We start from the raw sequence: 67660 nt of genomic DNA, 5'->3' as shown, positions 1-67660 counted from the left end.
CTTCAGGTACGGGGAGCGAGGGCCGGCTCCGTGCGGAGCGAGGCATAGGCCGGGACCGGCTCGGTGGGCTCTGGGGACCGGGCCGCGCTCGGGAAGCGGGAGCAAAGCTGCGCGGGCGAGCGGAGCCTGTTGGGCCTCTGAGGCTGAGCCGGTCGCTGTGGCTTGGAGACTATACCTTGGCGACGTCCGGCGAGCGAAGAGGCTGGGTATGCGAAGGCGCAGCCCCTCACAGCCTGAGCTGGGCTTCTTTCCCTGGGGCAGCCATTTTGGTTTTTAGCATGGCGCTCGCCTGGGCTCCTGGCTCCGGAGGCAGCCCCTGCTCCGCGCGTTGCAGGGCCCGAAGGACGGCCGCGGAAGGACGGGCGGGCGCTGCAGCGGCGTGGGACTGCTGGCCCTCTTCCTCGCCCGCCCGCGGCACGGCGGGCTGTGCCGTGACAGCTGCGGTCGTCTGTCTCGGCACAATGACTCCGGGGCTCTCCGGGCCGGCGGCCTCCGCAGCCCTGGGAGCGGGTTATCGGGAGCAGGAGCCTCCGGGTCTGGGAGAACTAGCGCCTCCCCGAAGCTCAGCGAGTAGGTGCTTTGGGGGAGAAGAGAGGGCTGCCAAGAGGCAGGACTGCCTGCCTCCCGAGCAGGGAGAGGACGAGGAAAGGGTGTTCAGGTAAATGGCAAGGAAGGGACTTGGCCAGTCACTCCGGTTTGAGACAGGTGGTGCGTGTGCTCGTTTTCTGCCTCGTTTCTTTGGAGATTTCAAAGAATGGGAGGAGCACCCGCTGAAGAATTGCGCGGAGTTGATGGGTCTTCAGCATATTCACTTTAATATACATAAAAATATAAATTTCATCTTAGAAACAAAAATTGAATAATTTTTCAGGGTAGAGGGTAAGTGTTGGAGTTCCAGTATAGCTCTCTTGCCATTAACGTTCACTTTCAGTAATAGGAAGGATGTCTCTACTAATTACATTTGTACATAAAAATAAAGCAATATATAGACTATTACAAGTTTATGTATACATTGCAAAACCCACTGAGTGTGAGGTATCCGTATAGGAGTCGTTACTGTTTTGTAGGACAGAAATGTAACAGTGACAGTTAAGAAACATAAGTGCTTCCAAAGAATTTTTGGCCATTTTTGTACTGAGTGAATGTTTACTGTCTTGGAGTGACATTCCATCAAATTGCACTGTAATTAGAGTTTTTAGTAGCATGCTGCAGTAGCAGCCAGCGTTTGTGAGGTATTTACTGTCAGATTTCAGAATCAAAAACTATACCTGAGCCTGGGCAATTAATTCAGAACTTCTCAGCTCTATAATAAGCATGTAATCTGCACTATTTTTGTTACAGCTATAATTAAGAGAGAATTGAAAAAAACCAACAAGGGAAATATGATGATGTTTCACTTACAGGCTGTCTTATTTTAAGTCTTGTTGAATGGCTGTTTTTGAAATCAGTTTGGTGGACATTTTTAGCAGAGAATAATTGACTTTTTCTTATGTGTTCTAGCATTATGTTTATATGTTAGTTGTTTAGTGTCATTCATTAGCAAAAAAAAAAAACATCTTGAAAGATTTGTTTTATATATAGGCTTGTTGCTTTAATATGAAGCTGCATTCTGTATTCTAATGTAAAGCTCATTTGGGAGACTTGGAAAGCTCTAGCTGACTGAAAAAAGTGCTGCTGTGAACTCAAGTGGCCTCTAGACACCATGTGATGTGTTCTTGCCAAGTCTGCTGCTTTTGTTTGTAACTGCTGTTATTCATGGCCATGCTGTTTCAGTTGATTATTTCTGAAGGTGCTGCAGTCATTCTGACCCTGGGTATGTATGTGTTGATTAACTCTGCCTCATGGGTGCTTCAGGTCATGACAACATAATCACTGCACAGTACGTATGCATGAGGTTGGTGGGTTTTATAAGTTTGGAAGCCCAGGGTAAGAAAGGGGCAGAGCATTACATTTGGATTTTAAATGTCAGCCTGTGCAGTGGTGAAGACTGATACAGGAATGTGTTAAGAGTATTTTTGGAAGAGATACTTACCAGGCCTGTGGTCGGGTTTGATTGGCTGTTTGGTTTGTTTTTTTTTTTTTTTTTTTTCATTCTACAACTTGAGTTTAAAAGTCCCAGTATATTTTTTGACTTATAAAGCATTAATAGTTTGGACCACGAGCAATGGTTTTGTCTGTTGAAACTGCTGACAGTGTTACTATGTACAAGTGTAAGTTTTGTCGTGATATGAGGCCTCCTCGGTTAAAGGGGAAAAAAATGCAAATTGTGTAGCATGACAGCTAATTAATATGGAAGTGTAGGAGTTGGTTTCTTTTAGACACAGCTCTCCTCATGCAGGTAATTTCTTCCTTCTTTTAACATGACAGCAAACTCTAAATGTTTCTCAGTGCTGGCAGTTACAGGTTTTTTCTAGGTTGACTTGATAACTTTGCAAACAGTGTTTTATAGAAAGTATGTGGAACCCCAAATGACTTAACAATATATGTGATTCTATTTACCTGTCCTGAAAATGAAATTAGTGATGAAATTAATGGGAATCCCGATTCCCTTCATGCCTCCCCTCTCCCCCCCCTTTTTTTTCCCCAGTCTAGTTCAAGTGACTGAAAGAGTTGCTCAACCCTAGTAAGAGTGCTCTTTGTGTATGGGGTGATGGTGCAAGGGGAGGTGATCTCCAGTAGCGGTTCATTCTTTCTTGGAGCTTGTGATGAACTTCTTGTTCTGTCATTCTCCCGGTCTATGGGACACATTTTTATAAATAATTTAAAGTGCATGTTACTGAATTATCTTGGGGTTTATACTACAGCCAAATTGACAAAGGGTCTCAAAGCTTTAAATCTGAAGAAGTACTAGTAGACTTAAGTCTGTCATATCAGACTTTGAATCTTAACTGTTAATCATTTTACACTGTCTTTTCCAACGGTTGAGGTGTATGGCTGTTCTTCCTGTGTGCTCAAGTGGTGCAACATAACTATTTGACAAATCTGTCTGCAAATCTATATGAAGTATAGAATTGTCAAATATTAGAAGAGTAATACTTGAACTGTAGTACACTTTTTATCTTTCACTTGTAATACTGGCTGCCACGGTAACTTTTTTCAGCATTTACTCACTGCTGTGTTGAAAGGAAGTAGTCTGGCCTTGCATGGTGTGTTGATCGCTTTAACTTCTGGGTCTGGGTCTGTTCTCTATTCTGTGAGCTAAAAGAAAGATTCTCACTGTAACAGTATTGTGTAACTTTAACTGTAACTTTGATCTGCCTTGGTGTTGGTAGCTGTTATACTGAGATAAATTCAGTTAGGTTTCTAAGACTCTTACACATTTTAGAGGAGTTACAGCAAGCCCATATTGCTGGATGGTATGTATTTGTTAGAATTGTTTCCTTTAGCAGGTAAGTCACTCTGTAGTCTACTAAAAGAAAAAGAAACGTGGGTGGGAGAACACTGGAGGTGCACTATAGAAACTCAGAGAAGGAAGATAAAGTTGTGTCAAAAAGGAATTCTCATCAGACAACTTGTTTTTTGAGGCGGAAATGAATAGAATTCCACTTACTTATGGGGCTTGCAGGCTAATGATGCTAGGCTAGGCTAAAGTTGCAGTTGTGCAGTTTACTCACATTTTCTGAACCAGATTAAGATGTGATTGAGTACTCTTAAGATACTTCAAAATCACACAGGAATGTGCTGAGAGAGAATTAACAGTAGATGCTACTTCCAAATGTTTTCATGAATAGGAGGAATAATTAAGAAACATACTCAAAAGAAAATACATTAAATTTCAGCATAAACAGCATTAACAGGTGGTAAATACATGATCATAAGGTCCTTTCCAACCCTACCTATTCTGTGATTCAATGGTAATATAAAATAATGGCTTTAGTGACATGCAACTGATGTTCCTTATTTCTCTAATTTTACAAATGCTCTTTATTCCAACTATTCAGTGACATTATGGGAGCATTTTGTTACTTTAACATTTTGTGTTCTTTATATAAGTGTTAAACTAAACTACTTACATGCCTTTTTTTCTTATTATTATTCTTTTTGGGGTGGAGAGCATCTCATTAAAGTATGAACTTTGGGAACCCTTAAGTATTGCAGAATTACATCCCAATGGGATATTCTTAAATAGAAAAGTGTATCTTCCTGGAAATCTTACAGATTTGAGGTGATTATCTAAATTAGGTACTTTACATGTAACTGTAAGTATGTAGACATATGTAATATGTTAATAACATGAGCTAGATGAGACCATGTTCCGTGCAGACACACTCATGCAGTATTCCAGCATTTTTCAAAGCTTCATCATTTACAAAGTGTAGCAAGAATCATTTGTAGATGTATCTGGCTATATGTAGCTTGGTGTACTTCACAAGTTTGACAGGAGGGATAATGCTGGGTATGTTTCTTAAAAGTTGGAGGAACAGTTGATTCTTCTGGTAGCACAGACTTCACCTTGCTTTTGGCAAACAAATGATTTGTTTTGATGCTAGACTGGAAGTGAAATTGGTTATGAGGGTTATAGAATGGTCACTAGTTTAAGGAAAGAACTGGTGTGTCTCAGCAGCTGAAGTGAAATTAAGTATTTAAAAAAAAAAACAGTGGCTTTTTTGGAATTAGTGGAATTTTGTGGAGGGGGCTATTATAGATGCTAAAATGTCCCTGAGTCAGAAAGTGTTTGGATGAGTTCAGTGAAGAAAAATGCCTGGGGGTGTCTAAAGTCAGAGATACTGTGGCTTAGGACACTTGATTTACAAGGGTTTTTTAAAAAATTTGGAATGTTTTCTGAGGTTTATTCTTCTGGGTTTGTGCTATTCCCATGGAGCTGCCTCTTTGACTGTGGTACAGAAGTGACATACTGAGGTTGGTGGTTTGTTGGTCTGGCAGACAAAGCCATTCCTACGTTGTAATGACCAGTGAGGTAGCTTTGAAATGCTTTGGTTTGATCGTTTGAAAATACACTTAGTGCTGTTTTGATACTGTTTTGCCTAAATAACAAACCCTGATTGGTGTCAGGGGCATTAATTGTGATAGAACATGCAAAGGTTACAAGCAGGAAATGCAAATGCTGCAGATGTGAAATACACAGTGTATCTTAACCACATGCATTGTTCATTGATTGCATTCTAGATGGTTGAAGTTGGAAAATATGCATAATTGATAAACTGCTGTTTTATTGGGTCTTCCAGGTGTATGACAGTATTTATTAACTAACTGCTAAAGCAGCCTTTACAAAAACCAAAACAAAACAGGATACTTAAAGTAAAATGAAGTAGGTTGTAAAAAGTTAATCGTTGTTCTTATTTGTGATACTTCAGGAGTGTGGATAGTATATATGTCTGAAATGGCTTAACTTCTGTTCGTGCAAGTTGTTAGGGTGCTTACTGTAGCAGGGGTGCAGAAGTACCTCTTCATACAGATAAATAATGTTTGTTCAAATAATAAAGTATATGAGTGCTTAATACTTTTTTTTCTATAACAAAACTTTTCTCAGTATAAAGTAGCATAGGTATAGAAATTAAAAAAACAGAAGCTTTTCTGTTCATTAATTTTTCTAAGCTAATGATGAAAACAGCTACATACTTCTGTAGTTTTGCAATTTAAAGCACTGAATTGAGTTCTGTGTATTTTGGATAGAGGGCAATTAGTAGGGAAACCCTTGCTTATGTCTGTGGCTTACTATGAGCTGTTTAGTCAACTGTGTTAGAGGCAGATAACCTCTGATGGAACTTTAGGTGCCTGGTAATTGAAGATTAAAAGTCTGTTCTTCTGTGTGTGTATGGGTAAATCCTGCCTTCCTCATCAGCTTCCAAACTGAAAATGTAGAGTTGTTGGGTGAATAATCTATGCAGAGAAGACCTGAATGTAAATTAAAAGGCGGCTGCTATATAGCAGAGCTTACCCTGAAAGATATGCACACGAATTTGAAGTAAGTAGATTTCTTGACATAATTCAAGATAAATAGAAATAAGGAGATTTTTTTTCCTGCAAAAAGTGGGTAGGTACATTATTAATACTTTCTTTCACTGTAAAATTGAGATACTGTTTGTGGCTCTGAAGGGCTAGAGTGTTAATTATTAAAAAAAACCCCAGTGTTTTCACTTTCCTGTTTATACCCCAATCTTCAAATTTTATTTTTTGAACAGTTGATATAGATCTTTAATATTTTGCAATAATTTTATTGCAATATTTACCTCAGAGAATAAAAGAATGCAGGGCATTGCATTACGTAAAGATCCATGTAGAAACTGAACAGGAAGTACTTGGATAGTGATGAGGTTTATCTGTGGGAAGATACTGATCAGTATAGTAATTGAGTAATTTTCTAGAATATTGTTCCTAAAGTAGCTTTTGAGATAGCGGTGGGTGTTATTCATTCTTTCTTCATTTGGGAGAAGGTGATGATCTCTGTTTCCTGGTGAGGAAAATTGCTGGGGAAGTTGGATCCTCCACTGATTTCAGGAATCTCCAGGACAAATGTATGACCCGCAAGAGCTCTGTTTGCATATCTGACTGTTCTTTTGTATCTCAGACTGTTCTTGAATTATCTTAAGCACTGGCTCAGCAGGATGTTGAGTTTAGTGATCTCTTTGCCTTCATGTGTGGAACTCCAACAGGTACTATTCTTCAGGACCAGTCCTGAATGTATGGCCTGAATTCCAGCAGTCTGTAGTTTCTTCAACCACTACAGGACCTTTATAAAAATGGCTGACTTGAGGTAATATGCTATTAGTAGTTAAGGGTAAAAATACATTTTTCTGGGTTCAGGGTAAATTCCACTTCATGTTACTGGATGATGGAGTGCATTCCTAGCCTTTTTGAAAGTGTTGTGCAAGTATAGATAGATGTATTTGTGCTGAAAAATCCTGTGTATGTTGGCAGTAACATTCTGAAAAACTGCTTCTCTGCTGATTGAAATGATCCTGAAATAGGGAACAAACTTCAGAAATTCCAGATTCCTGAAGTTCTCTGATTTTTAGAAAAAAAAACAACCAAAAAACCAAAATGGGCCACTTGCTGTAACGGTTCTTCCATTTGCTCACATTGGTTTCTCTTCACTCAAACATGGCTACCAGATTCGAAGTTGATGATCCTATAATAGTCCTTCTAGAAGGGGGGGTGGGGGGGGTGGTGTTGGATAATATCGCCTAAAACAAACAAACAGAAAACACAAACAACAGCAAAACCACAAGAAAAAGAAACCAAAACACCCTTGGCTTTATACCAGTGACCACTAGAAGCAGCTGAGAAATGCTTGATTCCAGTCTTTAAACTGTGTAATAATATTTATCTGAAAATGTTCCAGGTGAATGCTATAATCTTTTGCTTGATGCTAGGTTGACCAGCAAACGGCTTAAGTAGATTTGCTTGTATTTCAGATATCACAATATTATCAAAGTAGACAGTGAGAAGTGGTAACAAATCAGATTAGTTTAACTCACTAACACTCTTGGACATTCAAGGGTTACCAAACTGAAGTTGTTTGTTTTTTCTGAGGGCAAGTTGTTCTAACTCCCAGTCCCTGTGTTACAGTGACAGAATTGTGGGATACACTTTGAGAACCTCAGAAAAGAGAAGATCCTGAGTGGACAAACAGAACTCTCTCAAATGTTCAAGAAGAACATGTAAACATGTTCTGAAGTTTTACAAGACCTATTCAGTTTCATAGCTTTAGCAAGATTAATGCAGTTAATGCAGTTGAGCTGGTAGAAGGCAGGACTGCTGTGTTAACTCTTGATAATCCAAAGTGGTGTAAATTAGAGAGTGCTGGCACTACTCTGTGTCAGGAGGCTAGGTTAACATTTAGGAACTGCAAAATACCTCTTCAACATCAACTTTCTATGATGCCTCCATTAAAAACACTTTGATATACACTTGTATTTTAACTGTCTTACTCTTTTTTTTTCATAATATTTATTTCCATGAACTTGATTGTATTCACTTTTGTTTTTGTCAGGATTGCCTTAATGATACAAAGCTCCTTCAGCTCTGTAATACTGTATTCTTTAATATATACATGTGTAGATGTCTTCTTATATTCTAGTTCTAATACTTAAGTAGTTATTGCTTTTTTTTTTTTGTCTGTTCTTGAGAATGGGTGTTACTGACCTGCAGTTGATGAACATTGACATGAGTGTTTGTCACTACAAAAGTCTAGGTCATTTCAGGCCACTTGTTTGGTCTGCTGCAGTTTATACTTTCCCTTTCTGTATTTCTAAATAATAAATAGATGTTCCTGGTTTTGGAAAGGAAATGTACATTCTTGAGGATGTTTGCCGCACTGCTATTTTTCCTTCTCTTTCCACTCTATAGTGATTGTAAGGACCTGCCATGCTACAAAGCACAACTGCGCTCTGATTTCTGTTCTTTTGTACTACAGCTACTAGAAATAATAAAGACAATGAGCCCCATGTTCTTATTTCTATTTTGTATTAAGTGTCTCATGAAGCTTTCATGGTAGCATTTAATTATTAGTTGCATAACTTCATCTTAATGGAATAAGGTGCTATATAGTAATGCTGATAGTAAAGACATTTTTAATCTTTTCAAATACCGTGGTTTTGGTGTTGCTGTCAGTTTATAATTAGTCTACTGGTTCTAGTGGTGACCTTACTAGAAAGAAAACTTTTTTTAATGAGCTTAGATGTGCTACAAAAGATGCCCACCAGTTTAAAAGGCTGTGTGTGAATCTTTTAAGATGGCAATGGGCCGAGGTGTGCAACTGTTTTTTTAGTTTTTTTAAAAGATATTACTTGCAAGGTTCATGCATTTAGGAGAAATGTAGAAAATATACATGATAGTGGAAGGATGAGGAACTGCATTCAAAGATGGGTGATGAAATAAAACATGCTGAGTTACTTTCCTCCAGGACTGCTGCAAGTTTCTTGCTAAAAGAAATTCAGAAAACCCCTGAATGATCTGTGAGAGTTCTAAATACAGAAATTGGGAAGTGATTTCTGTCTTGTGATCTGTGTAGAACTGGCAGGGTCAACATTGCAATGTAATGTCCTGTTCTTAGTAATAATTTTGAAAATTTGGCATAAAAACAATTGGAGGGCTGGAAATAACATTTTGAAGAGTGATGCATTTAGACTTCAGTCTTGTTGGCTAATCAAAAATAAAGTCTGAGAGGTATCTTTATTAGGTGTATTATGGCACATTCAGATGATTTTTAAGTAGCAAATCATTTAGTTTGAGGGATATGACTCGGCAAATGGGTACTTCACCTTAAAAAAAAAAAAGAAGACAGTTACCCCAATGAGGGAGTGCAGATAGTGACAGATACATGGGTAACTGTGTGGTGGTTTTTGGGGTTTGTTTTTTTTTTTTGTAATATATTTTAGAACAGCCAAAATATACTGAAATAATTTTTGTACAGTGAAAATTTGAGACCTTTCTATGTGAAGACAGAAGAAACATAAATAGATTACAAATAAGCCATGTAGTCTCATCTGCTGCTATTAAGTTTGTATATTCTTTCCATACTTTTACTTTGGGCATCATACTTAAAGAACTGGACTCTTGGAAAAAGCTACTGAGAGAACTGGGGAATTTCTCTGTTTCTTGGGGGCATGGTGGAAATTGGGATTTTTTTGTGGTTGTTTTGGGGTTTTGTTTGTTTTAAATCTTGAGTCAAACATTCATTACAAAGGTAAGAATGAAATATGGTCTGTCTTAATGTTAGACTGCTTTAATGGATGTTCTTATAGAATCATAAAATATTTAGGGTTGGAAAGGACCTTAAGATCATTTAGTTCCAAAGCCCCTGCCATGTCTTTAAATCAGTTTTATTTGCATCATTGTTAGTTTGAAAACATGCTTTTGTAGGTTCCTCTGCTCCAGTTGCCCCGTTGGAGAAGCTAGAAGACTAGCTAGTCTAGGGGATGGAGAAATTTATAGATGTTTAGGTGTATAGATTTTTAGTTGACTGCACTGCTTTTCTGTAAAACTAAGTTTCCAGCACCTTGATTTTGTGTCATACATGAATCTTTTAATGATATGATTGAAACTAAAAAGTGCTATATATTGACTACTTTGGATAGCAAAAGCGTCTTCTCCAAATTAAATTCTGGAAAAATGTCTGTGTGTGTGTATATATATGTACATAGAGCCACACAAATGCAGTTTGCTTATTTTTGGTATTGCTCCTTTGGTTTTGTGTTTTCTAATCCAGTTATGGAGAAAACTGCACTAGTATCCAGGAATTTGATCATGAGAGTTCTGTAGATGAATCTTGCATATTCACATTACTGAATGGTTGTCCTAAGTGAAAAGGAAGCCAGTGCTATCTGTATTGTAATAGTTGAAATGTACTAAACATAGCTAGTTTTTGCTAAGAAAGGCAATGACCTTTTTGTTTATTCACTAAAATAGACAACTAATAGGTTACTAATAACCAGTATCAAAGTACATTAGTAGCTTGGTGGGTTGTTGAATATGCATGTTCAGGGCTGGAAGCTGTTGTTGAAAGGTAGAAGAAAAGGTACAAGAACACTTGCAGTGTGATTTCTAAGACTCCCAATTACAAAATTATCCTGACCTTTCTTTAAGAAGTTCTCTTGCCATTGCTCTGGTTGCACTGCACATTAGTTTGAGTTTTGCAATTGGTTTGTGCTGTTAGTTAGAGCCATTAATTTCAGTAATATATAGAGAAGGTAAAAGTAAGCTCAACAGTTTTGAATCTCTGATTATTGTGGTATGCGTAAATACATGTTTGGATCTTGTTAGGAAAGTACTTCAGAGATTTCAAAGTTGAGTGATTTCTTTAGGGGTTATTTAAGCATTACTTTATTTGCATGGAACACTTTGTGAATAAACTGACATTTATGATGATGCTAAATGTCTTCAAAATACTTGTTGTACTGTGGTGTCATAGCTGTGATGGTCAAGAGTATTTTTCGAGTGGTTAAAGCACAATCTAATCTGTGGTTACCGTGTATTTTGCTATTGCTTATTGAACTCAATGGTTGGACTCTGGCTTGTCCACAAGCTTGTTTGTGGCTGTTTTCATTAGTTAGTCCAAAGAGAAGATACTGCTCACAAACTTAGCTTCCCGTATTTCATACTGGAATAACATACAAAATGTTCCAAAATGGAAAGCTTACATAGGAAATATCATAAATGGTCTTGTTAATTGAGGAGAGGGAGCACTTACAGTTGAGAGCTGATATTCTTGGCAAGAGTTCAGCTTTTGACATTGGTGTTGCAATTGTGTTGTGGGTTTTTCCAGCGCAAACATCTGGAAAATACTGTGACTTAATTGATTAAAAAAATGCAAACCCTCAATATTTTCTTACAAATGCTAGTCTAATAGCAATTTATTTTCCTGTGGGGGAAAAAAAAATAATAAATTTGGCTGCTGTATGTGGCAAAGAGAATGTAGCATTGACTTTGAAAAAACACAGGATGTTTATTATGTCCTCTATTCCCAGTATTTTGTGAAAGATTGTGTGACTTCATAAAAACAGTTGAAACAGTAAAAATACTATGCCTGCAAAAGACATATTAAGGAAACTGGTTTGTTTGGATAGATACTCTTTAAGCTCTGCTGTGTTAAATTATAAATAAATTTGGGAAGTTTTGTTTTGGTTTGGGTATTGGTGTTGGTTGGGTTTTTTTGTATGTTTTAGGGTTGGTTTTGGTTGGGGTTTGGTGTTGGTTTTGCTGTTGGATTTTGGTTTGGTTTGGTTTTTTTTAGGGGGTCGAGTTTATTTGTATGCTTGTTTCATTTAGTAATCTGTTTGAGAAGCTTTCAGCAGCAATACATTTTGGACAATAACAAAAGCTAACTTTGATGTTTGTGCTGTTGTGAATATTGTGGAAGAGATCTGCTGGGTGGTTTGATTAATGAAACAGTAACTGGAGATGGATGTAGGATATGTTTTGTACTAAATAGTTTGGTCAATGTCAAAATGTAATGGCAGGTGAAACTGCATAACTCAGGTTCTTGCAGTTTTCTGTAGTCCCATTGAAAGTGCCCATTTATTGATAAGCAGAACTGTTTAACATGTAGTAATGCCTATGTGAAAGACATGTGAATATTAATAGTCTTATTTATTGGAAAAACAAATGTAAAATGTATTAAAGTCCCATATCAGGTCAGTTAAGAGAACAGATGTAGGATTCTTAGTTTCAGTTCATGTGACTTGATCTTCAGGAAGTACATAACTTCTTGAGGAAGGATTTCTGACTGTAAAGAAAACTTAGTTTAATTTACATTTGTTTTCAGAGCTTTCTTTAATTATTATTAGAAACATGCCTGCCTCAGAGTCTTGGGAGCTTGTGTTCAAACATGTTTCAGAGGAGATCATTCAACCTGCTAAAAAAACGTGGTTGGAGTATGTTATCCAAACTCTTCATAGAATAATGTTTATAAGTAGTAAGAAATACTTTTGCTGCTGATGTTTTACTTGGCTATTGTTTTGAGTGATGGCATTCTATTTCATATTTGAATGGAAAGATTGTAGAATTATTGATGTTGGTGAAGGTAGACTAACTTTGAAGTCAGAATGAGCGTTTGTGTCTGGTTAGGTGATCTAGTACCTCCAAGCATTCCTGTTAGCTGTCAGTTGATTGAAGAAATAATTACCATTGTTCAATGGCTTTCAGCTAAAGTTTGCTGTATCTTGATCTGATTGCTGATGTTCTTGATGATTTGCATGGGATGTGCAAATGAAAATGCAAGTTTGCCAGTGGATTATCATTTAGTAACGATAAAATGCCTGCAGGGATTGTCAGGTGTGTGGGGCGGCAGAGAGCTGGCCTACAGGGACAGTGGCTAATACCCTGACACTGTGGCGTGGAGCATTTTAGTAGTGCTCTTGCAGTATGTTGCTGATAATGACCAGAGTAACTTCACTTTTCCTGAAGTTAATGTAATCATCCATTGTTACAGAACATAATTTTCTTTCAGAAAGATGACAGTTCTTTTAAGAAATTCCTAGGCAGGAACTTATTTTTTGAAGGCTTCCCTTGGGGACTGAAACAGAAAAGAAAAAGTTACTTATAAACTGTGCTCGATATTTTGTAAGTTTTTCACTGAAACAAAATTCTAGAAGCCTGCTGTTGCGTAACGAACACTCAGGTACAAAAACTGTCAGTGAATTTTGAACTTTCAAGGCGCTTACACTTGTTACTCAAAAAAAATAGTTTTACTTAGCTTCCAATTCTTAGACTGTGTATGTTTTAGTCTTTGAGAAGAAGCAGCAATTAAAGGTTGGACTTTCTGTAACTTGTTTGAACAAGTTGATGAAACTTGACAGTACTGGGCCCTTGAATCTGAGTGACTGAGGATGATGATGGTGGTAGTGGTAAAGAGGGAGGACGGATTCAGGTATGGAGGGAGTTTTGCAAGTCTCGTCTTTGCCATACCCATTGCAGGACTGAAGGGGACTTTTGGATGACTAAATTCCTTCAGTTGTGATTTAACCTACCAGATTGCTCCTTCGAGCTGGCTGGGTTTCTTGTGTCTACTGCTCTTGTGGGACAGTTGCTCAAGGATGTCAGTTTTCTAGTGGCTAGGAGTTGCTTTTGAAAAGTGATCAGATGAGTCTTTGAAAAAAGTTCCAGTTGAGGAGCAAGAAATAGAATCATAGAATAGTTAGGGTTGGAAAGGACCTTAAGATCATCTAGTTCCAGCCCCCCTGCTATGGGCAGGGACATCTCACACTAAACCATGTCACCCAAGGCTCTGTCCAACCTGGCCTTGAACACCACCAACGATGGAACATTCACAGCTTCCATTGTGAAGCAACCATTCCAGTGCCTCACCACCCTCACAGTAAATAACTTTCTGCTTATATCTAATTTAAACTTCCCCTGTTTAAGTTTGAGCCCGTTACCCCTTGTGCTGTCACTACAGTCCCTAATGAAGAGTCCCTCCCCAGCATCCCTATAGCCAGCCCCCTTTTTAGATACTGGAAGGCTGCTATGAGGTCTCCATACAACCTTCTCTTCTCCAGGCTGAACAGCCCCAACTTTCTCAGCCTGTCTTCATACGGGAGGTGCTCCAGTCCCCTGATTATCCTCGTGGCCCTCCTCTGGACTTGTTCCAGAAGTTCCATGTCCTTTTTATGTTAAGGACACCAGATCTGTACACAATACTCCAAGTGAGGTCTCACAAGAGCAGAGTAGAGGGGCAGGATCACCTCCTTCAACCTGCTGGTCGCACTCCTTTTGATGCAGCCCAGGATACAGTTGGCTTTCTGGGCTGCGAGCGCACACTGAAGCCGCCTCATGTTCATTTTCTCACCGACCAACACCCTCAAGTCCTTCTCCCCAGAGCTACTCTGAATCTCATCTGTGCCCAACCTGTAGCTGTGCCTGGGATTGCTCCGACCCAGGTGTAGGACCTTGCACTTGGCATGTCAATGATCATCAGGTCAAATGGAAAGAAGGGAACCTTCAGGAAATATCTTAATACCATTGATGCCTTAAGTGTGGTAGTCACTGACCTGATACTTAATTGGCTGTTCATAAGGTTGTACAGAAAATTATCTTTATTTGCAGATGTTGTTCAAATGTACAACAGTATTTGCTACTTGTTGAAATATTTTTAACCTGGATATATTTTATGAAGTAAAGGGTCTCTGTTAACATGTGAGAGCTGGTGTTTCAAATTTGAAGTTTTTTGATTATATTTTGTTCTGCAGGATCTTTAAAAGTGATATTTCTTTGAAACATGTATGATCCTGATATGACCAGCTCTTACTGCAGAGAGAATTGTGCTTGAAACTTGGATTTGCAAAGTAAAGATTGACTTTTATTTATGTGTATTTATTTACAATAGTCAAGGTATCTTCTTTCAGTCCTCAATTGACAGTTTAAGGATTAATGGTAATTGTAATAAATATAGAGACATGAGAGGTCTGTAAGGATACACAAAACCTCTGCTAATTTGTAGTGCTTTTACATGGGTGATGGGTTAGATACTCTGAATGAAACGAAGTTCGGACTGTTTGTTGGAAACTGAAGGTGAGGGCTTCTGTTAGGTTCAGTTTCCTTTCTGTGAATGGGAACCAGAACATTACTAGCAACACTGGTGTGTCCACTCTTAAATTACTGTAATGAGTCAAATCTTCCACTTCCCCAGTATTTTTTAGTTTTCCTAAACAGTGCTCTACTTCATCTTCAGCATAAGAAACATCTGTAAATGAAGATTAGGTTAGTCTTTTTGTGTGATAGTAATCTTGTGACTAAAATGTTAATAAACAAAAAAATCTTACTATTGTTTTTAGTTTTGTGACATGCCCTAGTAGGGTAAGTGTACACTTCTTTGTGCACTGGCTGTGTAGCTTCAGGCTGCTTCAGTGTATTGCATTTTTTTCAAAAATACTGCAGGCTTTTCCTCCCTTCCTTCTTGAAGCCTGAATGGGCTTTAGAAAAGCAAACCGCAAGTGCTGTATTGCAGCTGGCATTGCTTTACATATAATTGAGTATTTCTGAAATACACTGCTAGCGTCCAAGAGTTAACAGTGTTTATAACTGAAATGAAAAGAAAGTATTCCTGTAGTGCTAAGTACATTCGAATGATTATTTGAATTGTACAGGAAAGTGGTGTTTCAGCAACTGTAACATAAGCCCTGCAATGCTTGAAGTGTTGCATGTTTTACCATTCAGGTTTTGTACCTCTTTTTCGCTTTGACACATTTTGCTAGGTTTGAGGTGTTGGATGAATATTTCAAATACCACATATCAGGATTTATTAATAAAATAATACTGTGAAATCCTATATGTAGTTACTACATAACCTTTAGGTTACATATGCAATTTTACCTGCCCAAAATGCTGTAATAACTTTGCTTATTTGTCCTCAGTGGCTAAGAGAAATATATTTGATAAATGTAAAGATTGTCTTTAAGTCAAGATTTTCTATGAAGTTGAGGCAATAAAACGCAGTTTTAATATGAATGCTGCTGTTATGGGTAGTGCTATATGAAATGTAGAGCAATAATTCCTCGGGTTTTAGGACCTTTCAAGCTTCTTCGAAGAGAAGGAGGGGGAATTCCAAATTTTCTTTCCAGAAAACATTTATTTTCTTTGAATTCTGATTTATGAACTTGTATGTGCAATGCAGTATTTTTAATAATTTAAGGTTATGTGGAAGTTCTCTAGTAAACTACTTTAAATCTTCCATAACTCTTTGATCAAGCAGTGTAATTGCATGCTGGGGATGTGGAGTGTCAGTGTAATCAATGTTAGAATTTTTTTTTTTTTCCCTTCTGTGTGCATTCTGTAGTTATTTAACCTCAGACAATCTTTTTCATGGAAACCATACTATTCAAGTGGCTGTTCAGTAATTCTTTTCATCCTTGTATTCATTCTTGCCTAGTTTCAGACATTATTTCATGCATCCTTGCACAAATACAAGTTATCTGTCACTCTAAGTGCTTCTCAGAGCTCCCTGAATTCACTTTCATAATAAAACTGGGCAAGTTCATGTGGTGGTACTCTTGCTTACAGCTGAGTACCAAAGCATAGAAAGCTCAGAGTTAGCAAGTATCACTGAATTTTGTAGAAAGGTAGTGGGTCTCAGAGGTCTGAAGCTATTATAAATACAAAAATGGACAGTCTGTTAGAAGGGAAGGAATCTGCCTTGAAAAAGAGGCTCCTGGTTGAACTTGTTTGAAGAAGCATAGCCCTCTCTGTAAAGAAGAACACTCTTAACAGAATCTGTACACAGCCAGATTCAGCTGGATTTTTTTTAAAGCCAGGAGGACATATTTTTGCTTGGATAACTAATGTTTTATGTGTGTTCTGTAAAATAACATGTTTTCTTCCCCTTAAGAAATGGTCTTGCTAATACACTTTTTAAAATACATTTTGATTGAATTTGTAATTCAGAAGAGTTAAAACTTGTATTTGACTTTCTTAGTCTCTTTACTCTTGTTTTTGCAACTCTTGCACCCTGGACATGCAGGTTATGATATCATGTTGAGTTTAGGCTGATCTAACACCATGTTGTCATTGAAAGGAGCTGTTACTTCAGTATCCTGTTGGCATCCCTCGTGCCAGCCTAAGTACTCCCATGGCTATACAGACTAGGATCAGGAAACTGATGTAATTCAGAACTGAGTAAAAAATAAATAGAATGATTTCCTCATTAGACTTAATGTGTGGCAGCAGAAGCAGCTAAATCAGCACAGTAGAAAGAACAGAAAAACGACGAGGGTTCTTCTTAGTATAAGCCTGGGGACTTAAAAACTGGCAGAAGACAGTGGAAAGAATTCCATTGTTCCAGTCTGTTGTCATAACTAGGAGGGAGGAAAGGTGAGTACCAGATTGTTCCGTGCATTTTGTTTCCCAATTTTAGTGCTAGCTGATCTCTAATCATCAGTATTATCATCATTCAAATCTAGCTCTTCTGAGAATTGTTTCAAAGGAAAGGAATATCTAAGGATTAAGAAAGTTGTATTATGTAGAGAGCATTTCTTAAGCATTTGTCTTTTTGTGTTAGTACAACAACCATGAAGGAGGCAGATCTGTTTACATTATCTCTCTTTACCAAACCTGAAATTTACTGCTTTTCAGAGAAGTCAATGTTGGGAAATTGTATAATAATTCTTAAGGCTCATAGTCATGCAGTACATCAAGTGACAGTTTTGACACCCCTCAGTTCTCAGTTCATGGTTGCAGGAAGCAAATTGATTAATGTAATTTATACAGCAAATCTCCAGTGATCTTATTCTTGGTATTATATTGAGGGTCTTGATAACTAAGTATTCCTAAGTCTAAATTAATTTTCCATATTTGTAAATATCAAGCTCAACTTCTGAATACAAAACTTCTGTTAAGTTTTATCCGTGTGATGGTTACACTGGGGGGGAATCCCTAAAATCAGTCAGGTGTGTATATAAGTAATTACAGAAAGTGATGCTAAAACACATCTGCCAATATTGACAAAAATGTCAAAAGCCCAATTGCAAAGGACATTTTTGTGTGGCAACCCTTCTGTTCAACCTTTTGGACCCTGTGAAAATTGTTACAGTGTTGTATATAAAAGCTTTTTTGAGGGCTTGTTTGTAGGGTGGGTTTTTGGATTTTGTTTATTTTTATAACATTATTTCTGTAGTATATTGATTCTCTAGATTACTCAGCTCATTAACCTGTCTGGTTGAAAATTTTGAGAGCTAAGCAATAGCTAAGAAATAGGGAGACTTGATTCTGCTTAGCCGTGTACTCCAGAATTATTTCCATAAGAAGGAAACAGTTTGGCTGTGTGCCCTTAAGAAGCAGATCCTTCCCTCTGTGTATCACAGTATAACAGCTATATTATTTTCCTCTCTGGTGTCAGCAAACTGAGAATGAAAGAAGACCCAACAGCTGCAGGTGGCTACTAAGATTTGTGAAATAGTTACAAAAAATGTGCTGGCCAATGAAAGAAGACTAATAGAACGGGAGAAGAGCATTGCTTACAGAATACTTGAGTTTTGGAAAGAGTTGAGAACCAAATTCAAGTCACAGAGCACAAGAACTTTCATAACCTTCCTTAGATGTTTAGTTCTGGGTTTATTTTTGTAAAAAGAGTCTGTGTGCATGCAGTAGCTTCCAGATATTTGAAGTATGGTGTTCTGCGTACGTGCATGTAATATATTACTTTTTTTGAAAAGCTACTTTTATAAGTAGTTTATGTGTAAGGATGTTGTTTACTCTTTGTTACCTCATCTTTGATGAGTGAAAATTCCGGTAAGTTGGGCTTGTGAAATTGTCTGGTCACTTGCTGCCTTACTACAGATACTAGAGAAGTGCAAATTAGTTGTAATTATAGTTTCCTGCAGAAGGCTGTTAACTATCAGTCGGATTAGAGTCAGTTTTATAGTATTTTTTAGAATCTAAGTAATGTAATTGCAGTTGAACATAGTTGTTGGGTTTGCTCAACTTCCTCCGCCCCCTTCCACTGGGAGCTGATTGTTTAAAATAGCAGACTCTGGATCTTGGTGTCTAGCTTTGATCTTGAAATATCTCTGCAATCATTACAAAGTCCGTGTCTTAATTATTTTTTTTCCTTCTGTAGTACCGTGTGCTGTTTGGTGCATTAGTCGTTCTCACCAAGTGGTACTGGTTAGTTGAAAGTGTATTCATGACACACTTTTAACTGAAATACTCGTAACTGTCTTGTTCTCCCTAAGATTTTAATTTTTGATTAAGTAATTAGTTAGCTAATGCAGGGTAAAAGAACACAATTTTGTTTACCGTTGAGCACAAATGGCAGAGGGGCTAAAATTGGCTGGTGTGTGGAGGTTTATGTGATGATACCACTTAGTCTTGAGAAGGGAGCAATGCAAGAATGCTGTCCTCCTGTTTAGATGTTTCAGGCTCTAACCACTGAGAGTGATGAAAATGTACAACCCCTCCCTTTAAAAAAATCCTCATGATAGATCAGATGCCAATAATTTTTTAAAATTGTGCCTCCTTTAATAATGAAACTGGTGCTGATCTTAAGCTCTGTAGATCAGTGTGGTCTCTACTCTCCCTACTCTGTTTCCTTTTAATTCCTCTTCCAAGAAAAATTTAAATTGGATATTCTCTTAAATTATCTACCCAATGACTTTGGTTCATTTAAAGTCATAATGAGGACAAATGAGTTAGTAGTTTCCTGTAATGAAGGCTAATCCAGTAACATCATTGTTTAAATTTTGTATTCACATCTGCAAGTTCCCTTGTCTTCACTAAGATTTGAACTTGGCAAAAGATGGAATATAAGCCCTTTCACTTTGTAGTGAAGAGACTACTTATTTTTCAATAGGCTTCCTACTTTTATTTCTCAACTACTGTCAAGTTTTCCACTAGCTCTTGTGTACTAATTGATAGCTTGTATGCTCTGCTGAATTTGTTGATACCTACTATGTTAGCAGGCAAGTATAAAGCTTAACTGCTTGTTTGTAAGTTTGGTGGTTAATAGGATTGATGCTTAAAAAGAAAAATACATAGAAAAAGGTATTTTTCTTCATATAGAACAGCACACTAAACCAAATTCTCACTTGATATTCTAATCTTTAGCCATCTTCAATAGTTAAGTAAAATGTGAATCTGTAAAATATAGCTGTTTCCTCTGTCATGGTTCTGTGAATTCTGTGTTGGTATTCGTGTTACCATTTCTTAATCTAGAATCTTAATCTATACTGGCATTAAAACCTAAGTTGCTTAGAAGTATTCTGTGTACCTGTTTTAGTATGGCTTTGGGCTTTGGAAGAAAACGTGTAATAGAATTTATACTAACAACACCATAAGGGCAAAAATATGTGCATCTGTTGAAATGTTTCATATGACTGCTGTTTGTGCCTTCTTTCAGAGCTGCTACACTAACTTAAATGCCTTTATTTCAAGTTAAAGTTCCCAACATTTATGAACAGAAAGTAATATTTGGTCTCTAGTGTAGAAGTATTTGTTGTTAATGATCAAAGTAATTAATAAAAATATATTATTTTTGTTGTTGTTTCCCTCTTCCCCTTCGCTTTGTTTTGAGAACAGAATAGAATACAATCTGTTATCCTTTTTCTTTTTTGTGTGTGTGTTTTCAGGCTCGGATAGCGTTTTTACAAGGGGAAAGAAAGGGTCAAGAAAATTTGAAGAAAGATTTAGTGAGAAGAATAAAAATGTTAGAATATGCATTAAAACAAGAAAGGTATGTATACAAATTGTTCAGCTTTTATCTGACCTGGAAAACTTTACAGACTAAAAGGAATTCAGTCATGTGTGAACTGTCTTTACTAGGAGATTCTCTGTTACTTTGTATAAGATGTCTTTATGGTTGGTCATCTTTACACTGCATTTTCTTACAACCTTTAGTGTCTGCTATCATTAAAAGTTGAATAATTTTCAAATTGTTTGGATTCGCATCTTAATCACACGAAGTGCAAATTGGACAGTCTCCCTTTTCTGAGTTAGAGTAATGGTGTACTAAGTAAGAATAAATGTTCCAAACATTTATATCTTAACTACTGTACCTTTATCTGCTCTTACGTGTTAAGCTTGAAAGAATGAAAAATACTGTTCTCTTGATTCTCTACAACTATTGTGTATGTGTTGCATGATGAAAACTGTTTTATGTCAGAATGTAATCCTTCAAAAGTTAGCTTTACATTTTGAAATATGTCTTTTTTCGTGTGGTAGGTGCTAGAATGTCTAGTCTTAGTAGGTGCATTTTCTGTAGCTTTAGTGCTTTAAGAATTTAAATTCCACTCAGTCCATGCAGGCTAATATCCTTCAAAGCTACATGCTCTGGTTATTTTGTTTGATCAAAATTAGTAGTTAATTCTGCAAAAACACTAGTAAAATAATCCTGCCATGTGCCTATACCTTCAGTAGAGGATTCAATTCTTATATTTAATTTTATCATGCTCTTCAAAAGTAGTTGAATTAGGCAACAAAACAAGTAGCCTTTAATCATTAATTTTTGAGTGGAAGGAATGTTTTTGCCAGAGTAAACTTAAAATTTTGTAGCAAAGTGTAGTGAGGCTTCACCTAGGCATTTTTAAGTTAGTCATTCTAGAGTGTGTCTAAATGTATTTTCCATTATGAATTAAGTGTGACTAGTACAAAGATAATTTCAATTAGTTGGTTTCACACTAAAAACTAACGTTTTGGGCAAGGATGACTACATATGTCCATGAAGTGTCCAGTATAAAGGTGCTTCAGAAAACAGCCTGAGTTCATACAGAAAGCCGTATTGGCACATCCTGTGTTTTCTGGTGAAGAGGCAGAAAGATCTCTTTGTTCTTTCAGCCCTGTCCTCAAAAACAAAAGTAAGGCCGGGTTTCCAAGCCCTGGAAGACTAAAAGTTACATTGTTACATCATACAGGTAATTTGCAGGTCACTCTGGATTCAAGGCAGAGGAAAAGTATGCAAAGTGTTGGGGTGTGTGTACTCTTCCTTTAAAGGATATTGAGCATATCAAAGGAGTAATATTACTTATACCCAAGACACTTATGAGAAACCCAAGTGTCTTGAGTATAAGTAATTTTCTGAAGTAAAAAGAAGCATTTTGGTTATTGTGGCAATAATAAACTCTGTATGCTGCATGTACAGAGATACCATAAGGATACACAACCATAAGGCTGTGAGGATCGCCTACTTACTGAGATAAATCAGAGGCAGTTAATTACAGCTGGAGTGTGAAGACATCATTTGCAGAATTTGAAGACGAATAGCACTGGTGAAATCTCATTCTTGCATTTCTCCTGAAATGCAGCTGCCTTTATAGTTAGACTTCCTGTAAAATTCCAGAATTCATCTGATGGGCAAGAAACTTGTAAACATGTACAACAGAAGCAGAACAGCAGAACATGGAGTTTGCTTCAGTTCTTGTGGCTAGTGGGTACAAGCCAACACTGCATACTTTGCAAGAGGAAAATCCTTGCTTAAGTTCCAGCCAGAATTCTCATGAAGATTGCTGAAAACAGGAACTGAAAGTCTGGGGATGATTGGTGAATGTGTGGGAGGCAACAAGGAAGCTGTCTGTTATTTTATCTCTACAAATGCCCAGTAGTTTGAGGGGATCTAATTGCGAAAGTATGATGGATTGAGCAAGGAAAGCAAACAGGTACTGACTTGTCAGCAAATCATCCAGGAACGACAGTATGTTAGTTTCTTGGTTGTTGCACTGAGTGAAAAATTCAGATTAAAAAAGGTTACTTTTTTGCCATTGTTCCTCTGAGTCAAGAATCATAACTAATGAAAAGAAATTCAATTCCAGGTCTGAAAATTCTTGATGGCAAAAACTGTGTTGCACGTGTTCCACCTCTGCCGCCTTTCTGTGTTTGTTTTTAACTTCCTGATGCTGTCAAAGAGTCATGCAGTAAAATATCAGATTATAGGGAGTCAGAAATGAAATCACTCGGACAATGATGACTGATTTCTCAGAAAAAACGTATGAAACAGGACATCAGTGTGTAAGGTTAAATAAAATGCAGTAGTAGTTACAAAATAGTTTGACATTTCTAGTATTCATCTGTAAGTGTGTATGCATTGTGTGATAATGTTTTCAGAAGTAAAATGTTACCATTTTAATGTCCTCAAATATTTTGGTAGTCCTATATCAGTTTTTGTAATGAAATTGGGCTTAAGTATAGTTCTACGTTTTGAGGTGTTTTTTTTTTGTCTGTAGCTAATGTATATTCCTTTATAGTGTTTTGAGACCCAGGAAGACTTCTGTTATGTACTCAGAGACACTTTACTCCAACCTTCATTAGCATAGTGCTGTGCTTAAATCAGTAAGACTTGCTGAGATCATTAAACTGTGACTATATTTTGACTTTATGGGGTGGCTTATATCCTTGCAAATGAGTGGTAGGATTCAACAGCTAAATAGCAGGCAGTTAAATCGGTGTAGGGCGTTATTTCTCTTTCTTTTACTTCACTCATAGAAACCTAGTCTTAGAAGAGTATCAAGTCAGTACTCAGAGGATTCAAAATACGCCTCTTCTGTAGAGTTCAGTTACTATGTATTGTGGGGGCATAAGGTCACTGGCTTGTCAACAACTATGTAGCTTGCTAGTAATTTTTAAGATATGTAGTAATTACCCTTGTTTATGCAACAATACAGAAAGGGATACATGTGCAAAGATATAGCTTATTGGAATTTAATAAGATTAATTTCTTACTGTAAAACAGAAGTTGATGGGAAAGAACTGATCTCGGTACATGCATCAGTAGTTCCACTTATTTGTAGTGGCTAGTCATTGGTATAATTTTAGATCAGATATATCATCATCTTCTCTAATGAACAATTAAAGCAGAATTTTAATTATTGTTTTGAAATTGTGGCTCCAGAGTAGAACAGCTGCTCCTAAATGGTACTTCATACAGCTTGAATTGAACAAATACATGTTGGCTTTTCAATTACAGTGCTTTATTGGTTTCACGTATGAATTAAGCAAATGCATTTTGGTAGCTTTATTTAATGTCACAATTTCTTAATTATTTTCTTTTTGCTTGTTTCTTTTTTAACCAGATGTACAGTATAAATCATAGCATGTGCACTTTATCTAGAGGGCTTGGTGGAACACTGCCTTATTATAATGTGGAACAAAGCTTTGTCTCTCAGTTTAAAGAGAGCACCTAGGATAGACAGCCTTACTAGTGCATGAATGAAACATGAGCATATAAACAAATAATTTATTACTGTTTAACTGGCAGGCAGTCAGATTCAGATCATGCAAATACCTACTCTTCAGGAGCCTTACAGTTTTTCTGCTGTAATTGCTACAAAATGCAGAATTTTATCTTCCTATAAAGGGTCCATAGTGCCATCTACTGACCGTTTGTTAATGAGACTGTTCCTAATTGCAAGTTTAGCAGAAACTTCTGTAATATAGAAGAGAATCTTCTATACCATCAAGTAAGTCAGACAGCATTTGAGATAAACTTTACCTTCCATTTGGAAAAAACTTGCAGCAGTGGTGCAGCTGTTTGAGAAGGTCTGTTGAAAATCCTTCATTGTGTCCACCCAGCATACACTCCATTACATATCTTTTCTCAGGATGTTTCATATTCAGGAGTAGTCTCTAAGATTGGTGGAAGCTAGATTTAGTTATTCTTAAAGCTTTGGTCAAATGTTAATACAGAATTATGAAGACAGTCATATTTTATAGAGACTTCCTTAAAATGTGGCTGCTAAGATTTTTGCAGAGATCTTTCACCTTAGCTCTACTGCAGAAGATCTAGAGTTCTTTTCCCTGAGATTTTGAGTATTGTTGCAAATGATCTACAAGGCAAAAGTCAAACTGAAAGATCTAAGATACAGAATTCCAGGATTTAGGTGTCAGTAGTTCATGTGGTATTCCTGAAGGTAAAGGGAGCTTAAGACATATTGATCGGCAATGTGGGTAGAGAGTAAGATTTGGAAGACTCATGCATACCTGCCTGAAAATAGTATCATGAAGAGTGATTTTTAAAAAGTGATGGAGAAGGAGAGGTTAGAAGATCAACAATCAGGAGATGGGAAGGAGTGGGGCATATTTGCATTGGTGGACTGAGGAATTGGAAGCTAAGCCTCTAGTCAATGAGGAAGAGAAAAATCAGGAAAAGAATACATGTGATGAGGGAAATCGCACTCCAGGATGTTTCTTTAGAGGGAAAGATCTCCATCGTAAGCAAAGACAGAACAGGAGAAAAATTGAAGAGGAATTTTGAAGGTGACAAAAAGGCAGGAATCCTGAATATGAGGTTCATTTCTTGTAGTGTGATTGGCTAGCAATGACAGTGCTACAGCAGCAAAAATACTGTCTGCTAAATACTTGAGCCAACTGTTTCTTTAAAGGTTCTCATAGTAGCCCACACACATGGAAAAACAAATTCTTGGAGAACATACTAAACCCTCATCTGTAAATTGATTCAAAACCGTGTTCTTGAAAGCCTAGAAATAATTGTATGATGCAGTAATGATCACAAGAGTTTTGTTTGGATAAATTATATTGTTAGTATGGTTTTAAATGAGAATAGTAGAATGTTATGATCTGGTAAGAGCATCGTACACTAATTTCTTAATCATTTGTATGCTTTTTCAGGGCAAAATACCATAAATTAAAATATGGCACAGAATTGAACCAAGGTGACTTGAAAATGCCAACTTTTGATTCAGGTAACTTTTTTACAATAGTCTGTTTCAGTGTTATTTGTTTATATGGTGTTGTAGATTTGCTGTGCTCAATTTATTGCAGCATTCAGTCTCCTTGCACCCCATCTCCAGGTATGTTAGAGAATATCTCAAGGAAAGGTTTGGCATTGATTACCTGATGTTTGATCTGAAAATCAGAATTAATTGACCTTTTCTGAAAGAGCTCTGAATGTCAAAAAAACCTTTAAATGAGGTTATACAGTTCCTATTTAGCTGCTGCTTCTCATTATTTCTGATAATATCCCTTCTTGAAGGATTTACTATTTTTTTTTTCCTCATTCTGCCATCTATCTGGAAGGAGGGGATAAGTGCAGAATAAACATAAGAAATACTGTTGGTATTTGGTGGTTTTATAGAATGAAAAAAAAATTGTACTGCATTGGCTTGTGGGGAAAAAAAAGTTTCAGAGCTTCTGGTTTTATCTTAAATCAAGGGAAAAAAAGTTCGAAGAGAAAAAACAGACTGTTCTTATTGGTACTCTGGAGTACATCTTTGTTTTGCAATGTAGATATCAAGCTGATCATAACATTCTTGCTCTTAACAGTACTACAGATATAGGAAAGGATTTTTTCATGCATTAGACTACTTAATAAGCAGAATTGCATGTAGCTTCTCTTGAAATGTAGGTCTTTATTCCCCACCCCGTTTTTTTTGTCTGTTTTCTGTTTTAGAAGTGTTTTCGTATTCAGTTGAAACTAGACATCATGATTCATATTTCTTGCTTGATGGGATTTTTCCCATGTATTTAAACGCACTATAAGTCAGAAGTTAAAATTCTTAAACTTTAGTTTGTGCTATGTTTTATAGCCTCTACCATGGTAAAAATGCAGTGCTTCTAGATTTTAACTGTTGATAGTAAACTGATGGAATTTGTCAAACTTGACGTGTTAGTTTTCTGCAAATGCTGATGTATGTCACTACTTCATTTATTCGAACTGTATTTTTTGTGCTGCTTTCTAAGCATCTCTGCTTTGTGAAACAGATACAGCCTGTTTTCTTAGCAGTAACACTTCAGTGCACATTCTTTTATGTACAAGTTAAATATTTTTGTGGTTACTTTTCTGCGTGTTAAGAGGTCAGGATTTTTCAATGATTCTGTTCAATTATTTGCCCGATGCTTCAGCCACAAATTAGGGGAAAAATTAATTGAAAAGCGCTGCATCTGATCTGAAGCTTTTAGTTTCATTGGTATTTTGTAAAAAGTAAATTGAGTTCAAACAAACAAAGCCACCCAACTATGACACTGTATCTTTCAGAAGAAACCAAAGATACGGAGGTTCCCGCAGTACCTCAAAATAGCCAATTGACCTGGAAGCAAGGCAGACAGTTACTGAGACAGTAAGTAATGTTGTTGAATATCTGTGTATTCAAGCTTTTCTGTGAAGTACAAGCTGTGTGTATGTATATACTTACTCTATGAAACACAGTAATTGAGGTGGATAAATCGTGGTTCATTTTTCTGAACTTCATAGTCTTGAGCTGTGGGCAGCATAGAGTAAGGTTTTCCATATGAAATGGATTAACAGCGATGCTTATTTTTCCATGGTGTAATAGTGGCATTAGTTTTTAACAGTCAATACTAAATTCCTTCCTTTTCTCTCAAATACGCTTTCCTCTTTTTTCTCTTAATGCTTCTAGGTATCTTCAGGAAGTAGGTTATACAGATACAATACTGGATGTACGCTCCCAGCGAGTAAGGTCTTTGCTTGGGCTCTCCAATTCAGAACCAAATGGTTCAGTAGAGACAAAGAACTTGGAGCAAATCCTCAATGGGGGTGAATCTCCTTCATCAAAACAAAAGGGACAGGAAATCAAAAGGTAAGTGAAGGGATAAGAAATGCCTGAATTTTGCTTTTCTTCACCATTGATATGTGCCAGTCATTTCATATTGAACTTTCAGCTGTAGAGTCTCTGAACAGGTATGGGTGTAACAGACTACAAATGATTTTGAACTTCAGTGAAATTGATTATACATAGGAACATAGGTATCTGTATTACATACATATGTGTGTATTATATATATACACGCAGGAAAATATGTAGTGTATTGAAGTTGAATTTGTCATATAACCCTTTGGAATTATTTTAAGGAAAGATTGGTTGAGTGGTGCTTTTACAACAAGGAATTAGGGCAGCTATAGAAACTTCTTCATATTTGTTGTTTTGCTTGTTTTAAAGCTCTTAAGCTGTTGGGTAGCAGTTGCATTTAATCTGATTAATCGTCTAAAATCTCTTCAGCAAGTAAAATGGATTCTCTCTTGATGTTTCTATTTATGTAGGAATTCTGGTGATGTTCTTGAAACGTTTAACTTCTTAGAAAATGCAGATGATAGTGATGAAGAAGAAGAGAGTGACATGATAGAAGATATTGCAGACGGAAAAGAAAAGCACCGGATAAATAAGAAACACAAAGTAAATGTTTGGGTTTTTTTAGATATATATAGTCTGAAATCCCCTTTAAAAAGGGATTTTTTTTTTTTTCCAGATGACTATAAATGTTAAAATGTTGTACCTGTGTTATCTGAATGGACTGTGAACAGATGCAGTATTGGTAAATTTGGTAGTTTTGTTAATGCATTATTTGTTTGCAAATGTGAATTAATTGCTGAAAGAGGTAACTGATTGGCCATCCTAGCTTCTCTGCATACTTTTGAGGGCCTTTATGAGGCAAATTTAGCACAATACAGTGTGCATCCTTTCCAAGTTTTGGAGAAGGTAGGGATAATTTATTAGAAGGAACTAAATCAGTAATTTAAAACAAAATAATTTCCATGTCAAATAGTTCTTTAATTCTTCCTTTTATGCAGCTTTTTATTAAATACTTTAAGAGCCTGGCAGAGACTTAATCTGCAGTAGTTTGGTTCTGATTTATTTTTTTTTTTAGTTTTCCATTCTGTGAGAAACTTTGTCTTACGTGTACTTTCTTAGTTATATTCCTCCTGTACTGGAAGAATATCTCTCTCATTGGGGTTTCTTCATGTAAAGAGGTTTATTTATGAACATTGTACTCACAGTTCTATTACTTTTTTCTCAGTAGAGTTTTCTGTAGCATTATGACCCTTGTGGCTGTATTGGATTTTCCTAAATAGCAACATTAGCTTGTCTTAACACAAGTCTTAATCTCCGAATTTGAACTGTCAGGGAGGGTTTTTCACCATACCTTTGGTATTAACTTGCACTTTTGGTAAACAGATTAAGCAGGCAATCAGTGGATTTTTTTTTTTTTGTTCTAAGGCAGTAGATCATGTGATAAAAAAATTATCTAATGAGTAAATCTCCAAAGCAGATATGAAGGCATTACTTAGTTTTTAAAAAATTCTTAACAAAGCTTGTTTTTTTTTATAGAAAGTATAAGCATCATTTATAGGTATCTTTGTTAAAATTGTCTTCTGCGAAAGGATGACAATATTGTCCAAGTTATAAAAACATAACCCCATGTGGAAATTTTTCTTCACTTGCAGAATAAAAGGAAACTTTTCACCGACGTCTTGATGTGGGGTGGTTTTTGTTTTAAGGTGAAGATGTGGTAGGACCAGTAAAAACACACTTTTCAGAGGAAAGTGTATTTTGCAAGCTTATGTTTAACACTGAAATAGAACTGCAAAGCAAAAGGGAAAAAGGCTTCTGGATCAGGAAAAAACACAGTTTCTATGTAAAGCTTTTCTGCTGATGTTGCAAGAAAATGCAAAATTTTCCAATCGATAGGTTTTAAAGATTGGGATGTATGGGATTGTTTTTGTTGTTAGTATTCTTTTGATTTCTTAATAATCACTACACTACACTGCACTGCTCTCTTTTTTTTCTGTTTCATTTTTAGTAAGCAGCTCTAGATCTGGCTATATTTATCTTTTTCTGCATTTCATGTTGAAAAATGTTATCCCCTGAAACTACATACATGGAGAGAGTAATCTATATTGTTTCTAAATATTTGAGTAGAAAATCTGTTCATGATTCAAATGCAGAAAAACATTTATCTGCTTGCAGATTGGTAATGAAGGTTTAGCTGCTGACCTTACAGATGACCCTGATACTGAAGAAGCTTTGAAAGAATTTGATTTTTTAGTGACAGCTGAAGATGGTGAGGGAGCTGGAGAAGCTCGAAGTTCAGGAGATGGAACAGAGTGGGGTAAGATGCTAGCAGAAGCTTTTAGAAATAAAGGAATAATTGTTCATGATAGTGCAAAAGAGTTGCAGTACCTACTAAGATGATGTGGATGTGTGGATGATTGTGGTGATCAAATGCTGCTGCTTAGTAGTATACTGGATGCTGAAACTTTTGTCTCTATACATAGTATATGTGCTGTTGTAGTTGCCACAAATACAATTCTAGTTAACGTTTGTTTCAGATTTTGGTCTTCATTCCAAAACTGAAATAGAATATTTTATTTCCTGAATAAGAAAACCTAGGATTTGGAATATTTTTATACCTGAATTAAATGTGCTTTCATATCTAGATTCTTTTTTTTCCATTTTTTTTTTTTTCCTGATCAAGAGCTTTAAACTTTCTGGCTCAAGTTAAATAGATTTCTTTGGTGTACTTGTCAAAATGGTCAATTAGTGTATTTAGGTTTTCTGGCTGAGATTTTTAGATGTTATTGCTAATGTGGCTTGCGTTTGTAGAATCAAAAAGTACTATTGTACTGGCATAACTATTTTAGTGTAGGTAAGAAAAGTACGTAGATTAATAATTTGATGTGAAACAAACTGTGCTAAGTCAGAAACTCCTGGAGCCTATGTGTTTCAAAAGAAGAAATTGAAAGAGGGAGAGAATTTGCATAGGAAAAAGGATAATGAACAAAATAATTCATGTCTCCCTTGAAGTGGGAAATTGACCATCTGAACAGTGGTAAAGGCAATTTTGTGGGTGCATACTCTTAAGTCTTTTGTTGTAAGGCTAAAAGGACGGTATGGCCCGGCACAAGCAATCCAGGAGGTTCCTCGACTGTGTAGAAGACAACTTCCTTCTGCAAGTAATAGAGGAGCCGACAAGGAGAGGTGCCATGCTTGACCTCGTGCTCACCAACAGGGAAGGGCTCGTTGGAAATGTGACGCTCCAGGGCAGCCTTGGATGCAGCGATCATGAGATGCTCGAATTTGAGATCCTCAGGACAGTGAGAAGAGCGTGCAGCAAGCTCACTGCCCTGGACTTCAAAAGAGCAGACTTTGGCCTCTTCAGGAACCTGCTTCAGAAAGTTGCATGGGATATAGCCCCAGAGGGCAGGGGTGCCCAAGACTGTTGGTTGATATTCAAGGATCACCTGCTACAAGCTCAGGAGTGTTGCATCCCAGCCAGAAGGAAGTGCAGCAGGAAGGCCAGGAGACCTCCTTGGATGGATAAGGAGCTCCTGAGGAAAATTCAAATGAAAAAAGAGGCTTATAATAGGTGGAAGCAAGGACAGGTGGCATGGGAAGAGTACAGGGCTGTTGTCCGAGAAGCTAGGGACCAGCTTAGGAAAGCTAAGGCTCAGTTAGAATTAAACTTAGCTAGAGGAATTAAAGATAACAGGAAGGGATTCTACAGGTACATAGCAAATAAAAAACAGACTAGGCAGAATGTAGGCCCCCTCAGGAAGCTCTCAGGAGAACTGGCTACACAGGATTTGGAGAAGGCTGAGGTTCTGAATGACTTCTTTGCCTCAGTCTTCACTGGCAGTGGCTCTGACCAAACCACCCAAGTCTTGAAAGGCAGACACACGGATTGTGAGAATGAAGACCTTGGGCCCACTGTAGGAGAGGAACTGGTTCGGGACCATCTTAAAAATCTGAATGTGCACAAGTCCGTGGGTCCTGAAGGAGCTGGCAAATGAAGTTGCAAAGCCGCTGGCCATCATATTTGAGAAATCATGGCAGTCAGGTGAAGTTCCCGATGACTGGAAAAAGGGAAATATAACCCCCATTTTCAAGAAGGGGGAAAATGGATGACTGGGGGAATTACAGACCAGTCAGTCTCACCTCTGTGCCTGGCAAAATCTTGGAGCAGATTCTCCTGGAAGGCATGCTAAGGCACATGAAAATCAACAAGGTGCTTGGTGACAGCCAGCATGGCTTCCCTAGAGGGGAAATCCTGCCTGACCAATTTGGTGGCCTTCTATAATGGGGCTACAGAACTGATGGACAGGGGCAGAGCAGTTGATGTCATCTACCTGGAGTTGTGCAAAGCGTTCGACACTGTCCCACATGACATCCTTGTCTCTAAATTGGAGAGACATCAATTTGATGGATGGACCACTCGGTGGATAAAGAACCGGCTGGATGGCTGCACACAAAGAGTTGTCGTCAGTGGCTCAATGTCCAGCTGGAGACCAGTAACGAGTGGTGTCCCTCAGGTGTTGGTGTTGGGACCGGTCTTGTTTAACATCTTCATCGCTGACATGGACAGTGGGGTTGAGTGTGCCCTCAGCCAGTTTGCCGATGACACCAAGCTGTGTGGTTCCGTTGATACGCTGGAGGGAAGGAATGCCATCCAGAGGGACCTTGACACACTTGTGAGGTGGGCTGATGCCAACCTCATGAAGTTTAACCATGCCAAGTGCAAGGTCCTGCACCTGGGTTGGAGCAATCCCAGGCACAGCTACAGGTTGGGCAGAAAAGAGATTCAGAGCAGGCCTGCGGAGAAGGACCTGGGGGTGTTGGTTGATGAGAAAATGAACCTGAGCCGTCTTCAGTGTGCGCTTGCAGCCCAGAAAGCCAATTGTATCCTGGGCTGCATCAAAAGGAGTGTGACCAGCAGGTTGAAGGAGGTGATCCTGCCCCTCTACTCTGCTCTTGTGAGACCTCCCCTGGAGTATTGTGTGCAGTTCTGGTGTCCTCAACATAAAAAGGACATGGAACTGTTGGAACAAGTCCAGAGGAGGGCCACGAGGATGATCAGGGGACTGGAGCACCTCCTGTATGAAGACAGGCTGAGAAGGTTGGGGATGTTCAGCCTGGAGAAGAGAAGGCTACATGGAGACCTCATAGCAGCCTTCCAGTATCTGAAGGGGGCCTATAGGGATGCTGGAGAGGGATTCTTCATTAGAGAGTGACAGGACAAGGGGTAATGGGTTAAAACTTAAACAGGGGAAGTTTAGGTTGAATCTAAGAAGGAAATTCTTTCCTGTGAGGGTGGTGAGGCACTGGAATGGGTGAATGCTCCATCCCTGGCAGTGTTCAAGACAAGGTTGGACGAGGCCTTGGGTGATACGATTTAGCGTAAGGTGTCCCGGCAGGGAGGTTGGAACTAGATGATCTTAAGGTCCTTTCCAACCCGAACGATTCTATGATTCTATAATGTCACTAGATCATCTTGACCATTTTGTTATTGAGACAATGAATTTGTCATACTTGGATGAACACTTTGTAAAGCAAAGAGAATATAAAGACCTACAGGAATCAGAATACTGGCTCATCTTCCAGGAAAATCACCCAGTCTTGATCTTGAAGGTATCAGGGATTAGCAAGCATTCCTTCTTGGAATTTAGTGTCAAAGGATTTAGTCGCCTTTATTTTTAAAACTCAGTCTTATTTCTAGTTGGAAGATAAAGCTGGAAAATTAATGTTACCTTTAGCTTTGGTAATACCTATCCAATTTTAGAAGTATTTTAGTTGCTTAGTGGTGCTCCCCTTTCGAAGGTAATGTTACTTCATTAGTTTCTTGATTATAGTTTTATTTAGCGGAACAGGCAAATCTCTTGGTATAGGAGTCTCATAGACTCTGAAGCCAAGGTTTTGACTTTGTTTGCAACATCACTTCAAATGTGTAGTAATGCAGAAAGTTCTGGGTCTAGCATCAGTCTTACCACTGTTCTCTGCAGAAGGAAAGACAGCTTGATACTATAATTCATGCAGTCAAAGATTTATCCATTTTTTCAGAGCATACTGCTGAAACTTACTGAACTAGCTTGTTGGTTGATATACCAAGTCATTCCTTTCCAAGATTACTGTCTCTGTCATCTTCTTAGGTAGTTAACCAGAATGTAGAGGATTCTGTTTATTTTGCAGTGCTGCTTTGCAAGTTACATTTTTTCAAACTTATTTTTGAGCAGTTTGGTTAAAAACTGTCCCAAATGTAAAAATAAAATCTAAGAATGTTTTTTAAAAATCAAATTGAACCAACCCCACTTTTCAGAGAGCAGTTTGAATGTCTTTTATTACAGTTTAAGTGAACTCATAGCAGAAATGACTCAGAGCATTTTAGGAGCTTGTACACACTTAGTGATAACTATGTTCGTGACAGCTAGTTTAACTGCAGTAATTCTGTTGTTGCCAAAACACTTGTGTCTGGGGCAGGGAAGTGGGGAGAAGGAAATAAAGATAAACCTGCTTTCATCTGTAAAAGTATGTGTTCAAAATTTTGGCATTTGAAGACAATATTTATAAGTGGTATAATTTGTACTAACTTACTCTTTAAATAGTGAGTCGGAAGACGTACTTCTAACTGTAGTAGCAGTGCTTCTTTCATAGTATGTCACTGATGTCAGTACAGCTGCTCTTTCCTTAAATGGGTGTTTAAGGATATAATCTATCCAGTCTTGGCCTTAAGTGTCACTTCTTTAAAGATCAGTATGTAAATTTGAAGTATTTAAAGACAATGCTTCTTTATTACCTATCAAAAATAACAAGTATTGTCTCACTGAAACACCTTCTAAAACAAAATACTACTTTGCCTAAACCAGTTTATTTTAGCCTGTTACATTATTTTGAGCTCTCTGAAACTTGAAATCTCCAGGTCCATCCATTTATTCATTTATTTTTGAGGGGGAACTTCAATGTTAAAATTCATACTTCATAATGTAAGTAGTTCTTCTGGTTTCTTCTTAGCATTATTTTTTTTTTCCTGTTTTAGTTTTCCTGTCATTGCCATCCTTCTATCAGTTTTTACTCTTGCAAAGTTTTAAGCTCTCTCAAAAAATGTAAATATTTACATGTGCATTTCCTTATAATGCTTTTATTTAGTATCTGGAAACCAAACTTCTGGTGTTTAGCCTCTAGATCTATTGCCTAGTCTTGCTTTATTATCACTCCAGTACATAATTGTCAAAGTATTATCTGTAGGTCTAATTTCAGATATGCTAAAATGTTTCATTGTCAAATTTGATAGTTATATTTTCTATTGGAGACTTCTGCAAACCAGCCACTGAGTGTGGAAGCTTGGGTTGCTTGTTTTTGCCTGCCTGTATACCGCTTCTTAGAAACACATTTTCTATTTTGTAGGTGCCTCGTTTAATGTACTTTGAGTCTTAAATTATTTTCAAACATTGTGATTTAAAGTGTCCTGTCACGCAACATGTTTTACTGAAGAACAGCTTGTCTTCAAAATAGTGAAAATGAGTAAATTCAAACAGTGTTAAATAAAGGATTAAAGTATGCAGCATGCTAAAAAATGAATGTTCATTCTTAGATTAAAGAATTTATAAATGCCTTTTGGTGATACAGTATCATCAAGAAAAAGATGCATGTAGAACTTGTGCTTGCTTAAGCAAACAGGAATAAATACATACATTATTATATAATCTTTTTGTTTTGCTTAAATTTCGATGACTGTGTTCATCACTGAATATTTCTCTTCATGAAAGACAAAAAGTTCTGTTTACAGGTGGACAAATTTAAAGAATGACTGTGCCCAGGACTCTGGGAGGCATCTTAAAAACCAAAATAAATTGTTTCTCTACCAACTACCATTGGCTAGTGAACATCCCAGATCCTCTGCCCTGTCCTGATGTCAATTTAGTGTGGGCTGTGAACACTACAGGCAGTTTGAGGAAGTTTATAACTAGAGGTAGTTATGGAGGTGGTCTTACGGCTCTGTTCTGAAATAGCTAAGTCCATCTGTGCATACCTGAAACACACTGCTGGCTTTAGATTTCCTAGAAATCTTTATTGAAATTGATTTCACAGCCTCTCTGGTTAATCAGCGTTAGTGTTTTATCTAGTTTTCTATTTGGAACAGCAGCTGATAGCACTGTTTTTCAGTACTTATGTCTGCAAGCTTATATTTTTCCTGTTTTCTGTTGACTGAATGAGCCCAGTTCCTTCAATTTCTTTGTCTTGATATTTAATGCACTGTTTTGCAGTCTGCAGACATGTTTTTAACTTCTGGTGTGGAACACAGACTGGACATGTTCCTTCAATTTTTATCATCACCAAAATTGTCCACGGAATTATTTGGACTACTCCTGTCTCAATACACTAATATTCCACATCTTTAAAAATATGCCAGACAGTTTTGTTGTGGCTTTAGGGTTGTTTTGGAGTGGGTTTTGCTTGTTTAACAGCAGCATTACATTGCTGTTACGTATGGTCAGCTTCTGGTTCAGTTTAATTCCCCAGTTCTCTGCAGTGCTGCAATCTAGCTGATTATTTTCCTTTTATTAACTGTGCTTTGGTATTTTTTTTTTTAATCATTATTTTAATTTGTTCTTAACTGAATTTCCTTTCCTTGGGTTTTAGGTTGTGGTGATTTTTTTTTGTTTGTTTTGGTTTTATAATTTCCTCCTTCTTTTGATTTGGCTCAGTTTTACCTTTCTGTGCCTTTTGTATATTCTGACTAATCACTATTCTCTCTCAGTGTTTTAGCCCTGCAGTCATAAAGTTTGAGGTCTTTGTGATTTGGTAGCTGTAGCTGCCATTTGGTGTAGGACGTTATCGTTTCATTCCCCTCTCTACAGTTCTTTATGTACAGCTCATGGGACTTTGCCACCTTTAAGCTGCCCATTTCATGCCCTGTCATCCTTGGTGTTCTTATCTTCCATCTCTTTGATCAAGATTGTTTCTTCTTGTCATTGATCAGCCCTATTTGAATGACAGTAGATGCATCAGTATCCTAGGATATCTTCTTAATTGTCATGTTTTGTTATGAAACATGTACTTGGAATAACTCCTACTGGTTTGCATCCTAAATGCATGCTTCTTTGTTTCTGTTGTGTATGGCTCTTCCTATGCGCTTTTATTACTGTAATGTTTATAACTTCAAAAGTAGCTCTTTTATGGAAACACTGATATTGTAGGTATGATTGGAAGTTGGGAACTGGTGAGCTAAGTTGTTTGGGGTTTTTTTTTATTGCTAAAGAATTTATGAGCATAAGCTGAACTGGCACACAAAGTTTTATTGCTGCCTTGTTGGCTACAGCAAAAGTGCTTCTGCAGATGTTACATTTATCTTATCTTAGAAACAAGTTTATCCTTCTATTAATTCTGTTTCCAGAAATGTTTGAGGTGGATAGTTTAGAAAAGTGGAGACTCAGCTTTTCTTGGAGAATATTTAATTCTGCAATATTCATCAAACAGCAAAAGACATGTTTTCTGAAACTGCTGTGGAATGTTGTATTTCTGCTAATTGTAATTTAATTGCTGGAATGCAGTGGGATGTCAATTTATTCACCTATGTGAATTACTTCATCTTTATGTATAAAGCTGTATTTATAGACTAGTTGCTTTGGTTATATATAGGACCAAGGTTTGTTTCTTGTGCATGTAGAATGAGTGTGAAAGGATGCATGGTGGTCTTCATGAAGAAACTGGCACTGACTTAATCAGCTTGCATTTTTGTGAGATATAGCATGAATACTTTTATTTGCTTATTAAACACTGGCTGAGTAATTTTTAACACTTGTCTTTCTAAAGATGCAGTAATTGTTTCGGAACACCAATGAATTTTTGTGTATTTTGAAGTATCTAACCAACAGTTATGAAACTTAATTTGTTTGCTGCTTAGTAACAAATTAACGTGCAATTTTCAAATATATAACTGATATTTTACAGTGCCTTGGAATACTTTGTGAAATGAGACAGTATTTTGTAAACTTAAAACTGAGACTGCACCTTTAAAGTAAAGATTTATTAAGAACTTTTATAATGCTCTTATACAGCTATGATAGTAAATCGCCAACAGCTTGCATTGCCAATTGCTGATTTTTTTTCTTTTAATAATATGCTGCATGTAGACAAAGATGACCTGTCCCCAACTGCTGAGGTTTGGGATGTAGACCAGGGACTAATAAGTAAACTGAAGGAACAGTACAAGAAGGAACGAAAGGGGAAGAAAGGGGTAAAGAGTAAGTGCAGATTCTGAATCTTGTAATGCAACGCTTTTTTGCCTATTCATATAGAAGACTTTTTTTTTCCTTTTTTTTTTCACATAAGTTCTGTTTTTTGTCTTATTTTTGGTTGTTTTGTTTTGTTTTCAGTAAGCATCATTTTCTGTAATGGGGGCAACCAACTTTAACTTTCTACCTGCTGAATGTGAATCTGTCAAAACTTTTGACAGCCATTTCCTAGATGAGAAATGTTGAAAACTTAAAAATTTAAGGTTAAATAGGTAGAGAGAGCTTAATGCTTTGAAATATGAGAGTAAAAATAATGAGCTTGCATTTTGAGGATGTTCCTACTCTTAAGAAGTTTTCTGAAAGAATTAAACTTTATCTGCTTCTTTTAAGTATGATACTGTGGTATTTTTTAAACATGAGCTTGAGTCAAGGTATAACTACTGTCTATGGGCTTGTCATTATTTTTACAATCTAAGGCATTGAGAATTTTAAAAATGCCTTTCATGTAAATATGAACTCTGTGTATTTCTTTAGGATGTAATCTTTATGGTGCCCTTCGCCTCTGTGCACTTACCACATTTTGATTGACGCCTCTGTACTCTTAAAGAGTTTTCAGACCAATTGACCTGTTTGAACTATGTAAGTTAAACCAAGTTTCAGTATCAAAGTACCTGGTAAAAATGCCTTGGTAACTTGTTATTAACAATACCAAGCTCTTAGTGGACATAGTGTTAGTAAATCAGTGTCACTCTAGAGAAGCTCCCTTAATTGCAGTGGGCTTATTTTGAAAGTATAGCAGTTTTTGGTGATGTTTAGTGAAAATATTTTTTCTTGATTTGAAAACTTTTGTGAATATGTACTAACTATATTAAATGATAATTAAACTATAACACTTCATGAAGAATTCTGTAATTAAGATTTGAATTTACTTTGTAACATCTAACATTAAAATTCGGTGCATGTTGATCTTTCAGCAATTTTGCATGACTTGCACGTACACAAACACACAAATAGAAAGGCTTTGAAGTAAGGATTTTCACCTGACTTTTATGTATCCTCATTTTACATGTAAATCAGCACCAAATTCACATTAAGTAATTTTTATGGTTAGAAATCTCCTTTTTGTACTAAAATGGACTTATTTGAAATTTTCTTTTTAAATTTCACATTTTTGGAAGCACAATTGCTGCAAAATAACAGCAAATGTTCTGAATTCTGGGAGAAAAAAATTAAGGGATTTTTGCAATTATCTCTCAAAAATTGTCTTTAGGTTATTGCATAAAGAAAGTTCTAGAAACTGAATTTTTGATTGTCTCGTCTTACTCACCCCATCACACAGTTCATATTTCCTGGCTTGCGCAAGGTGAAAGAATCTGTAAAACAGGGACTGCTGTTGTTCTAGGATTATAAATTATATGAAAAACTCTTCTTAGGCTTCCAAACTTCGTGTAGTGGTATTGGCTTGCATAGAAAGGATTTCTTGCCTGCATTTGTTTCCTTGGCTGCTGTGCAGTCAAGAATTTCTATCACCTTTTTGTTTTTCTATCATATTTCTGGTTTTCCTCTGTAAATATTAAAATTCCAGAAGAGGAGCATAATTCGTGCCAATCAGAAATAAGTACTTTGTCAAAAATGGGCATTTTAATGGTCTACGCTGCCAATTGAATTGGTTGTGACAATTTGCTTAAAAATAAATAGTAGTTATTCTATCTGAAGTGTCCTGTGGGGACATTTAAAACTTTGCAACATTAATCAAACTTTTTCTTCCTGTCCACTTTCCCACAGTTGCTGCAAACAGTGTAACATTAAGTTTTGTACAATGAATGATGGGACATGCTGGCCATCAATTATTATTTGATATATATTGTCTTTTGACAATGTGTATTCCACTATCAAAATTTAAAGGAAAAATTTTCTTCATCTAAAGTAATTTTGAAAACTGCTTATGTTCATAGAAGAGTATTTAGGAGACACTTGTGTGTCACCATGCTGTGAGGTCATGTCACTATTTTGCGTTTTGGGGTTTAAATTCTCCTTTGGGAAACCCTGAGCTCCTGTAGCCTCACAGAGTGGTTTGTGGGGTTCTGCACTTGTGTCACATTCATGATAATAGTTTGCAATTAAAACTTGGCCTCTAAATTACTGAGCTAATTGAATTTACATACAGTAAAAGTATGCTTTTAAGGTTGGGCACATTTATTTAAATTCTGTTTATTTGATTCCTAGACTTTCTCTTCTCAGCTTCTTACAACATTCTAAGACTCAATGTTGAAAGCCTTCTCTATGAGAATTCGTGAACTTATTTCTGAATATTCATCTCTTTTCAGTGTATAGTCAGACTTCTGACAGTTTATTTTGAGCAATATCAGAGTTTATCTGCATGGCAGTATATATCATCAAAAAGATCAAATAAATGCATTGACTCTCGCCTCTTGCAGTGCTTTGAGGACAGCATAATAAGGCAAACATTCTGACAGGTTCTTTTGTTGGATGTGCATCTGGTTACTAGCATAATCTGCATTTAGACTGTTATCTTCATAGCCCTATATATACCTATGTATACCTATACTAGGTATAGTAACTTTCATTCCAAATACAGAGAGATGAGTAAGTGAGCAGAAGTAGTTTTCATTCTATTTTGATACTTCTGTAGTCTGCATTCATGTATTTTCTTTTGGGTGGAACGCCTTAATTTAGGTCATCTTTTGTCAACACAAATAAAGCAACCAAAAAGCAACCACAACCTATTCTGGACTTCATTGTGATAAGTAAGGAGTTAGTTTTATTTCTGTAAAATCAGGCTTGCCTTTTACAGAATTTAAGGCCAGCTCCTTGCCCAGGTTTGGTAAGACCGGTTTTGGCAGGGAAATCAGGGGGTGACTTTTCCAAATGCAGTCTGTCACATTTTGAGAACTTAATAGTGGACGTGATGCATATCTGATTTCCTACTATCAGGTCAGCACAATGTGTTCTCAGCAATTTGAAGAGTAGTTTTCATGCCTTAAATTTTTATGTGTACATCACTGTTAAAATTTAAGATCCTTTTACTGTTTTTCCTTAGTTTCCTTGAAACTTTTCGAATTTCTTAGTTTTCTCCTCTTTTCCCTCAGTGTAATTTTTCTGTATTTACAAAACATTGTCTGTCCCGTTCACTTTGCTAGCCTTGCTTTCTGGAAATACAGTATAATAGTTAATAGACATGAAAACAAATTTGGATTTTACCATCTTCATTACCATGACCTGTTAATATAGAAGGATCCCTGTGCTATATTCAGACTTGGACTGTTACATCTCAGAGCTAGTAGAAATCTTCATATGGCTTCTCAGACTGTCTTTCCAGCGCTGAATATTCAATTACCTTTTTTGCTTTTGATCTCTGAAGGTGGATAGATTGATATGGGACTGTAGGGGTTTTGCCTTTGTTCATAATAGGTTCATGTTTACTGTTTGTTTCTTTGGGGGGGGGTTGCATTGTTTTTCTAGTCTTGTGGATAAAACACAGTCATCTAGTTTGTGTCTTGAACGTAGCTGCTTATGCAGAGGCAGCACATTCTTGTCCTTAAAAATCTCTTCGTAACAATTTAAAAAAATTCAATAATTATATAAAGGTATGCTTGCACTTCCTTGAAAGGAGATATCTGCACAGTCCTCTCTGGTGATGGCACAGTATCATAGAATGGTTTGGGTTGGAAGGGACCTTAAAGGTCATCTAATTCAATCCCCCTGCCATGGGCAGGGACAGCTTCCAGGAGACCAGGTTGCTCAAAGCCCCATCCAGCCTGGGCTTGATCACCTCCAGAGATAGGGCATCCACAGCTTCTCTGGGCTGCCTGTGCTAATGTCTTACCAGCCTCATAGTGGAGAATTTCTTCCTGATACCTAACCTAAATCTGCCCTTCTTCAGCTTAAAGCCACTTCCCCTTGTCTTGTCACTACATGCCCTTGGAAAAAATCCCTCTCCAGCTTTCTTGAGAGCCCCTCTAGAAGGCTGCTGTAAGGTCTGCCTGGAGCCTTCTCTTCTCCAGGCCAAACAAGCCCTACTCTTTCAGCCTGTCTTCATGGGAGAGGTGCTCCCCAGCACTCTGGTCATCTTCAGGGCCCTCCTCTGGACTTGCTCAAGCAGTTCCATGCCTTCTTATGTCAGTCTTGAATATTGTCGTTTTTCAGCTGTGAAATACAGAGAACTTAGGAACCGTAGCTGCTATTTTCTGAACTTCAGAAAGAAGTTTCTCTCTGTATGGAGTGATAGAGGCCTGTTCTGAGGTTATACCTGAAAGACAAGAAGTGACTAAACATACCAAAGACCTTTAAAAGGTGAGGCTGAAAGTCCCTTAATCAGTGACATACTAACTGATTGGCTGGCTCAGAGTAGCAGAGCAGGGGAGCTGCTTTTGAGTGGGCTGAGTCAAACTTTTCATGCCCTTATATTTGGTGTAAAAGCACCTCAAAAAGATGCTTACAGTTTAGGTCTGAGTAATAGTTTATAAGCCATTTTTGTAGTTTTCCATTCATGTTTTGAACAGTTCATGCGTATTGAGTTGGAGGAGACAAATGGGTTTTCTGCTGGAAGTCAAAGGGTATATTAAAGTAGACAGCTTACGGTACCAGCCATGACTTCCATAATGTCATTTCTTGATTTTCCTATAGTATCTTTAGGAATGTGTCTGCTGCTGATCACTGTAGGTGGCTGGCTGGCAACCAGCTGGAACAAAGGCAAAAGCAAGCTTTGTGGTCTGTCTGGTCGAAACCTGGCGTTTTAAGAATGACCGTTTTTGTGAGGTTTCACCTCCTGACTGTAATTAAATAATGTATCTTTGAAATGAAATCCTATCAGCCTAGTGCCTGTTGGGCGGGAGGAGGGGAAAGACTGATGCAAAAGAGACTTTCCTTGTTTTTATTATTTTACACTCACTTCATTAGCTGAGGTCACAGGTTTCTAGACTCACTTCTACATGAGAGTGAAATGAAAACACTCAACAAGTCTGTTCTGTTGCACAAGAGAAATTTCTGGAAGCCATTTTTCTTCTCAGACAAGTTCTGGGTATCAGCCTTCATAGATTTAATTGGAATACTAAGTGTTCTATAAAAGAGCAATATCAAAAGCATGCACACACACACAAAAAAAAGAGTATAGGGATTCTATATTTGGCAAAATGAAAGTGTTCTGCAAGTATTAATGAGAATAGTTACAAAGCATCCTTCTTGGGGTATGCATCGTATTCTTCTGCTGTGATTCTCCTTCCAGAAATGTTTCCCATTGTCATACCTCTGAAGAATTTTCCATTATCTCCATTATTTCCAGAGAATTCAGTTATGGATGGGTAGTTATTTTTGAACACATGAATTTTAACCAGTTTTTGTCATTAAGATATAAAAATTGATCAGATATTTGAGTGTTTTAGTGTTTAGCTGCTTAAATGAACAGTTCTGCTTTTAAGTCATCTGTAATTAGTTTTTATCTTCTTACTTTTTTGAGAATTTGAAAAATAGCTTTGGTTTAGTTTTGATTTCCTTTTTAATAAAAATGGCGCATGTCACCTCAGAGTATATATCAGAAATTGTTTCCTAATGCAGACTTTACTAAAAAATGGACATACTTGAAGATTTTGTAAGTTCTAATATGCCCTTTTAAATATAGTAAACACGTCATTTTTAATGTTCTGCAATATAACTGCCTGCAGTCCCAGGAAGGACTCTTTAAGCGATTAAAAGCTGGTTATGTCTTGCATCGTTGTGGATTTTTTTCTTTCAAGAGATTCTGTCACTGAAATTTCACTTTATGACCAAAGCTTGATTTTCTGATATGCAAGCTCTAAGGTGGAAGCAGGAATGAATTTATTAATTAAAAGAAAAAATAGTACAATTTTTGTTTGCTAGTGTCTACGTAATGAATATAATGCACATATAATTTAGTATGCTTTGTTTCCAGAGGCATGCTAGTAATAAGGGTAATATACATCTGTAGTTCCATGAAATGGTGGAAGCATTCTTGCTCTTGTGTTTAATAAACAATTTCTACAATTTAAATACCATTCAAAAGCAGGGAAAGTTAATTGTTTGTTGCACCCCCATTATAAGTTGTCTGTACTTTTTCCCCTCATTTTAAAGCTTATTTTTGTTTGCACTGTTTTTCCATGTCAAATTGTTTAGTTAAAGATGTGTAATATTATTGGCAAATTCTTAATTCATATGTATTTCATTTTATAATTAATGTTGTTTTAATATTTGGCTTGACTTCTTAGTAGGGCTATAAGATGATTTTTTTTTTCTCTCCTACAGCAAACTAGAATAGATCTACAGAACACAAGGGAGTTATTCTTTGATTTCAGTGAATTCAAACTGTTTGCATGTAGTTTTCGGATTTGATGTATTATCTCCTTTTGATTTCCAAAAGATCGATTCTCTTAATATACAAAGACAAAACCAAAGCATTGTATTTATTTTAAGGAGGTCCCATTTCTTGTTTAATTAGTTTAATGGATTTTTAGACTTCAGTCAAGTCAAGCGGTAGCAATCAAATGAATCTTTGCTGCTGACATTAATTTACAGGAGTCAACAGGACAAAACTTCACGACATGATAGCTGATCTGGGCGATGATGAGATACCCCACATCCCTTCAGGAGTCATTAATCAATCTAGGTCACCCTCTTCTAGAATGACTGATCATGAAGGTGCAAGAGCAGAGGAAGGTACAAAAAATTCAGCTACTTATTGTATTTCAGGAGATTTCTTTCAGAAAGCACACACTGTAATTTACTGTCCCCTTGATAATGCAGTTGCCCATTGCCACATTATTTTATTTGCAATTCTTTCCAAATGGTTTTATGAGAATGTGGCTTCAGTTTCTGTGGCTTATCATAACTCACCATTATTTCATAAGTATTTTTAAGCAACTTCATGTACAGCAGTGTTTTGAAAATATTCACTATTTAAATCCCTGCTTGCAGACCCTTCTTGTTAGCAAAACCTTTTACAAATAGGGTGTTGTAGAGAGGAAAAAAAGGTAAGTATTGACATTTGATACACAGGTTGCATTTTAAAATGAAATTTAAAAGTGGTTTTGTAAGTTATGACACAAATTTGTCTCTCTCAACTTTAATGTTCTCTTTTCAAAAATTTTCTCGGTCTGTATACACAAGTGTACAAAGACACTATTTCTTTATGAAGTATTGGTTTCAATTTCAGGATTATCTTAGGCGATGGAAGTTAGTGGCAAACTATTATCTAAATAGTCCAAAATCTTGTATTTAGCTTTAAGTTTTCTGTTTTGAGGGAGTGATTTTAAGATTAGAATACCATTATGTAAATTCTGTGCTCCAGTTGCAACACATTCAAAATACTTAGGTGAATTCAGATTTGGCTCCTTTATGGTGATCTCCGACTCAAAAGCCCTGGCATAACATCAACTATACTGGAAGTGGAAAGAATCTGTGTTATTACTGATCCCGATAATATGTTGGTTCCCCTATTCTTCCTTCACCCCGTCCCACAAATGCCTGTCGCCAGGCAAGCAGAAAAACAGAAATTTTGCAGGGAGACTTTTTGTTGCCCTTCCAAACTGTTATTTTACAAAAGTGTTTGTTTGTCTTCCCTCCTTTTACTGCCTTCCTTTTCATCTTTGACTAGATGATGAACCAGTATCAAATTTACCTGTGGAGTGCAATTGAAAAACCTACTGGTGATGCACTTGCTAAAACTTGGAGACATATATTTAGGTTGTATTAAGTCATAGTGTTTTAGGTTGCCTTTTAGCCTTGTGAAGGTATTAAGGGCATGTGAAACTACAGGTACAGTTCCCTCAGTCTATCTTGGGCTGTTTTTCTTAGGCCATAAGAGGTATGCAGACATTCATTGTTAAGGATAGGTCATATAGCTGTTTTCTGTGTTAGAGACGTTAAATTTAAAATACCATTGGACAAAACAATCTTCATGAAGAAATCAATGCTAAATTTGGACTGACTTTTATTGCCTGGTTCCTGTAGCACAAACACTCTGCTGCACTTCAGATAAAGACTGTTGACTATTTTCAAGTAAATGATGCCTTCAGGATTATATTCTTGTGGTATTTAATGTGTTCATATGCTTTCAGGTTATCAGTGTCGTTTCGGCTTTATTCGTTGAGTAGCAGTATGAATATAGTATCTGCTAATTGTGGTTCCTGTATAACTTTAAAAAAATATTAGAATGTACATTTTGATGTTTGATCAAAAATCCTACTCTGAATACTGTGTGCCTTTTTGAGTTTTTGTCTGTACTGTACAGTGGACAGCTGCAAGCAAACAAGCGTTGCCTTTGAATTGCTTCTAGGTCTGTCTTTTGTTAACAAGGCCAAACACTTCAGTATCATAAAATACATTTTTTGCTCAGTTATTTATTCTGCTGTGTTTTAAAAGCTAAGGTGTTTGCTGACAACTTTTGTTTTTCTTGGTGGGACATGCTAGCCTATGCTGATGAATGTTACCAAGCCATAATGTTCTTGTGGCTGTATGTAAGGTTTGTGCTGCACTCTGAAGTGTTACATTTCTGAGATGGTGGTTAATAATTTTGTTTTCATATAGAGAACAAAGTGTCACTAAGCTCACTTTTTTTTTTTTTTTTTTTTTCCCCTTGATGGAGGAGGGTGTTCTGGGAGGGCAGTAAGCCATGGTTCTAATTGGCTGGGAATGTACCTTTTAAACTTCTAAAGGTGCAGGGTTTGGTTTGCTGTGGGTTTGGGTTTTTGTTGGATTGGTTTGGGGTTTTTTTCCCCACAAATACCTGCTTTAGTATGATGAAAAAATCATTATGCTATAGTCACACTTTGTTTTGGCCATAAGAAATTGAGGTTTCCATTTCATCATGTTGCATGACTTTCAGAAACAATCAACTGCAGCATGATTCTCTATCCAGTGTATTGTACAGAGAATTACTATTTTCATGGGTTGTTTTTCTTTTTTAGTATCTGTAGTTGGGGGGTGTCAGTCTGTAGATCAACAAAAAGATGCTGGGCCATGTCATCTAGACTGTGCTTTTGCTGAGAAAGGTTGGACCAGATGATTCTTGAGGTCCCTTCCAACCTGGTGTTCTATGATTCTGTGAAAAAATAGCAGTAACAGCTAATTCCTGAGACATTAACTGCATTTGGTGTACCATGCATTAGCTTTCTGGAAAACAAGATTAAGAAGTCCGTATTGTATAGTAGATGACAGCAGCGTATATAATCATATGTAACTAATTAGAGATTAAAGCAGTTCCAGTCTGTACAAATACTATTGCTTGATTTTGACTTAATGATGTATATCAAGATCTTGAGGGTAGGAAGTACTGATGAGGATTGGCCAAGCAAATATTTAATAATTGCATTTTTTTTTTCACCTACAAAGAAACTTGTACTATCACATATATTTTTATTTTATATTTATAGATTGCAAACTCAGTTAAACATACAGAAGGCTATAAAGATAATACTGTAGTGTGTGTTAGGAAAATACTTGTTTTTTTAAAAAATATTAAAAGTATTCAATAATTTATTTATAATTCACATATATTGATGCGTTGTTTTTGATACGCAGAATTTTGGGTCTTTATTTTTAATAGCTACACAATGAAAGATGCATTACGTTATAACTTCTCCGCCTTTTTATAAAAATGGCTTGAAACCATTTTTTAAACTTCTTTAAATAGGTTGTGTTTTAAAATCGTGAAATATGCAAATAAATTAAAATAACAATTATACTACATGTTATACATACATATTGGCACTTTTAATACTGAGAAATATGCTTCTAAATTTCAGATAATATGAATTTTGAGGCTTTAATGGAATATTGTTCTCTGATGCAAATAAAGATCTATCATATAAAGATATAAAAAAATAGATCTATAATATAGACTCTTAATGTGGTAGTGTTTTCCTGTGGTGGTTGTTCATTTTGTGCTTTCATGTGAAAGTTCATCTGTTAAGGACTAATTATATTAATTTCACAAAGAATTAGTATGACAAGTTCAGGAGCTAAAACCTTGGAGGCCTGTCCTAAAGATCAAATAGGAGCCTTGTTCCCCAAGTGATCAACAGCTCTGGTCTTACAAAGAGTTGGGAGGTTTGACTTGTAAATGAATTCTTGTATTTCAGAAGCTGGGACCCTGTCAAGACAGTAGAAGGTAGCAAGTTTTTGGAAACTCCAGATAAAAATATTGGAGTCTTACTGTGGGAGTCAGAAAGAAGGGGTAGGGGGCACAGAAACCCAAACCACAAAACCAATCAAACAATGATAAAAATGGCCAGCAGTAAAAAATTCTGAAACTCCCCTTTGTTTCTTTTTTACCCCCTTTTTTTTTTCTGTTTTTTTTTTTTCCCAGTTCACCCAGAGGATGTTTGTGATGTTATTTTATTTCTTGCTTCATATAAAGTATTGTTTGTATCTCCTTTATACTCAGCTGAGACACTTTCAGTAAGAAATCCTTAGAAATTTTCATCTAATAATCATGGATGACTTGATACACTCTCCTGCCCCCCGGAAAAGCCCAAAACCCAAGAAGAAATAACTAGGTGTTTTCTAAGAATATGGCTTTTTCTGAAATATGAGTGGTTTTGGAATAGACTGTCAGATTGAGAGTTTTAGTAAAATATTAATGGAAATGAAGTAACATTCATACAAGGGCATGGTAAGCTATTTTGAACTGTTAAATTAATGTAGCATTCTGATGGGTCAAGACCTTTGTGTGGATTATGAATCTTTTAAAAAGAGGTGGTTGTGCATGGTAATAATACTGTTTGCTCTTTTTACATAAATGTAGGAACAGCAGTCTTTATTCTTACATATGTGATTATTTTATTTTTTTTTTGAGATTCAGTTGCATGCTTATAAGGTTACATTTTTTAATGGTACAGTAGTTCTTCAGCATTAGAACCGCTTTAATTCTTGAAGTGATTTTTTTTGATCTAACTGGGCTGACTCTTCTTTGCATAGCCATAGCAGTGATGTCATACAACTATAACTTTACATGTGGTCTTGTTTACTTTTCTTCATCTGGAGTGGAACATAACAGGGTTGCCACTCAGACAGTGGTGATACAAAATAGTAAAGATGCATGTTCAAAACAGGAATGTGTTAATTATTAGTCCTCTTGTTTGGAACTATTTTTGTAAGACAAAACTTAGGATATAGATGTTTTTCAGATCCAGAACTTTTGTTTTCTCTGAGTTTCAAGGTTTTTCGCAGAGGATTAGAAACAAGGGTTGGCATTAAAGTGAGACCATAACTCTCTCTGCCAAATCAGTGAAATCCGAGTGTTAATTCAGCAAGTTAAATCATACTTGACATCTTTATAAATCAAATATTATTTTGCAAATGTTTGCAATTAGGTAAAGTTTACACTTAGCAAAAGTTTAAGTACTCTACTTCTAACAAGTGACCTAATTTTTGCACAGAAAGGAATACTGACAAGTAAAAGCAGCTTCTAAAATATACTAGAGTACTACAATTTTTAAGCCTTGATTCCTATTCCTTACTGGTATTTGTGGATAGAAGGACATATACAAAATTGTTGGAGTGTAAAGAATATGGGTGCATATTTGAAAGTTTATTATTCATATGTGAATTCTGAATGAACATTGATTTGGGGAAGGCACAGCTAGATAAGATATACCAGTTGAGTGTATTCTAAATTAGAATCCAGAATCATGTTGAGAAAGTAAGAGAGGGAATTCATGAGTAACAGATGTTTTCATTTTTTAATCATCTGAAAATTTCTAAGTAGAGGAGTTGTTTTACAGGAGGCCTTTAGCCTGAGAGATAAAAAATACTTACACATGCAAGTAGAGATATTTGCCTAGTACAAAGCAGACACTTACTTGCAGGTAGTATGTATGGTGTAGTGAATGAAATATTTAGCTGAGAATTTGGACACCGGGGATGTACATTTGATATTGCAGTGTAAAGTGATGTCAGTCAAGTCACTTGTCGAAAATTAAAATCAAATGACAAAGCATGATACAAGAATTGTGTATTTAAAATACGTGTGTGTGTTTGCACATGTGTGCATCTTCATGCTCTCTTTCTTTAGTTGGGGCAATATGTAGCACATACAAGTTTCTGCTTTGCTTTTAAGTGATGAATTAATGCACTTTTCATCAGTTTGACTAACTACACTGAGACTTAAAGAAACTGTTTTGTTCTTTGTAGCTGAGCCAATAACGTTTCCACCTGGAGGAGGCAAGTCATTTATTATGGGTTCTGATGATGTGTTGTTAAGTGTACTGGGCCTTGGAGACCTTGCAGACTTGACAGTAACAAATGATGCAGACTATAGTTATGATGTAAGTGCAATTTTATTTTAAAATTCTTTATACAGTTTAATAATAGTTGGGCCCCCTCTCCCCCCCCACCCTGAACATAACAGATGCAAAGAACAGGGGTTTCTTTAGCAAAAACTGTTACTTGGGAGGAATGACACCTTGCGAATGGGCTAAGTAATTTGGGTAATCAGAATTAAGCGAGATGACTTGTTTGTTTTCTACTTAACATGACATCTTAAAATTAATTTGCTTGAACAAAAATGGCTAATTGTACACTGACACAGAGTATTGAGATGGCATGGTATAAAGCACAAATATTGATATTATTTCTTTGCTGTACCCTTTGTGTTTATGTAGTGTTAACAGTATAGACTATATATACTAGCATACTTCAGATATAAGCTTTTAGGGTGCATTTTTATTACAATCAAGAGTGTTGTGACATTCCTTTGACCACATTCATTAACCCAGGAGTGTTTATGTGAATATTTTATTGGCTAGTAACATTTGACGGCTGGTTAGGGAAATGTTCAGGTAGGTCTTATATATTGTATTATATTTAAAATGTCTTGTGTTTTTAGGTTGTGATTGGGCCATTATTATTATTATTAGTAGTAGTAGTAGTATTACCATCAGTGGTGGTGTTGGTAAGATACCTCTATAACTTGAAAAATCATAGAAATATATGGAGCGTATCTGAAAAGCGCATGGTGGCTTCTGACACCTTCATGTGTCAGAAAAGGGAAACTTGAAGTATCAAATAACACAGCTAGAAAGTGTTGGTTTAATTTTTATTTAAGAAGGGAGTCTGTCCTGTTGTGGATCTGAAGAGAGTGAAATTTAGATGCTGTTAGTTCTCCATCACAGTGTTCCTTCAGGCTAAACATTCCTTGATAGTTCTTAATTTCTGAAGTTGTTTCCACATAACTGTGGATCTGCAGTGCAGTAAGATCATGTCTTACCTTGTACCTGTAATACAGTACTTGCAGGATGTGTTAATCTCATGCCCCTGTGAGTTTAGCTGAAGTCAGCTCCTTTTCCAGTAAATCTCCAGGTAAGCAGATAATGTTAGGCTAAGTTTAATGTTTAAATAAAAAAAAACAAAACACTTGAATATTCCTACTTCTTGCATTTTGCTCCCAATAGGTCCATGCTCTTCACATAGCTTGTGTTAGCCATTACAGTGCATAAATAAAGACACAGCAGGATTCCACTATCTTTCATGTATGAGTAGGGTATTTTGGAAAGGAGAGGGTATGTGGACAGGATGGAGATTAAGTTTTAAATCTTATGAATGATATCTGGAAATTTTTCTATATGTAGATGATATAGAGTACAAGTTGTCCCTAAGACTAGTCAATTTGTAATATAATACAGTCAGTGCAAGTAGTGTCTTTTTTGGTATCTCGTTCCTTATATTTTTCTCAGTGTATGTAGTTGTTTGTATGCTAAGGGAGTAATGCTGTTACCAAATCAAATGCTCCTATTTGTATATTCTTGGATTCCATAGCTGCACAGGATGGTGGTTGTTTTCCTGTTGTAGGATGGGCTGCAAAATGGAAAGTCCTCATTTAGCAGAGCATCTAAATTTGGAAATCTTCAATCAACAGAACATTATCAAGAAAAAAATAACATTAAAACATTTAAAGACACTGACAGCAGTTGCTGATTATTGCTTTTCTGTTGACTGCAGGGGAAGGAAGAACTTCCTTCCCTGGTGAGGTTTTTGGGGTTTTTTAGGGATTATTTTAAGGGTTTGGTTTTTGGGATGTTTTTAGTTTTTTCCTGTGATTAGCTTAGGTGTAGTTTCTTTCACTCTGATTTGATGGCGATTTATAAGGCAGAAGAGATAGGTTGCTTGTTTGTGTTCCCATACAGACAAAATGAAGGCAAAAAGGGATTTTTATTAGGTTAGATTGAGCAAGTGTTATGAAGCACTGTTTTCAAGTGTTCTCTAATCTGTTTAGCAATTTCTTGTGTTGTATAGTTTGTATTTTTTTCATCTTGCTCTAAATTTAAGGATTTTATGGTTAAGCTTTTTTAGGACATGTTTGGTGTCTCCTGATCTAGACAGAGTTTTTGTTTGGGTGGTGGTCAGTGGATTTGGGCAGGGGAACTTGTTTGATAAACCTGCTATTCTAAGCATCTGCTCTGTGGCTGTTCACTGGCAGGGGACTAGGATCAAGGATTCAGCTGATCCCTCATGGTCCTGTATAGTAAAGTCCACCGAAGTTTAGGGAAAAAGGGAGAAGGACCTAGTGAAGCAGTGTGGTTCCATAGTCTGTCTTTTGTCAGTATTTTTGCATTTACGGTAGAACATTGACTAAATGGGGCAGTGTGTCCATCTTTTGTTTTGAGATGTCACACTTCAGAATACTGACATACAGTGTCATATTTTACTACTGTCCCGTTATGCTTCTGGATGATCTTGTATCTCACATTTATTCTCTCTAATCAGCAAATCCTTTTCCAAGTCCAAGGCTCTTTTTCTGAGGTGGTGTTTGGGGTTTTTTGTTTGTTTGTTAGTTTTGTTGGGTTTTGGGTTGTTTTTTTTGTATTTTTTGTTATTATTGGTTTGGTTTGGTTTTTTCATATACTACTGGTTAGCTTTTTCTCTTAGAGGTTGCAAGAATCTCTTTTACAGGTGTGTTGGTTAGTCTCTTCCAGTATTTTTTTTTTACTTACAGTAAGGATGTCAAGATTCATTGAAAACATGGATGGGGGAAAATAAAGAAGAGAAAATCAGCTTAGATATAACTAGATTTCTAGGAAGCTGTACATGGAATCTTCTGAAAGAACAAAGATGTTCAAGTCTGTTTAAAAAATACAAGCTTTAAAGCTGTACTTGAATGTACCTTGTTTTTTGTAACTTCCGTAAATTCTGTACATTGCATTTTAGCAGATTCCTCTGAACTGCTGAGAATGAAATTACCTTTGCAACAACCATTTTAACAAGAAAGATTTAATGAATTCTCTTCCTATTTTTGAAAACTAAGTCCACTATGTAATCGGTTCCTGGTTTTCTTGAATGACTTAATCACAACTGTAATAGAAATCAGTGTGGTGTGAATGCATGTCGCACCCAAAGAATCAAGGTCTTCTGTCTAATCTGGGATATAACAGCATGCTGAAATAAGCCATTGCTGTTTCAGATGTTTGACTTTAACTTCTCTAAGCCCCAGATCATCATAAGTGAATGAGGCAACATGAGTTAGGCAGGAGGATGAATACGTAATGATGATTAAAACTATTGAGGGACTCTGCTAGAAAAATCCCTTTGTTTTGGTTTTGGGTTTTTTGTTTGTTTCCTCCTCTCACCCACTTTAGATTCAGGGAGGTGAAGAAGTACACAGTTAGGGCTGAAATATGTCAATTTTAATGCAGAACTCCAGAATTCCACTGTTCCCTGAAATTAAGATTATTCTTTTCATGAAGCTTATATATAACATGTAGGGTAGTGCTAAGTAAATTATAAAACTATTGCAGTATTCAGTATCCTCTAAAGTAGGAAGATTGGAAACAAAAAGTTTTGTTATGGTATCTATTGTTGGGTAAAAATAAAAATAACAGGTTACAATGCTATATATAATAAGTTTCAGTTACTTGATCTCAATTTGGCATAGCTTGCACTTAGGCCAGAAATTTACATTAATATAAGGGAAAAGCAAATGTCTGCGTATCTGTAACTCAGAGCAGTAAATTTCATTGTCTGAGCCTTTCTATTTATTTTGATTGGATAGAATCAAATTTGGTTTGAATGAGTAGTGGTAATTCAGTCCAGGATATAGATTTCCCGTCCTGACAAAGTACTAATATTTTATTATCTATGGGAGATTTTAATCTCTTAATAGTGTTGCTGAAAATATCATGCTGAGAGAATCTGCCCCACAGCTGAGAAACATGCTTTAACAATTACACAGTGAATAGCTAGTCTATAAGGCAGAGGATAGGATTAGTTTCCATTCATTCTTAGTTTGCTCATTTAGGTCATCTAATTAAAGTCATTTCTGTAAACTCCCTTTATAGTTACTTGAGGGGAGAGGAAAAGTACCTGCACATGTACTTCTCCTTATGATGGAATCTTAGGGCAAATGGGATATAGTCTTCTAAGGATATGCTCTTTGCATAATATAAATTGTAATTCAAAGGTGTAAATCAGTCTCTTGCAGTCGTTAGAATTTGAGGTTTTCTGGTAACTCTTCTGAGTTACTTACAATTAATATTAAGCAGCTCTAACTTCCGTGTTTTAGCCTAGTAGTCTATAGGTTAAGAGTATGAATTGGGTGTTCATAACATATAAATGAAAAGTTTGTGTATATTGCTTCACATATTAACTAAGTTCACATCACATATTAACTAAGTTGTTGTCTCATGAATATATTTAAAACTCATTGAAGACTTTAAAAATATTTATATGTAATGTTATATTTAAAATCTTTACAAGTGTGTATTGAAATCTTGATTATCTATTTCTGTGTACATACCTTCACATGTAGAAGTATTTAAGAATTATATGTTTCCTGTCATTCTCAGTCAAGTTACTTATATGAGGAAGATCACTCACTAGGCACCTGAAGCTCATTTTTATTATGTTTAAGTGATAAATAAGCTTTTGACAGTTGTAGTATCTTCCTTGGGTGCAGACAACTTAAGCAATGAAACCTTTGTCTTCCTTCAAGAAAGAAGAATTAAAGTATTATTGCACAGAAGGATTAAAACCAGCTTTTGAAAACTCAAGGCTTCTTGTCTGTATATTCAGCATTATACTCCATTCCATACCTTGCATGCTGGAGAGGGAGTTACAGATCAGTAGATAAATGCAGACTTAAGATTGAACATATATTACCCGAATCAAAAATAGTGTGTCATCTTAAAATACAGGGATATGCATATTATGCATATTTTTAAACCCAAGGTAAAATTAATCCTTCTCCTTTTTTTAAGCTGCCAGCTAATAAAGATGCCTTTAGGAAGACATGGAACCCTAAGTATACGCTACGCAGTCATTTTGATGGAGTTCGGGCATTAGCTTTTCATCCTGTAGAGCCTGTGCTGGTTACAGCCTCTGAGGACCATACTCTAAAACTTTGGAACTTGCAGAAAACGGTTCCTGCCAAAAAGCAAGTATATGGGTTTCTATAAAACATTGATTGTGTTTGAAATACCTTTGAAATTGATTAAACTCTTAACTGTTCTCACAGTTTTTCAGTAGAGATTTCATGTAATGTAGTAACTATTCCTGTCTCTTTCAGGAGTGCCTCTTTAGATGTAGAACCCATCTACACGTTTAGGGCCCACATGTAAGTGTTTGATGTAATTAATGCTTGATAAATATATTGTCAATGTCTCACAGATTTATAAGACACTTAATAGTAAAAGCCAGAAATATATTCTATTTTTGCATCACACAGACAAGGTCCATCGTACTTTGTAAAAACAGGTAACTACTGAGTCCCTGTCATGAATTGCAAAGTCCATGATAACATAACAGGAAGTAGCAAATGTGGTTAAGTTGCAGTGGAAAGGAGGGAAGATAATGAAATCACAGACAGTGAGTGACACCTGTGTCTTGGACTGTGGATTTTATATGTAGTATGTGAAGAAAGTTAATAAGGTAGAATTTATTAGTCTTACCTAGTATCTTTAGATACAGGACTGAGAAATCAGAAGTTAAAAGTACAGATGGCAATTATCAGGACAAAAAAAAAACAAAACAACCACCCCACCCGAAAAAAACCAATCTCAAACCAAAAAAAAAACAACCCAAATTAAATGTGGATTCAGTGAGTGAAAAATCAGGAGATCACACAAGTGGCTAGGAGGGCTCTGAATTCTTTTTAGGGGCTTGAACAAGAGTAAGGGAAAATTTCATTTCCAGTATAGGGCAAAGTAGTAGATAGGGCATTAGTTTATACATATGCCTTTTGGGGCTGGGGAAACTTTGAAATCAGTGAGATAATGATTGTAATCAAAAAGTTGATTAATACCTGAGTAAAGTTTTGAGTTCTTCCTTCTAATAAGAAGGCAAGGCAAAAATGTGCAGTCCGTAGCCAGTCACAGTAGTTTGAATGTACTTTGCTTATATAACTGAAGATACAGTTAGCAAGTAAGCTTCACAAGAGCTCTTTGTTAAGTGTGGAAGTGGATAGCATTTCTTTTGCTGGCCTCAAAAAAATAAAAAATGAGTAGCTTGTACTGTACATACTGTCATCACCCTCCTCCTTCCCTTAAGCCACTTGATAGATCGTAATGTCTTTAGGCTTATTAGCTAAGGCATAAAAGATTCATGCCTAGGGCTGGATGGCTAATTTGGCCTCATGTTTAAATACAAGTATTCTTTCAAGTGATTAAAGTGTTCTTTGAGGGTCAAAGAACAATTATCTCTTTCTGTATCTGAATTTTGGCTATTATGTGGGCTTTTGTTAATATCAGAAAGTAAGGTTTGGGGAAGTCTTGGTACAAAACTGATCCCCACCCGGACTTCCAATAAGACTGGTAGCAAAGTAATTTTACTATTTTTCCCCTCAGGCAGGCTTTGAGCAACATTCCCTTTCAGCCCACTATTTTTCTTCACTTTGTCAAGTATGTAGGTGGATTCAAGCATACTCTTCGTTTCCACCATCTTCAAATATGTCATTTTAGTTTGCTCATCTGCACTTAAAACAACTGGTGAACATCTTATGTCCTGAGCATGGCCTGTCAGAGCAGCCAGGCATCTAATTTTGGTGACGTGGTTTTACAATACAGTTAAACCTACCTTAGTAGTGAGGCCAAAGGAGTGGACTTGCTTCTTTCTTTGGGCCACAGCTTGTACTTGTCTGATACCACAGCAAGCAGGTTGAAGAAGTTAAAACCAGTAAAAGTCTAATCTTGGCCCAAAAGTACTCTTCCTAGGATAATTTTTTCTGAACCATTTACTGGGGCATAGGTTACTCTCATTTCCTAAAATAGGATGAGAAAGTAGTTAGCGGCGAGGGAGTAAGAGCTACAACCACCTTTATCAGCATAGCTGGCTATTAGGTTGGCATAGATGCACTGTAAAAATTTGCCATTTGTAGGTGTAGTTGCTTCTGAGAAATAAGGTGGTGGTCTTTGAATTGCTTGAATTCAGATAGTTTTAGTTAATATGTTCATATTTTAATAGAGGTTGGTATCACTTGTTGAGCGGAATTGTTTCTTCGGAGTTTGAAATTTTTTAAGTACTTGATCCAGTCCCGTTGTTTTTTGGAAGCAGATAGCAAGATTTTCACTTCTGTCCCGTAGGCAGTACCAGTGAACTACTTTTTCTCTGTCTCCCAATAGTGGACCTGTATTGTCATTGGCAATTAGTTCCAATGGAGAACAGTGTTTCAGTGGCGGTATTGATGCAACCATCCAGTGGTGGAACATGCCTAGCCCCAACGTGGATCCATATGATACCTATGGTAAGTATTTTTAAAAGATAAACAGCTTTGACCACTGTCTTCAACATTTTGTGGACTGTAACTGCTATTTGTCAACTAGATTGTGTGTTTCAACTTTGTGTATGGTAAAGTGTCTGTTTATTTCACTTGGCGCTAGTGATTTACTTTGTATAGAGCTGTAAGAGGAAGACTGGCAATTTCTGATGTTTAAACAGGAAATAAAAGATTAATCATAACTCTTATTTTTTTTTTAAGAAACTAGTTTGAACCAGAATTCCAAATTTTTGAATTATTATTTCTTTGATAGGAATTTCTCAGAAAACTACGAAGAGTATGCTCAAATTCAGTGCCCCATGTTTCTGACAGGCAACTCTGTTCCCATAGCCAGTGTCTCTAAAATGAGTTGATAACTGTTTGGAGAACTTTGCATCACTATCCTGCCATTTGTGGTGATAAGCATTTTGTGCATAATGAAATTCTAAGGGTGCAGTTTCATGGTTCACTGAAGACTGAATGGGGCAGTCAGCTTCCTCTCTCCCTTGTGTCATTGTTACGAGTGAGCTAATGCAACACTCAGGCTGCATAATCTGTGGCAGTGAGATGGGAAGCAGTGCTGTCTTGCACCGATTTTGGAAGGCCGCTATTCTCAGTCCCTTAAAACAAATATGTAAGCTCAGATTGTGGCTCTCTGCTAAAAAAATTATTCATTGTAGTCTAATCACTAAAAATGCCCTGATGAGTTCATGCAGTTAAGATAATAGGTATCAGTTTCATGGACTTCAGACAGAACTGTCTCTACTCAAGTGACAGGGTTGGTTTTTTAAGAGAGAGCTCTAATTAGTAGCAGTTGGGATTTTTCTTTTGGAGTGTTTTTTATTTGTTTTTGCCTCTGGAGTTTGTGTTTGTTTGTGGGTGTTTTTGTTTGGTTGGTTATGTTGTGTTGGTTTGGTTTTTGGTTATACAAAATGACCTCCTGTGTAATATTCTAGCTGTTATTTAAATAGGAGGGCCGGGGGGGGGGGGGGTGTGTTATATGGCAGTTTAATGTGGGATTTAACTTTTATTGAGATATAAAAAGTACTTAATATTTCTTCACTAAAAAGGTTTAATTTCTGAGCTTTTGTGTTTTGTTTTTTTTTTTTTTCTGTTTTTCCAGAGCCAAACGTTCTAGCTGGCACATTAATTGCTCACACAGATGCAGTCTGGGGTCTTGCTTACAGCAGTGTAAAGAATCACTTACTATCTTGTTCAGCAGATGGCACTATTAGATTATGGAACCCACCAGAAAAAATGCCCTGTATTTGCACTTACAATGGAGAGAAAGGTAAGGTTTTGCAGTGATTTTTGAGACTGTAATGAGGCAGCTGATGGTGCATCTGGGCTCATTATCTCCATTTAGCCTAACCAGGGAACAGGACTAAAAGAAAAATCTTTTAATAAAATAATGCTTATGTTGTAGCATTTCTTCAAAGAAGGGAATGAATTTCTTTAAAGTACGAGTATAAAACAAACGGCATATTTAAATTGTCAAGAATTTCAGAAGGGTTTTAGTCTTTCTAAAGTAATTTTTTTCTCTTTCTAGAGCATGGAATACCTACATCAGTTGACTTTATAGGTTGTGACCCTGCTCACATGGTGGCATCTTTTAACACTGGCAACACAGTCATCTATGATTTAGAAACATCCCAGTCAGTAGTAATGCTTTCATCACAAATAGAATCTGGTATGTAAAGCTCTTCTGTATTAAATGCCTATCTTGAATAAGGTACATTTATCAAAGTTGTATTATATGGTGAAGTAAATTAAAATATTTCATTCCTCTACTGCATCATGCAGTTTCGAAGTTGGCTACATGCTTAGAACAGACACAGTGGAAGAGATTGTGGATTAGCAGGATTTGAAAGTGGTCATGGCAAAAATAACGGATTTTGTTCTCAGCTGGATTTTTCAAGATTCAGTTGTCTGAATTGCATTAAAACACAGTTTTCATTATATAGCTTTGACATGGAGGATATTAAGATAAGTAAATAATTAAGCAGAATATTAGTTCAGTATCAAATTCTGCACAGGTCGTGATTATACACTTTCTCCTGTGGAACTTTTAATATTAGAAATTCTGTTGCCACAAATAAGGAGCTGCAAAGATGTAGCTTTATAAGAATCTGATGAAGCTGTGGACAGAGGAGTCTTCTTAGCTTAAACCTGTGAAAGTACTGCAGAAGGAAAACCTCCAGTTTCTGGTCATTCCTTACTATGAAATGAAATCTAAAAGAATAATGCAAGAGGAGAATTAGCTTCTCCCCTCTGAATAATCTAGTTTACTTAGTTGATTATACTTGGAAGTAGGTAGGTTACATAAGGGCTTCAACACAGGTAATAAACCTGTGTAAAAGAGATATTCTAGGTAGTTTGCACAAAAACTAGCATCAACATCACAAATAAGAAAAATGCCTTTTTGAGTTCAGAGTGAGAATCACAGAATCATAGAATAGTTAGGGTTGGAAAGGACCTTAAGATCACCCAAGTTCCAACCCCCCTGCCATGGGCAGGGACACCTCACACTAAACCATATCACCCAAGGCCTCATCCAACCTGGCCTTGAACACAGCCAGGGATGGGAGCATTCAGAACTTCCCATTCCAGTGCCTCACCACCCTCACAGTAAAGAACTTCCTCCTTATATTCAATCTAAACTTCCCCTGTTTAAGTTTGAACCTATTACCCCTTGTCCTATCACTACAGTCCCTAATGAAGAGTCCCTCCACAGCATTCTTACAGGCCCCTTTCAGATACTGGAAGGCTGCTATGAGGTCTCTGAAGAGCCCAAACAAAAAATTAAGGGAACAAGCCTTAAAACACTGGCATATCAAGATAAAGTGTTTCTGAAAGTGTATTCTAAAAACTTGTAAAGAGAGTCTAAACCATTCATTGTTTCTTTCTATACCTTGAAATAAGACATAAGTATATCTGACAGTATCATAAGTTAGGTTGACTTCAGATATCTAAATTCTATCTCTTCTTTTTTCTCCAAGCTAAATCTTTTTAATCTGAAGGTATGAGGTGTGTGCTAAACACATCCTAGATGCCAGAGTTTGTTTCCACTTGACTAGTGGAAACAAACCCTGCAGTACTTGCTTGGTTTGTTTGCTATGTCTCTCAACAATCTTTCATCTATAAACCATTTGTACAGCTTTAACCTTACACTGCATTGGATGGAGACTAAGTAGCTTAGCTTCTTGTCAAGCAAGAAGCTATTATTTATTTCTTAGGAAATTCATTGATGCTCTTCCTAAAATATTATTTGTATCATATTACTTCATATAGTAAACTAAAGTGTAATGCTGAAATGTTCTCATTTTAAATTAACCCTTACTTTAAGGCAGGTGAATATTTCTTATTTTATTTTCAGGTGTACAATCAAATAATCATGTTAACAAGGTAGTAAGTCATCCCACACTTCCTGTAACTATTACAGCACATGAAGATAGACACATCAAATTTTTTGACAACAAAACGGGTAAGGATGAAGAGACCCTAACTTGTATGTATGAATATGTTTAAAGTAAATCTGTATTGGACACGGGGGGGAAGCAATTTGCACAAAACTTCCTAGTGATGCAGTTTTACACAAAAGAGAACTTTTGGTATTTCTAAGATTAAACCTCTTCTGTACCTTCTCTGGAGAGTGTTCTGCACAAGTATCACATAGAGTTGCCTTAGTTTTATTTTTTCTGTTTTTTCACTGCTAGCTTCTGTGCTAGCAATATCAAAGATAGATGAACCTTTAGTATGGCTCAGTAAGTCTCTTTTTACAAAGTGTTGACAATGTGTTGACTAACAACACTTTGTCCTACTGGGGCAGCTATTAAGTTATTTAAGGGTCTAAAAATTGCAGTTCTCACACAGCCATTTTAGGATTGGTCTTCAATGTCATTGCTATCGGTAAAGATGCTAGATGGATAAAAAGTGTGCTTATAATGGGAATGTGTTGAGAGTTCCATGTCATTTACTCATATGCTTACACAGGAGTCTGCAGTTGAAACTTAATTTCTAAAAGAATTGTATCATTCAGATATTATTCAAATCTAAATAAGCTTGTTATTTAGATTTATTTAGATTTGAGTTATTTAGATTAAAAGCTGAAAGTGTAGCTTTTAATGGCAGTGTTATTTTAAAAAGAAACAGTACTTCACAGGAAATTCACTTGTTTGTTTTGCTTTTAGGTAAAATGATCCATTCTATGGTTGCTCACTTGGATGCTGTCACAAGTCTAGCTGTAGATCCTAATGGAATCTATTTGATGTCTGGAAGTAAGGTTTTTTTTCATATTCTGTATGCTCTGTAAATTTTGCGTTTATGATTCACTCAAGTGTCTGACAAATCTGTCTTTTTTTTTTTTTTTCCTAAACAGGCCATGATTGTTCCATTAGGTTATGGAATTTGGACAGCAAGACATGTGTGCAGGAAATAACAGCTCATAGGAAAAAGCTGGATGAATCAATTTATGATGTAGCATTTCATCCATCAAAAGCATATATTGCCAGTGCAGGAGCTGATGCCCTTGCCAAAGTATTTGTGTGACATAGCAGAACAAACCTGTATCATAACAGCAGGTCTGTTTGGACAAAAAAGAGGGAATGCATCACTGCCATCAATGATAAGGTTACCAATAAGACACTACATCTGATCTGCCTGAGTGAAGGCTTTTATGTGGGGCAGGTATAAGTTGGTGAAAAGTCACCACATCTTGAACAATGTCAGGCTCATTCATTTAACTGTAATTACTGTATCTGGGGGGGTGGGAAGAAATACAAAAAAAGAAAACCAGTATTTGTAGCCTTGACTGGATATGAACCTGAGCGTATGTCTGTTCTTTAGGTGTCTTTAAGCAAACGTGGAGTCTGATCTTACAAAAGACTTTTATTTTGGACTCTGTGTGCTGCCTTAGGGTTAGGAATGTGGTGCTCTTGTGGGGGGAAGTGAGCTCCAAGAGTAGCTTTCTTTTCATCTCTTAGTAATCTTCTGTTTATCAGTTGAATGCCACAGATTCCCCTTTTAAACTTTTATTTTGCTTTAAAGAAAAGGAAATTTAACTTAAAATATTTTAGCATTAGTTGCACAAAATGTTTGGATAAAATTCTAGTTTTTATAAGTCTTTTTATATATTTAGCCTGTCACAACAGTGCTCAAGATTGTATTGATAATGTTTTTCTGCATTATAGAACCCTAAACACAGAGATCTCACTGACCCGCTGCCGTGTAACCACACTCTTCCCTTCTTTTGCCTAATACAGCTCAGCTAAGTCCTTGCATAAGGATGCTAATTCATCATCATCGCATAACTGTCTTCGTAAATAAAGGACTGTAAAATGTGTTCAAATGAAACACAGAGGGGTTAACCCCCCTGAATGAACTCTTTAAAAAAAAAATTAATCTTGGCATCCTATCACTATGTGATATTTTGTACATCTTACTGTATTTACGAGTTTATTTATCAAGGATTACCCATCTTGCTAATGGCCTATTGTTATTTATTTCACTTTTTGTTGGTCTTTATATCCTTTTATGTAGTGTGTTAAAGGGCCCTGTATATCTATTATGGCACTCTTTGAACAGTCTAAAATAGATGAGAAAATGGGACGTTTGATAATTCTAAAGTTGCAAACCAGGATTTTTTTTTTTTTTCTTCTGGTTAAGTACCTGGAGTGGAGTTGATTCCAAAAACCAACCTTGTTTCAGAACTTTTGGAGTGAAACTTATTTTTATTTGCGTTTCAAATAGAATACAAAAGTAGTTGATTCAAGATTCATAAATCTGCTGTGTTTTGACTAGTTATTCCCTGCTTTTATTTTATTTTCAGATGTGCTTCAGTTTATGGTGTAACTAAAGATTTTGTTTGTGTAATGCATGATTAATACAATAAAGTATTTTTTCTAGTCTTCCACAAAACTTTTCTGATCAGTTTGCGAGTTTTGATGAGTTTTGTAAGGTTTCTGTTTTACAAACTATGAATCAGCAAATTTTTAAGATTGTACCACATAGCGAAAGTACAGCTGTTGAAAAATAATGTATATAAAATGCATATAATAAATATTAAATGGTGTACCTGTATGTTACTGTTGGCTACATTATTTTGTGTTACACAGTTTGAAAGTGTCATTCTACCAATTACTAAATTAGATCTAAATTTTAGAAAAATGACCATTTGTTTATTATGCTTAGAAGCTGCTTTGCTTTTGGAAAATTGTACTAGTTGTCTGGATGTCAACCAACTGTTCAGTTTCAAGCAGCAGTACCCACATATAAGAACATGTTTCCACGGTATTTCTTAAAATTTTTACAAGAACAAATTGAAAATTGCTGGTGTGTTCTTACAGTCTTTATAAATGATAATTGCACTGTTTTTCACTATCTCTATAGATGAAGTGATTCTCAAGTGATTTAGGAGCCAGAAGGATACTCTGTTTTTTATTTCAAACTGTTACTGAATCATTGTGTTGAATTGAAAAGAAAAACAAAAATTTAAAAATTATTTGCAAATGCATAAAATTTGCCCATATGTCAAATATTATCTATTAACCTTTGTCCATTTCTTTACAAGTACTCCAGTGAAGATGATGCATAAATGTCTAAGCTGCAGGTCAACATTTAGCTACTCCATGATGAGTCACTTTCCTGGAAGTATATCAGCAGAAACAGAATACCACAATATGGATCTTAGATTTCCATGTAAAAGTAGTATGTTTAGGTATAAATTACCTTAAGCTAGAACATGTTCCTATAAGTGGTTGTAACTGCATTGTTCCGTGTAAGTTTCCACTTTTGCAGTGAAAATGTATCTCATGCCATCTCATGTCAAGCAAATTAGATTTAAAAAAAAAAAAAGGTGCTTATGGTAGGCAGAATACTGCAGTTCTATTCTGAAATTAATTTTGGTTTAGTAATAATGTTATGTTGTTTTGAAATGTTACAGTAAATTATAATTGTATAGAAATTGGAGAATTTTGTCCTTTACCATGAAGATTAAGATGAGGCCTTTCAATAACTGCTTGTAGGACATTAAGACTTTACTTTTGAAAGTAACATTCAGCTGATTTGCACTTTTTGTTCCTTCCAGTCTAAAGCATTCAACTAATCAACAGACAAGAGTATTTGAATTTTATTGGAAGTAATTTCATAATCGCCTTTTCTGAAGCCAAACATTGTTTCTGGCAGCTTTTCCAGACTGCTGCATTTTAATGCTTAAATGAAATGTGGTTGTTTAATAAACATTGCCATGCATAACATTTACTTTTTTTTTTCCTGAATTGTATTAAAATTGAAATGGTAAAACCAAAAATATTTGCTTATTTTCCTTTTGAAATTGAAATCTTCACAGTCATCTTAGTTCACTAATGCGTAGTGAGTCAGATGCTGTAGTGAGGCTTCATTTATTGACCTTTAACAACACTCTCCAATACAGTCTTAGTTGGCTTATTGTGAGGTGTAACATGCTAAAACCGTAATTAGGTTTTTGTTTTTTTTGAACAGAAGAACTGTAGCACTGATGATGGGTGGGGGAAATGATAATGCTGAAATAAATGTTTTAATTTAGGAAAAACACTTCAACTTAGGCAAGGACCGTTTTACTTGTCTTTTGTAAGACCCAAAGGACTTGTACTCAGAACCTGAATGGAAAGAAATCTGAATGTGTTTAAGAATACATTTAGCACTTAGGGTATGATTCATGTTAACGGATTGACTCCCCATCTTGTGTTTTATTGTGGGAACTTAAAAAGCAGATGTGTTGGTGTCTGCAGTCCAGCATCTTGTCTACATAAAATTAAACACATCTGAAAAAGGGTGTAACATGCCCTGATCAAGAACCTTCTGTAATTTAGAAATTCAAGGGAAGAATTTATTTGCCAGGAGCTTATTGGTAGATTTTCCTAGTGGAAAAGCTGTGGGCTTGATGATACCTTATCAGAGGCTGTCCATTTCTCCTATTTGGTATAGATTGTTTTAAAACTGATACCATTTTCTGTCCTGCCATACTGTTATTAGGTGCTTCTCTAGCATTTCCCATTGCAAGTCAGTGGAAAGCTGCTTGATCACACAGTGCTGACTGCTGTTTCTTCTAGCTACCATATCATAGAAAAGGCGTCTCAAAAAATGCATCCCAGTTGAACAACTGCTATTTCTGCAGGGATGCTAAGGACGGATAAGGTGGTCTGCATAAATCCTGCTGGGAAAAACAAGCATACTTTTTTTTTTTCCTTTTAGTTGTGTTTGGTTTCACTACATGTGTATTTATGTTCTTTTTAAAAAAAAAAAAAAAATGGAAGACTCCAGAATTACTGTTAAATGCTGCATCTGAAGTCACCAAGAATGAAGGTTTAAGTTCCATATTTAATACTTGCTCTGTTGGTAAGTGGAGAATACACATCTGAGTCCTGTGCAAACTAAACAGCTTATATTAATATTTATTAAAAAATAAGCTAGAAAACATTATAAATGTTACAAAAATACATTGTTTTATTTTCTAATTTTAGCATAGAATCAAATTTGAACTGACTCCCATGTTGTTTTCCACTATCTTTTTAGTTCTCCCTCTTACCTGGATATCTTAATGACACACACCCCCCGTAACAGAAGTCAACTAGACTTCCTGATAGCACTTCTATAGTAACAAAATACTCTTAGTTTTGAATATTTAGAGAGTTTAAGGATGTTAATTTAGCTCCAGTGAGATCCCTAGTAATGAAGAGGAGGCAGTGTGAGGTAGCCTAGGTCGTAAGGTTCCCATTCTTTACAAATTTCCTTAATCCTTTGAAATGTGATAGTGTTATCTGTGTTTTAAAGACTGATTTACTGTGTGGCTTGTAGAATTGTTCATGTCTATCATAGAAGATAAGGGTGAGATTCATAATCTCTTAAAGTGAAATGCTCCATTCTACTTCAGAGAGTACTGGACAGCTTAGATAAATATTATTCTAATATTTATTAGAATAAATATTTCACTTGGTGATTGGTGATCAAGGGGTGTTTGCTTTGGGATGTCTTTGACTTGGATCTGAGATCCTTTACCCTGAAGGGAGAATACCAACATAAAACAGTGGTTTGCAGCTCTATCCTCAGGTTCCCTTCTGACAAAAATTAAACGGGATTGGCTATGCAACTAGGATGTTAAGCAGTTTTCAATGTAACTTGAACAGGAGCTTTTTTTTAGAAGAACGTTTTTTATAATGTTACAAAGATTTTTAATTCTATTCAGTCTTAAGCATTCATTAGTGCTAGCTCACTTGCTAGCTTCCTTCTCCCATCTCTCTGCTTCCAGCTTTTCTTGAAAGCTCCCGTGGCTTTGGGAAACCTGTAGGAGGAAAGAGTAGCTTGTATAAACATCTTACTGTGATTTATGTGTGGGCTACAGGAATGTGTCTGAACTCCTGGTCGAGAGGATGAATATGATCTGGGTGTGCATAGATAGGTGTGTGGCCCCCTGCTGTGGTTGGCTCATCAGGTGAGGCCAGCTGTGGGGCCAGCTGGCAAAGGCAGTAATGGCTGCCACTGGGCTGGGGACAGTGAGGCTGCAGGACTTCAGCGTCCTGTGAGCAGCCAGAGTAGGAGATTCCCTCCCTGCCTGCAGATGTGTTGGTGGAGGGCAGAGAGCTGGAGAGCTGCTCACTGTTGGTCACATTCTCCTCAGATGTTTCCTGCCTTGTCTCTCTCTCTGCAGCTTGACTTGGTGTGACTGTTGGGAACTGCTGCTTCTCCTCTGGCTGCTGGTGTGGGGGGATCCTGATGAAGCTGGAGGCTGGGCCTGGGGGGCAACCGATGGCATTCTGGGCACTCCCAGCTTGAGAGCTGCCAGATTTTTTTAGCCTGTAAACAGTGGCTGGCCAAGGGGCCGTGTTTTTCCCTCATGAAAAGGGTATGGTCGAGCGGGCTATATGCTATAAATGACTTTGTGGTGACCGGCCTGCTTAGCTTGTTTAAGCCGATTTTTTTTCCACATCATTTCAGTGTCTTTCCAGTTGCTCTTTTGTATCTCGAAATGAGTGGATTTCTTGTAGCTGAGTTGGTTTTTAACTAATGGGGGGGGGGGGGAGTTGTTCTTTCCAAAGGGGTAACTTTTCTGAGGAAAAAGCTTCTCATTTGATTAGGGGCATCTTGCATTTAAGCTCTTGTCAGACTTACAATTCAATGGGAGTCAGTTGCTCCTGCTTCATGCAGAAGTAACGTATGCCTTCCCTGAAATTTCAGTAATGGCTGGGAGGAAAAAAAAAACCCAAACCCTTCAGTTTTCTTGGGAAAATACGCTGTGTGCAGGAGGCAGGGAAGCACGGTGGAGGATGCAGGGCCAT

General features: G+C 36.6%; 1 protein-coding gene across 5 annotated transcripts; it reads left to right on the top strand.

Annotated features, from left to right (window-relative positions):
• Window positions 1-20438: 20438 nt before the first annotated feature.
• On the top strand, window positions 20439-64603 carry STRN3 (striatin 3). 5 transcript variants are annotated; one of them, XM_062619386.1, is made up of 17 exons: window positions 20439-20620; window positions 25504-25577; window positions 26873-26951; window positions 27252-27431; window positions 27893-28025; window positions 29598-29739; window positions 37535-37645; window positions 44186-44326; window positions 49802-49935; window positions 54859-55034; window positions 55167-55214; window positions 57217-57338; window positions 58474-58641; window positions 58900-59040; window positions 60727-60834; window positions 61541-61627; window positions 61729-64603. In XM_062619386.1, the coding sequence occupies exons 1-17, from the start codon at window positions 20592-20594 to the stop codon at window positions 61896-61898; spliced, it is 2043 nt and encodes a 680-aa protein (XP_062475370.1). In that variant the 5' UTR covers window positions 20439-20591; the 3' UTR covers window positions 61899-64603. The 5 variants fall into 5 exon arrangements, with proteins under 5 accessions (XP_062475370.1, XP_062475369.1, XP_062475372.1 ...); XM_062619385.1 differs by having other exon boundaries at window positions 20442-20620; window positions 26870-26951; XM_062619388.1 differs by lacking the exon at window positions 37535-37645 and having other exon boundaries at window positions 20444-20620; window positions 26870-26951.
• Window positions 64604-67660: the final 3057 nt, after the last annotated feature.

This window comes from Pezoporus occidentalis, unplaced genomic scaffold (assembly GCF_034315485.1).
Source record: "Pezoporus occidentalis ecotype Australia unplaced genomic scaffold, CSIRO_AGI_Poc_V1 ctg21, whole genome shotgun sequence".
Classification (NCBI taxonomy): domain Eukaryota; kingdom Metazoa; phylum Chordata; class Aves; order Psittaciformes; family Psittacidae; genus Pezoporus; species Pezoporus occidentalis.
Note: the sequence above shows the minus strand (reverse complement) of the source record. Positions and strands in the feature narration are given on the sequence as shown.

Coding starts and splice junctions, on each gene's coding strand:
- STRN3 (XM_062619385.1), top strand. CDS start 20,592: ATGTTAGAATATGCATTAAAACAAGAAAG. Junction 25,578..26,869: donor AATGCCAACTTTTGATTCAG/GTAACTTTTTTA, acceptor TGTATCTTTCAG/AAGAAACCAAAGATACGGAG. Junction 44,327..49,801: donor AGGTGCAAGAGCAGAGGAAG/GTACAAAAAATT, acceptor TGTTCTTTGTAG/CTGAGCCAATAACGTTTCCA.